This window comes from Cryptomeria japonica, chromosome 1 (assembly GCF_030272615.1).
Source record: "Cryptomeria japonica chromosome 1, Sugi_1.0, whole genome shotgun sequence".
NCBI classification, from domain to species: Eukaryota; Viridiplantae; Streptophyta; class Pinopsida; order Cupressales; family Cupressaceae; genus Cryptomeria; species Cryptomeria japonica.
In genome coordinates, this window is record NC_081405.1 from 202,072,870 (window position 1) to 202,144,958 (window position 72,089).

Here is a 72,089-nt window from a genome sequence, read left to right on the forward strand (position 1 = left end):
AACAATGAAAAGCCTATTTCCAAGCTATGATTAGTTTAGGCAGAGTGCACTAATGAAGAGAGTATTTGATACTTCTTCCCCAGAGGTTGTAAATTTAATGGTGAGTACTACTTTTTTTGACAAAGCAGTTGTTGATAAGTTGTATATAGATCATGAAGCCTTAAAGCAAGTGCATATGCAATAGGTCATTGAGAACCAAAATCTTATGAGGAGAATAGAAACTTGGAGGGAGGGAAAAACCTAATTGTTCAGATTCCTACAACTCCCATTCTTGAGTTTGTAGATAAGGATTCATTGGTGACCAAAATAAGGGAATTGAAGGAAGAATTAGAAAAGGATAGGAAATTAAGAAAACAAGCATTAGTTGAGACAACAAACAAATTGACTAATCATAAATTAACTAAGATAAATATAAATATTTATGATGGATATAAGGGGTACTATGATCTATTTAAGGAAGGATAAAGTATGGTCAAGCTATGGTGGAATTGGATCCCATCAAGGAAAAGTGGCTTAGTAGGACTCAAATATTAGTAGATATGATAACAAGGTCAAAGCATGATGACAATAAGTCACTTGAGCTAAAAAAAAATTAATTATGTCAAAGTTCTTGAAGTAGTTGTAGCATCAACAATGAGACTAAAGCTACAATTTGAGTATAAGTTGGAGATCATTGATTAGATGAAGTGTAAGGTGCTTCCAAACATAAAGGATGATGAAGGAAGTCTAAAATCATTAGACCAATAAAAATCAGAAGTTGGTCCATTATACAAAAGGCTATTTCAATTATTTATGAAGATAATGAACTAAATGTGGAGAATTTGAATCAATTGCTTGATGAATTGTATGCATTTGAGTTCATATGTGAGAGTTATTAGAAGGATGCATGTTGAGTCCTAGATTCAAAATACACCAAATACCTTGAGAAATTGAATGTGATGTTGAATTGTCCATGGTCTGACAACACAATATTGGCCAAATGGGATGAGAAATATGAAGAAGAGAAAATTTTGAGTTAAGTCAAAATACTATTTTGGGTAGAAGTCAACATCATTCCCCCATAGGGCTACACATGGTGAGCAAGGAAGGCTTTAGATGGGTTTAGATGGAAAGTGACTCACTCAACATTGTGAAGTGCATTAGGGGTGGTACAGAGCCAAGCTAGACTATTTTGAACTTCATTAAGGATTGTCTTGAAATGATTGCTACTCTGGAGGAGTTCAAGATTTGGCATGTTTTTTGGGAATGAAATAACCCAGTGGATCATGTTGCCAATCTGGTTGTTGAAAATGTGGTGGTTAGATGGTGGAGAGGAAGGGAAACCTTCCCAAAAAATCTATGCGACTTGGAAAGAAATGATGTTGATATCTTCAGCCTTACAAATGAATTTAATGCTCAAAGATTATGATGGGATGGGTGCCATTGGGAAGGTTTTTCAAATTATTACCACTTTGAAAACCTCTAGAAACTTTAGCTTGGCCTGTTTCTGGTTTATCTTTTTTTGGGTTTTGCACCTAGTTTGCAGTTGTTTGGATTGCCTGCATAACAAAATGGGTGGAGACAATAATACACTTGAACCTATGACCTATGATAAATGAAAAAATATTAAGGAGGTATGGGAGGAAATATCTAACAATGGGATGGTTCCTTATCTAGAGAGATTACATGGTAACTCTCCCCTGGTTATTGAAAGCTTTGTGAAAGGGTGGAAAAAGGGTATGTTGGTTGTTTATCGGGCAAAATTTTGTGTTGACAAAACCTGGGTTGCCATTGTTATTGGACTTTCTACTAAGGGTAATAAATTTTATAGAGAGGAAATCTGGTGAGGAGGCCATAGCTTCTTTCTTTGACAAGGAAAAGGAACAACAGAGGGCAACTAAAAATGGTGGATGGTGGTTACAATAGGAAAGAACTAAATTCCCTTTTGGCTAACATGGCATCATGAGGTATATCACTTTTGATGGCATATTTGCTAGTATTTTCTCATATTAATTTATAAATTTAAACCATTTTAGGCATGGTAAAACTATATCCATCCCTTTCTACTCGGTTTCATCCTTGGAAAATAGTTTAGTCAAACATGCTGAGAACTAGGATAATCTGGTGCATCATGATGGGCTTATCATGTTAATCATGAATTTTCCCAAAGCTCATAAAATGAAAGCTTCCCCTATGGATAAAAACCATATTTCTTTCTCTAACCCAGAGGTACAGTTAGTTTATGATATGAAGATATATGAGGAGGACAGTGACACTATACTTGATTGGTGTGATATTAAGGATTCAAAGAATGTTGAGTATAGACCAAAGAAAGAAGGGGAGCCTATGGTGACCCCTGGAACTAACAAAAGTAAGAAAATCAATCCTCCAAGGTGGGCAGAAAGCAAGTTTAAGTCTAGTAGCAGGAAAATGCAAGACTTGAAGTCACCCATCAGGAAGAAAGCAAAATTGACCAAGTCAAGTGGGTCCAAAGACAAAGACCACGAGATTATGTTAGACATCCCCATCAATGTTGATAATGAGGAACAGGGGACAATGAATAAAGAAAATGAAGGTGGTCAAAAGGCAGATAAGGTGCTAAAAGACCTGATTTTGGCGACCACTAGGGGCTGAGAGAGCTACTGGAAGTGCGTTGGTAAGGAGATTGGAACCCTAAAAGATAGGATTAAGGACCTTATTGACACTTTCATGAATTCCCTTGGGCCTAGTAAAATTGAGAAGCTCATGAGCATGATTCAGAAGTTGTCTCATGATGTCAAAACTATGATGATCAACCATGAGGACAAAATTGATAAGATGGAAGAGTATGTGGATGACATCAAAGACAACTTGAATAATCTAGTAGAAATCAATAGGGAGGTGATTAGTAACTACATTGAGGATTTGAAAAAAATTAATTCCATGATTGTAGACTATAGAACTAGACCCATAGCCAATGATCCTCCCTTGGGGAAAAACATAAAAGGAATGCTTCAGAGGGTGGCTAGATTGCTGCTAAAGGGAAGACTATCTCAGGTCCCTGTGCTAGGACCATGAGCTAAAGCTAGGACCAGGGTACCAATAGATTCATCATAGAGGATCTAGAGAAAATCAATAAGAAGATTATTTAGAACAATTCTAAACTGGTGCGCTCTCTCAATAGAGTGCTTTCTCCTACATTTTGGTACTTTTCATGTTGTTTTTGGCTTGGTTCTATGTGGGGTTTGTCCCCTGTTTGACTCCTCTTTAATGTATGTTTGGTTGCTGGCCCTGGTTTGTAAATATTTGGGTTTTAGGTCCTTGTAAAACCCATTTATCTCTATCAAAAACATCATTCTCCCAAAAGTGGATTTTATCACAAATTTTGTAACTAAAAGAATAGTCTCGCTTCTTTCTAATTTATTTTCTATTTTAACATTCCAATACATTTTGACATCCTACCTCTTAGGATGATGGCCATTTATTATTCTCAAATTTATGAGCGACACTTTTATAATCAACTTTAAGCTTGTTTTCTCTCTTGCTTATATAAAAGGTAATTTAGAACCATTTTATACTTCTTATATTTTGTATTTTTTATCTGAAGGAGATCTCGAAGTAGTGTATTGATTATATATTGATAGTAAAAAGGCAAAAATATCACTTTGCATACTCTAAGGCATATTTTTAAATAAGATAATGAAAATGGAGTCTGGGTCTGCTTGACATGATTGTTTCATTTTGTTATGTTTAATCCTTTTCGAACACTTAAGTAAGGCTTAATGGACTCATCTATGTAATACATTGTGTGTCTTAGTCCTTGATCTGTGTGAGATTTTGCCAAGATCAAGGGCATAATGAAAAGTATAAAAGAGAGATAAAAGAATGACAAGAACAAACTATATTCTCATCAATATGCAAATAATCAATTGGATTAACCAGTACAAAGAATATGAGCCTGCTTATATAGGCAAGGCCATATGGATATATGAGAAGTGCATAATCATGACATGTGGCTCAATGAGAAACAAGGGTAGGTAAGAAATACTAGGGGTAGGTAGGAGAAATAATATAATATTCCACAAGAGGTGGATGCCCCACCGAATATGGAGTGTAACAGCAAAATAAGACCACAAAAGGTGGAATCTCTCCTACAAGCTATATCCCTATGTGCACACTTCCCTAAGTGTCTCAAATCCAAACTACGAAGAGATGCATTATCCTAAGTTAACTTAAGTAAAGTGTAATAATATCCATAATTAATATTTATTTACACCAAAACCCCCATTAAGTGCAACTTAGGGGAATGAAGACTCAAATTAACAATGCAAGATGGGTCTCGACTGCTAGGCCATGATAGGTACCCATGTACAATATGAAAATGCAAGCAAAACTATGCAATGCAATTTGTCACAAATGGAGAAAGGGAGAAAACCCAATGGGAAAAAAATACCCCCCAAAAGAGAGATGAATGTACAAAAGACTCTCAAAGAAGAAGGACAAAATCTCAAAGAGGAAAAAGTCCCCCCCATAAGAGAGAAAGGAGAAGTTAGATGACCCCCCCTAATGAGACATCTCGCACCTTGAAGAGAGCTCGCAACTGCTGGAACTTACTCTCAGTGAAAGGTTCGGTAAAGATGTTTGCAACCTGCTCTGTTGTAGGACAATACTATAAATCAATGACTTGCTCCTGAATCAACTCTCACATATAGTGCATATGGATCTCGATGTGTTTGGTCTATTGGTGTTGGACCAGGTTCTTTGAGATAGCAATAGAACTCTAATTGTCGCAATGTAGAATTGTCGATCATGGAGTGGTGAACCCAAACTCTATGAGAATCTGCTGAAGATAAATGGTCTCAGTTGCTGCATTAACAACTCCTTGATACTTAGCCTTAGTCAAAGAGAGAGCAATAGCATGCTGCTTCTTGCTCTGCCAACAAATGGGGCTTGCACCAAGGTGAAAACTATAACCTAAAGTAGACTTATTATCATCAAGATCGCCAGCCCAATCGGAGTTTGTGTAACCAACCAAGCGAAGTCTTGTGCCTGCTGCATAGTGAATCCCATAGTGATGTGTACCCTAGATGTAATGAAGGATGCATTTGGCGGCTTTCCAGTGAAGCTCATGTGGTTCCTACATGAAGCGGGAAACCATGCCAACTACAAATGAAATATCAGGGCGTGTGTGAGTCAAGTAAAGGAGACTACCCACACGCTGACGATACAATGTGGCATCAACTGGTGGAGAAGAATATTGAGCCTCAAGCTTGACTCTTGAAAGAAAGGGAGTCGGTGCAGGCTTACAATCAGTCATATGAAAGTATGCAAGTAGATCAAAAGCATACTTAGGCTGCGATAGTGTAATCCTGAAAGGTGACTGTGAAATCTCTATCCCAAGAATGTAGTGCAAAAGACCCAAGTCAGTCATAGAAAATTTGTCATGCAAAGCAGATTTGACCCTGCTAATGATGGATGTGGTGCTCCGTGTAATGATCAAATCATCAACATAAAGCACAAGTATCAAGTGAGAGTCATCCTATCACAAAATATAGACATTCGGATCAGAATGACACCTAGTAAGCCCTGCTTAGAGAAGAAAGGAATCCATCTTGGCATACCAAGCCTTGGGGGCTTGCGTAAGGCCATAGAAAGATTTCCTTAGTCTGCAAACCAAGGAAGTATCCTGGATGAAACCTTGTGGCTGCTCCATATAAATCTCATCAAGATCACCATGAAGAAAAGCACTCTTCACATCCATCTAATGTACAACCCAACCATGAGCTCCAACAATAGCAAGTGTCAAGCGAATGGAGGTCATCTTGGCTATGGGTGAAAAGGTCTCAGTATTGTTGGAGCTCATGGTTCCTTAGTTTGAAAATATTCCCTTTATTAAACTTCTCCTTAGGATGCTTGCCCATGGAACAAATTGAACATACACCCTCTGAAAAACTGATTCGAGGTAGACCTGTGACCATGTCTTTAGTGCTGAGCTATTGAAGATAGCGGTAGTTGAGGTGACCAAACCGCTCATGCCATAGCTTACTTTCTGAATTTGAATGAGTAAGCAAGATCCTAGAAGGAGAACTTGGTACAAAGTGGGATAATGAATAAAGCCTTGAGTTGTCATTGACTTCTCCCATTGCTACCAATGCATCATCATCAAGTTCCTTTACCACAACTGAATCAGGTGTAAACTCAACCTTTTTCCCATTCCCATAGTGAGTGATTTGGTAGATAGAGAGAAGGTTGGTAGACAAGCTAGGAACATAAAGAACATTTTTAAATGTTCCATCATCCATGTCAACTGAACCTTTCCCTTCAACCTCTACTTGTGTATGATCACCTATGTAAATGTGAGGTACCTTAGATGGCTCCAATGAAGAAAACTGTTCCTTTGTAGAACCCATGTGATAAGAGGCACCCGAGTCAAGTATCCACTACTGTGAAGAACCTCTTGTAGCCACAAAAGCTTGCCCTTTTCCCTTAGACTATGAGGAAGAAGAAGGAGATGAATCCTTCTTTGTGTAGGTAGATGGCAAGTTGATGTTGTTTTTCTTAAGAAGATTTGTCAACTCATCAACTTGCTTGGTGAGGCATCGATGCTCATCATGACCATACTTCTTGCAATATGCACAAGTTGGTTTATCCTTCTTAGTTGGAGTCCCCTTCTTGGAAGAGGATGAAAAATTGCCTTATGATGGAGAGGATGATTGCCCTTTTTCCTATTGTGGCTTTGACTTAGATTTCTTCTTCTTCTTGTTGGAATCTTTGCGTTGACTCCCTTGACTCCCTTGATTAGCCACCAAAGCCTTGGACTTTGAAGACTTGAGAAGCCCCATGTTCAACAACTTAGATTGTTCCAATATCAACATTTTTGTGAAAGCATCAAATGAAGGCATAATGTAGGAACTCCCCACCGTCAAACGATGAGTTTGGAAGCTAGACACAAATGCTACATATTCTGGTGCAGGCTTGTCCAACAAGTTGAATATCAATTGAGCATCCTTTTTTTCAATTCCACAATCCTTAAGCTTTTTTCTTAGCTCATTTGCTTTGGTGACATAATCTTGGATTGTATCAAAACTCTTGGGATTCAATTTGGTGAGCTCATTCTCAATCTTGTAACCTCTAATTTCATCAACTTGACCATACAATTCTTAATACATATCCCAAGCCTCTTTGATTGTTGTACACTTCTCAATGTGAAGAATGAGGTCATGTGATACATACTTACTCAAAGTTCCAAGAGCCATGCAATTCTTAGTGAGCCATTCTAACTAAGAATTAGGATCAACCTTAGGATCAGGTGGTGCTGCTATTGTTCCATCTATGTAATGCGTGAGACCTTTTCCCATTAATTTGCTCCATACTTTAATTTTCCATGATGCATAATTATGTGGAGTTAAAGGTGGAAATTTATGAGGACTCATTGTAATAAAAATGAAAGAGCGCAAGGAAAGAGAGGCACAATCACACAAGACACCCCCCCAAATTCACTCAATCAAAGAAACCCCCCCCAAAAGTGACGATTTGACACTTTATACTTAGTGCATGTACAATGGGCCACTTGCAAAAAATGGCAAAGTGGACTTCTGATTTCAACTTTAAAACTGCCTCAATAAGGCCAAAGGATACTCAAACTAATAATGCAAGAGATCTAAACTAATATCCAAGAAAATTACAAGTACCAATTAGGCCAAATAAGACCAATATCTGAAAGTACAATTTCCACTTAAAATATCTGAAAACTGATCATAGATTATGAAAGTAGACAAAAAAATATGCACTTTCAAAAAAATTGGTACCTAAAAAGGAGGTCATATGAGCTCAAATGAAGCCTTTGAAGTTGCAAAATTGAGGATTGGACAAGTAAAGTTGAGAGAATCCAAAAAATTCGAAAAACCTATGAACCAAAATTAGAAAATAACCACACCACTGCAAAGAGAATTAAAATTTATCCCAAATAAAAAAAAATTGCACCAAAAAAGGAGCAAAATTGAGCAAGTTATGAGCCTCCAAAGTTGACCCAAAAATCTAAAGTGCTCAACGGAGAGGGGTCTAAAATTTTTTTAAAAATGTTGAGTGGGCGCTGACTAAGTGGCTGATTGTGCATTGACTATGCACTACTGATTGGGCAGAATGTACGGACCCGCAAAAATAAAATTATTTTGTTTTTTTTTCAAAAAAATCTTTTTTAGAACTCGAAAAAATATTTTCAAATTTTTTTCGTTTTTTTTAGATCCAAAAATTTCGTAATTGTACCACCCGCATTGGGCAAAAAATTCCTCCAACACCCAAAATTTGATTTTTGCCAAAATAGGTTGAGTTTATACTCGATGTTTATGGAAACGGCCTCGCGGATGCAATGGTTAGGTCAAAAACACTCTAGGTTGCCTCCAAAATGTGCAATACCTCAGATCCAAAAATAGAAGCCTTCCAAGATGTCTCCCAAAACCAATCAATGAAGCCCCAATAGCTCTAATACCATGTGAGATTTTGCCAAGATCAAGGGCACAATGAAAAGTATAAAAGAGAGACAAAAGAATGACAAGAACAAATTGTATTCTCATCAATATGCAAATGATCAATTGGATTAACCAATACAAAGAATATGAGCCTTCTTATATAGGCAAAGCCATATGGATATACAACCACACAATCATGACATGTGGCTCAATGAGAAACAAGGGTAGGTAAAAAATACTAGGGGTAGGTGAGAGAAATAATATAGTATTCCACAAGAGGTGGATGACCCACTGAATGTGGAGTGTAACAGCAAAATAAGACAACAAAAGGTGGAATTTCTCTTACAAGCTATATCCCTATGTGCACACTTCCCTAAGTGTCTCAAATCCAAACTATGAAGAGATGCATTATCCTAAGTTAACTTAAGTAAAGTGTAATAATATCCATAATAAATATTTATTTACACCAACAATCCGTATCAAGGAAATGGTTAAAAGGTTGTGATCAGGATGCAAGGGATTGAATATATTGTTGAGGATCTTAAAGTAGAGTCACATTTTAAGGAGCATTTAGGGGTTTAATGTGATGCATCAAATCATTTATCCATTATATCAAAAATACATGTGTAAAGGTTATAGATGTTAATGTTTTCATTGGACTTTATTGCCCTATAAGGTACTAGTCTGAATGATTTTTGAGGTTAGGGTTTTTAAGGCATCTTTTAATTCAAAAAATAAAAAACTATCTATTTCCTTTCAATTGACTTACTTTTAGTTTTTTTAATTTATGTTTTGTTATTCTTTGATCACAAAGAAGAAAATCCATAATAATCTATCCTTGAATAACTTAATATAAACTTTATATTTCATATATAGGAATATATCTAGGTGAATTGTAAGGACATTGTCATTAGGATAACCCTCCTTGGTTTGTAGAGCCAAAAGAGAATACATTTTGGGCCCTAGGGATTAACTTGTTCATTGGCAACTGGCTTAGAATCCCTTAATCATAAGTGAAGGCTAGTATTTAGAGGATTCTAAGGAACCTTAGATGGGAAAAAACCAACCATTTTATCACTACAATCATGACAGTCTTGATCTTTAGATGAATGGATACTTTCTTTGGATTTAAAAGTTATTTTAGGCTTATCTCCTTTGTCTTTGTCGTCCATCCTCTTTTTTAATCATCTCTTCTTCTATTTATTTCTTCTTTATAAGGACATCTAGCTACAAAATGACCAATCCTTCCATGATTGAAAATTTTTAGAGGTAACTTACAGTTGTATTTACCATTTCCCTTCTTTATTCTTCTGACATAATTTTCTTTTTCTTCATCAAGGTTGCTATCTAGGTCAGCATCATCTACTTCTTTCTTACTTGTTTTTAATGTAGCTTCCTAATTTGGTTTATTGAGTTCAATATCTATCATCTCAAACATAGAGAGGGCTTGATAGAGTTGATCTATAGAGTAAGTATCCAAATATCTAGTTTCTTCAATGGCAGAGACATTAGAAACAAAATATTTGGGAATATTACTAGGTATTTTCCTCACAGCTTCATCTTCTTTCAATTCTACACCAAAACCTCTAAATCTAGTAACTATTTTTGTTACTCAATGGATATAGCTATCAATACTTTCATATTTTGACATTATTAAATTCACAAATATTGTTTTGAGATTTTTCAACTTTACTTATCTATCATCTTGTCTCCTTCATAAATATTGCTAAGGTTTTCCCATACATCCTTGTAAATTTGTAGTCCATCACCTACAAGAGTTCAATATTAGATAGTCTAAATTTAATTTTATTCCTTTCCTTTCCATTGTTCACATGTACCCTAATCTAATCCAGAGTAGTAAGTGGGGTAGAGGGAGTAATATAACCATCTACAATAGAGTTCTAAATTCTATATTCCATATATTTTTAGATATAATTTCATCCTCATCTTCTATAAAAGAGTATCTTGTTCCATAAAACTTGGGAATCTTATAAGATCTATCTTGCACCATCTTGAATCTATGGAAAGTAATCAATCTTCTTCTAGAAGAACTCAACTCTAGTACCGATTGTTGAACACTCCTTGGGACTGAGGGGGGTGAATTATTTTAGACCTTAAAATACTAAACTTTATTTTCCCAAAACATTGTCAACTTATCTTTAACCTTATCATCATTAATGAAAAATTAAAAAATGAAGCATAATACACAAGAGGACACAATATTTATATTGAAAACCCAATTAGGGAAAAAGCACGATGAGATTCAACTCACAATATGTGAAATAATTACAAATTTGTTTCAGATTCAATAGCAAGGAAGCATAGTACCATGCAAAAAATGCCTTGTAGGCTAAGATGCAATACCCCAGGGAAAGATACATAAGAACTTGCAAGATGAAGCTCATTTCTCTAGGGAAAGATAGATAAGGACTTGCAGGTTGAAGCTCACTACTCCAACTCAAGATATATAATGACTTGCAAGAAGAAGATCACTACTCTAGAGTAAGATATAGTGATTTTCTGAAAAGATCCCCTATCTCCAATGTAGGTAGATAAAAATATAATCTAGGAAGATAAGGTTTTCTCTAAATGTGAAATTGTAATTGAACCATTATCAAAAGCAACCAACTCCAACAATAGTCACCACCTCACTTTCACCATCTTCACATCACATAAATTTGAGAATGATCTCATCATTAAAGGACACTCACACAAGTCATAATTCACACACTCACAACACATCTATACCTCTTAACTCCATGCAATCCATATTGATTTGATCTTCTCTATATACCAACCTTTATATGTCAAAACATTAATTAGGTCATCTAGAATAGGGGAAAAGCATAAGTCCAATCAAGCCAACTAGCAAACCAAATTATGGTGAATGGTGTCTAATATAGGAGATAGAAAGCACTTAAATAATTATATTATATTTTTTTTAAGAAGCTCAAACTAATACACATGCTAGCGCACAATATCCAAGGTTAATTAGCAACAAGGAAATGTGTAGATAAACAATGTAGTACATAACTAGTTAGCTCAAAAGCATATCATGTAGATTAATTAACTTAATTTGTATCCCTACATGCCAAAGGTAGAACTCAAATACAATTTAAAAAACTCTCGTAAGTTTCAATATATCATTAAGGTCATAGCACAAGTTGAAAACGAGACTCTTTCGGCCAAATGACAACAATTACCTAGAAAGACAACATGAGACATAATGCAACACCAAAGTGATCATTCAAAATAATGTAGAGAACATGAGGAAATTCCTATAACATCCAACAACATTCCCAAATACCTCTTTCTCACTATCACATCTATACATGTTGGTATAATACAAACAAATACATAACACTTCACTGTTGGAATGTCAAGAAACATAATCCTATCCACAAAAAATCAATAAATATTCTTGCAACACACAATTTAACATCCAAGACTAGAACTAAGATAATGCACAAAAAATACAAGCATGTCCTATAAGTCACAATACCTAAAACATTAATTTGGATAAATGTGGAGCATTTTACAAACCAATCATATCCAATTCTAATAGACAACTAGATTGTTAGCAAAGAATAATTAGTAGCCACTTCAGCTAAAACACCAAGAACCTGAAACAATGATAGTGCAATTTACAAAAAGCATAAACATCATGTTCAAATCCACAAGACAAAACTCCAAGTGTGGAGAAATGTGGAGTATTCTTCTAGCCAAACTTTAAATACTCTTTCCCACATATTACATCTCATCATACTATAAACATTCTAGAAATAAAATTAGCTTGAACAAGAGTGTCAGGGGCAAGGGGAAACTATCCTAATAATCATCATCATCATGCTAAAAATCCACAACCTAGCATCATTAAACTATTATCATTTCCATCAACACATCAATACTATATAACATCTTCCTCAACAAATAATGACAACATAACAAAATCAATGACCACACAATAACTACCCATCATCAAGGACGCCACATATTATTATACATTAGGTTCACATCAATGACAACACATATTACCAACAATGATATTTTATCTAAACATACTCCTAGATGCGTAATTATTAATTCTTCCACAACTAAGGTATTTCAAAGGTAACTTACCTTTATACTTGTCAGTGCCTTTCCTCAATCTTCTTACAAAGTTTTCTTCTCCATCATCTAGATCAACATTGTCTTTCATTTACTTACTATTTTTGAATTCTAGTTTCTTTTTGGAATTGTCCAACTCGACATCTCTCACCTTAAAGGCAATAAGTGTTCGATAAAGTTGATCAATTGTATGTTTCCAAGTCCTTTCCTTAATAGAATACACCTTAGGAACAAACAATTTAGGAAGGGTTCCAAGTACCTTATTTAATACCTTATCATTTTCTAGTTTGCCACCAACTCCTTTAATTCAACTAACCACTTTAGTTATCCAATACATGTAGCTATCAATACTCTCTTATTCAAACATAATTAAACTCTCAATTTTTCTTTTGAGATTTGACAACATTACTTGCATTATCTTCTTGTCTCCATATATGTTGTTGAGATTTTCTTAGACTAATTTGGCAAATTTGTATTCCATCACCTTCAAGAGTTGAGTCAGACAATGCACTTATGATTTATTCCTCCCCTTTCAATTGTTATCATACATCTTAATTTTATTAAGAGTAGCAAGTGGTGTTTATGGACATGTATAACCATCTAAAATAGTATTCTAAATTCCATATATACAATTCAAATATGATTACATCCTCATCTTCCAAGAGGTGTATTTTGTGCCATCAAACTTGGGACTCTTGTTTGATCCATCTAGTGTCATCCTAAATATGCCTCAATCTATCAAGATTATTTTATAGGAAGTTGGCTTTGATACCAATTGTTGAGAACTCCTTAAGACTATGAGGGAGTGGGTGAATAATTCCACACCTAATATTTATAACTTTATTACTTATTCCATAAACTCTTTAACCTTATTCTTATCATCAATAGTAGTAAATATAATAATGAAGCACCATGTATAAGAGAACACTAGATTTTCATGGAAAACACAAACAAGGAAAAATCATAGTAAGATTCAAATCACAATATAGTAAATGATTACAATATAGTTTTAGGTTCACTACCTAGAAAGCACACTAATATCTGAGTGACTTGTAGGCAAAAGTAATCTTCCATAAGGCAAGGTACAATTCTTAAAATGTGAAGACCAATTCTCCAAAGAAATTTATAATAAATATATGAATTAGGAACAAATAGGCCTTCAACAATGCTACCTTTGGCAATCTCCAAGCACAAAGTTGTCCTTGAATATTTGTCTCAAATGTCAAACTCCACAATAATCACCACAAATAGACTTTATGATAACTACCTTTTGTAAATGATATGAACATGCATGTAGGAACAACATGCTCTATTTCCATACACACCCTCACTCCTTCAACATCAATTTGATGTTTTATATATATCTTTTTCTTCATTGCAAACATCAAATAGGTGACAAAAATATAATTATGGTGAAAGAGGTCCAATATATAAGAGATAGATAGGATGTAAAACATCTTAACACTTATTACCCAGTAGGTAGGAACAATTCACATACTATCAATAATCCTCCAAAGGTGCACAACAAGGTAACGTGTAGATACACCAAACAGTACAGCACAAGTTAATAAAAAACATATCTTTATATGAATAAATCTAATGTTGATCCTCACACACCAAGGTAGGAACTAAAATCAATGCAAAATAAACTTCTACGAAAGAAGAGATATACAAGGATTCACCTCATGCCAAGGAACAACACTAGATACCTAAATGAAGGTAGTTACCTTAGAACATATATTCCAATCACCATGAATCATCAAACAAACAAATCACAACATTATGAAATCCTTCCTTCACTTCTTCATGTCATAATCGTACTGGTACAACATAAATAATACTAAATACTTCATTGCAGAGAGTTGGCCAAACACATAACACATTATTATTAATAATAGACCACAACACCATCTGATAATAAAAATAATACATAGCATAGAAATTGTAAACATTTTGTCCAGGACATAACACCAAAAACATCAATATAGAGAAATACAAAGCATTTCCTAGACCACTTCTGATAGAGAACTAGATGGTTAGCCAACAACAATTACTAACTAGATTAGATATAATTCCAAGGAGTACCCAAGAGGATAGAAGTGTAAAGTCCGTAAAGAATAAACATTATATCCAAGTCTACAAGACCATATATGCAAATGTAGAGGAATGTAGAGGAATGAAAAGCATTCTTCCAGACACACATCAATACATACTTCTTATACCAACTTGCTCCATTATGCTTCAAAGGACTAAACTATCCCCAAAACATAACCATCTCATTCTAGAAATCATCTTCATTATATTTTGTGCATCTATTTCTTATCTTAATATTTCAACCTATCTAATCATCATTAACATTATCAATAGTGTCAATACAACCAATTCAATGCAAACATCATACACTAGGAAGTTGGACATCCATAGACCATTTGCAATCAATATCCATCTATTCCTATTGTCGATCTCTTTATACCAACAAATCATGACAACATCATACATCGCATCTCCAATAATATACTCAACCATACATATATTCACACATGTTAGTCACACCACTACTACCAACAAAGACTTCCTCAACCATCACAACACCAATCATTAACAAACATGACTTCCATCTAGCACTTCCTTAATAACTACAATAGTATTCTATGACTACCATGAATCATATCTTTGACCACTACAATTATGTACTCTTCAACTAATCATCATATCATCAAGGACAACAAAAATTAAAGATAACATACCATGTTGGACATCAGGTTGACATCAATAACATATATTACCAATAATAGAGAGGACATAAAGGCATCATATCACTTGTTTCTAAGTTGTGTCAAACAATTCACACACTATTACACATTTTCCAAAGTCGACAACAAGGTAACATGTAGATAAGAAATGTAGCTCACATCACTAGTCAGCCCAATACACATCTTCTAGATGATTAATACCAATGTGGATCCTCTCATGCCAAGGTAGGACCTAAATACAATGTAACATAAAAATTCAATGCAAGTAGAGACACCCAGGGATACACCACAAGCAAGAGAGCAAAGTCTATCAGTCAAACCAAAGTAGTTACATTGAAACACACATGTCAAACAAAATGCACCCATCAAACAGACCTTCTAGCATCATGTGAAGTATGCACTTGGAAGTTCCTTAAATATCCAACAACATTCCCAAATACTCTTTCTCCTTGTCATATTAAAATCATACTAGCACCACTCTACTAACACACAACACTTCATATCAAAGGGTTAGAAAAACTAGTTGTAAATATTAAATCATTATTAAATCTTGTAAAAAACACCAATATTTGAAACTTGAATTGAAACATAGCTTAATTTTTTGAAGCGTTTCTGCCAAGCTACATGATTTGAACATCAACGTAGAGAAATATAGTTTTTTTTTGGGACCAAATTCGATAGATAGCTAGATTGTTAGAAAATTCAAAATACCAACTATAGGATTATAAAAGTTATGCTCAAGTCAACAAGACCATATCATCCACTAGTACAAAAACAACAATATATGACTAAAAAAAATACTAAAAATCTCATATAAATGACTAATCTTGGTCACGTGACCATTAGTAGTTTATTATCGGTCATTTATAATGTGACCAAATTTATGACTAAACTATTTTAGTCATTTATTGGTTGTATTTATTGATCAATTTGGTCATTGATTTAGTCATTGATTTAGTTGTTAATTTATTCATTTAGTCATTAATTTAGTCATTGATTTTTGTTAACTGGTCATTTATTTAGTCATGGTAGTGATTTATTTAGTCATATATTTAGTCATTAATTTAGCCATTGATTATTGTTAACTAGTCATTTATTTAGTCATGGTAGTCATATATTTAGTCATTACTCTAGCCATATATTTAGTCACTAATTGCCATCAATTGGTAGTATATTTAATCAATTTGGTATTATATTTACTCATTTTTATTTAACGGTTTCCATTAATTGGTAGTAAGTATAGTCATGATATGAATAATTTATTAAATACCATAAATTTTATAATGCAAAAATAACATAGTATTAAACTTGAACTAAGACATGAAAGCAAATAATTTTTTTTTATTTTTTGTATATACAATACATCCTCCTAGTAGATGTGTGTATATAGAAATAGTAGACAATGAGTGTAAGACATGAGTCACAAATATGGAAACATAAATGCTCCTTGTTAGCAGCCACATACTAGAGAAGAGAAGAAGAAAACTAATTGTGAAGACCAATTATACGAAGAAATAAAAATATCCAAAAATATATGCGCACAAAAGAAAATTGGGAAATTACACATGGAGTTACATTCTTTGACAGCCAATCTTGGTTTTACATTAACTTCAAGACTTACATAAATACAAAGATTTGCATATTCTTTCCTAAATTTGGATAGTTCCAACATATAGAAGTTTAATTAAGAAACAAGAATAATCATGCAATATTGGTGAGCAATAAAATTACATAAAAGCTAAAATCATCGAAGATTACACTTCCTTGTATAGGACATAATAGATACACTTATTTTTGCCAAAAATTTGTGAACTTCTACCACACATTCATTCATGGAAGAAATTATTCCGTGAAATGTTGGACCCATCTTGGCATGCTATATTGCATCCTATAATTTGTCCTAGAATTTCTAGCATGAATGGAAGAAATTGTTGCTTGAAATGTATCTCCTCTTCATGCTCATTACTAGATATTTCACTTGATGAGTTTGATTGTTGGGCTTTCTATACACAACACAATTTAACTTCTTAAAATAAAATATACCTTCAATTAATTTATTGCATAAGTCATAAATATTATAAACTACTTACCTTAGATTCTTGACCGGTGATCAATTTCTCCCCTTGATCTATCATATGTTGTCAAATAACTTGGGAACTATGTAGTAAAGCATATTTTAGGTCCTCCTTTGAAGCTTCTTTTTAAAATTGGTGAACCTACATTAACAAAGATAACCAAATTTATAAGGTATAATGACTCATAAGATACAATTAACTCACAAATTTGTCATCGTTATTTATCTTGAAATAGTGTTGGGGTTGGAAATAAGCCACATCTGGACCAGCGATGGACTGGTTCAATAGGGGCCAGTAGCTTAGTGGTAGAGCACTCCAGCAACGTATGGAAGGTCCTAGGTTCGAGTCCTAGCTGGTCCATATATCAACATGGTATCAGAGTGAGGTCCCAGCTAGGAGCCCCAAGCACACGAGAGGTATGGCTTAAGGGGGAGTGTTGGTGTTGGAAATAAGACACATCCAGACCAATGATGAGCTGGTCCAAGAGGAGCCAGTAGCTCAGTGGTAGAGAACTCCAGTAGCATATGGAAGGTCCTAGGTTCGAGTCCTATCTGGTCCTTGTCTCAACAAATAGAAAATATAGTAGATGAAAATATTCACTTACCATACCATGATGAATGCTATTATATCCACCAAATACTAATTTATGAGATCCAATTATTAACACCTGATCTTGGGTTGCAGTCATCGTATCTTGAAGACATCTTTTACCTCCCCGTAAATAAATTGTAGCAGAAGACAAGGCAAAAAACACCCTCATAGTGTAAGATTTTTTTCCAGCCAAAAGGAAATTTTTTGCTCGAATAGAAAGAAGCCATGGAGAGGGAATCTTCAAAATAGTGTTCTCAATGAAATTTATCATAAGTAATATAACAAAGAGACTATAGTTACATAAAGAGATGAAAAGACAATGGTTTCAAAACATATAATGAAGTGTGACAAATCCCCCATAGAATCTAAAAAAGGAAACTTTTGTAGTCATATCAATGGAATTCATGCCCAATCAAGCTAAAGATAGTTTTAAAGAAAACTAAGAACAACTCTTTGAGGACCAAAAATAATAGTTATGATAAAGTAGTTCATAGATCAGACTTTTGGATAAAGGAACATAGCTTAAGAAAGAAATTTTGACAATCAAATAAAGCAGTATAAAGACACAAAACTAGTAAATAGGTCTATGATGCTACAAAGGACAATCTCAAGAGTCAATGAGCATAGATTGATAGCAATAAAAGGTGGATCAATGACTTTACCCTATTGTCAAGTGAGAACAATGAATAAGCCTTTGTAGTAGTCAAAGCAAAATGAAAATTCTAATCAATCTTTGTCATGCCAACCATCAAGCATGGTACAAATTCATTATGACAAAGATAAAGAAGGTTTGTAGGCCTTTTAATAGAGTTCATGGTTTTAATACCATACCTTAGGAGATCATCTTCATTTTTTTGGCACCATTCTTTCAAAGATTCTAGTCAAAGGAACATATGATAGATCTTCATGTTTTTTTAGTCAAAGCATAAACACAGTTAGAGACAATGTTAATCTTTAGGATAATAACCCGACCATATAACAGTGACAATAGAAGCCACTTGACATTAAGGGCATTGAAATAATGGTTCTTTATTTTTACATTAGGAACCATAAAAAGATAGTCATGCATAATACTCAAGTAATGAAAAGATCATAGTAGCCATGAGCACTCAATGAAAATCTATGATATTAAAGGATAATACCCATGAATATTACAAAGTATAAACTCTATTTATGCCAAAAGCTACATGGAAAACATAGAGTAGAGAAAAGGACTATCAGAAGAGAAGGTTATTGTTGTGTTAAAGACGACAGTCCTAAAAGAAAGTGGTGAGATCAAAAGAAAAGAGAAGCTCATGTTTACAGTGAACTCCAAGACATTTAAAATAGTGATACAAACTCTGAGTATGGTGTGAGCATTTTGTTTGACATGAAAGACAACTTAGAACATGATCAGGCCTACAAATAGAAACAAGATAGCATGTCTTGTCAGAGAACAGTGATACAAGATCCTAAAAAGCTTGAAGGAGAATGAATGAATTAAATAACACACGAAATATCATTTTTGATAGAGGGATTGTAGTGTCTTGGTTATGAGACTCATGAGGCCTTTAACAATGATAGTATAGCCTTAAAGAACGCAAAGATTGTGTTTTGTTAAAACATATAGGCAAGCAAATTAGTATAGAATCTCAAAGGATGCATATCAAAATGTGAGGAGGGTCATCAACATAGATACCAAAGTAGTTTGGTTCAAATCTAATGAAAAAGAAGCCACATAATAGAGATGAATTTTTTGTCATTACAAGATGAAAGAGTCTCAGTCAAGAAATCATGGAGAGGTATGGTTTCAAAAGCTTTACTATACCAAGTGAAAATAATTTCATTATTTCACCTCACATGGCATCCTACAACAATAGATCTATTGTTTTCTTTAGTTTTATTTATTATCTTTAAGCTATGACAACTGTCTATAATGAAAAAAAGCTTTTCATTTTCATTTTCTTATGAATTATCCTTAAAAGACTTATAGGGTTAGATATGATTCATAGTTCTAGATAGGGTTTTCTCAATACATGCATTATACAATGGGAAGATTTTTGTTTCAAAGAAGCAAAGGTAATAATCACAAAGCAGAGGTAAGCTTCAAAGATAGTCTTCATGATTAAGAAAACAATGGCATTGAATCTCTGGGCTTCACAATTACCAAAGCAAAGACTCGGTCCCTTGTTCCATGATATAGAGAAGTAAGCAAAGGGAAGTGTGGTATGAAATGCATTATTAAGGAGAAAATAAATTCACAAGTACAATCTCATGAACCATAAAAGATAAGGTTAAGATCGGAGACCAGATAGATTAGATCAGCTAAAGATCATGACAAAAAAATTGAAGGTTCTAATGGGGATCATTACCTTTGATATTAATACTTCTTAATGGTAGGGCTTTATCAAATCACGAAGAGAATAATTTCACTACAATTATCCTTAAAAGAGACAATTCTATTTCTTTAAGCATGCAAAATCATGAATATACAGTCAAGATACAAAAAAGGTAAAGATCAAGCCCTTTCAATATTTATAGTAATCATATTCAATGACCTTGAGAGTAGTCAAAAAGATAAAAGTAAGAATGATTTAGGTCATTAGAATAGTGATCAGACCTAATAGTAGCCTCAAAGATAGAAGGAGCATCATTGTGGATAGTCATTAAAGAAAGATATAATGATGAGAGCAGCCTCAAGAGTGAAAGTTGAAATAAGAAGTGAATAGAAAGAGTAGCTATTATGCTCGAACAGTCTCAAATTAATCAAATATGAGTCAAGAAAGAAGCCCTTATCCAAGATTCATCACATTTATTATGAAGGGAAAGATATCAATCATGACAGTCCCAAAAGGTTAATATACAATGTGAAGAAGGGTGGGAACTCATATCCCCTAGAAAAGAATAGAGATCCCAATGAAAGGGGCAATTGTAGTAGCCAACATGAATGGAGAAACCATGGATGTTTGTCAAGGTTTGGACAGACCTAGCATAATATAAGATGAGAAAATGATACGTGCATATGATCTTAAGGACAACCTTCACAGGAGACCTTGGAATGAAAAATTTTCAGTCATGATAGTAGGTTAGGTAATAGTTCCATTTATGGCATTCAAAAGAGCTACAAAGATAAAAGATAATCACAATAAATAGCAAGAATGATGAGCCTCACTATCAAAAGAGAAAGGACAACCAAATCAAAAGATTTCATTGGTTTAGAACAAATGCAAAGAGGAGAATACAAAAAGGTGTCAATATTTTCTTTGGTAAATTATCATGAGACTATTATAAGGTCAATATTTTACCTTATAACACAAGAGTATCAATAATTCAGAAGATAACCTATTCATTGTCATAGTTATAACAAGGCTATGAAAGAACTGACATGGTCCATCATAAATGAAGGTGATCTTATGAATATAGCCATGAAAATACAATGATCAAATCCTCATAGAGGACTGTCAAATAGTGACAAAAAATATGGATCACTAATACATTATAAAATGTATCATTACAACATATAACAACAACAATGGCTAGAAAAGATTCATTATTAAGATTGAAGGAGTCATTGACCCATATAATTCATAGGCAATGTTGTTATAGAGTCAAATATCATAGCCATAGAGTTGCAAATCTATAAGGTATAGATAGTCTATGAATACATTGATAGTAACCAAGAAAATCATTGATATCCTTTCCATTAAACTAGGTCTCTGAGAGACATTTCGATGGTCATTGGGTAGTTGTATACACCTAAAAATGGTCTAAAGGTAATTAATTGAATAAGCAATTATTGAATTAATACTGCTCCCCAATTTAATTGAATTCATCAACAATTTGATTAAATACCTCCTTTCCTCTACTTATTAATAAATCTAAGGATTTATTTAATAGGTTCATTTCAACCCTTTGATTAATTAATTCCCTCCATCAAAATCATTTCTTCTAAATCCCCTAATTAATTAAAAAAAATCAAATTCATGAGTTGTTGAGATTAATTAGCCTTTTCCTATTATTTGAATTTTTAAATTCAAATTCTCCTAATTTCTACCACTCCTAAACCTAACCCATTCCATCCTAACCACCATGTCCCCTTTCATGCAACCTCTTCTAGAAGCTTTGTGACACTTGTCACTAAGTGTTCCCTTTCATCTAACTTCTTCTAGAAGCCTCTTAACACTTGTCATCATAAAGATGACAAATGTTCTCTTTAATACAACCCCTTTGCCAACCTCCTCCAATTTAACCATTGATATCTTCAAATCAACATTGATCATTGATTCCTACCACATCACCCCTAGCCTTGGGAAATCCTATAAATAGACCTTATTTTGGAGCACAAAGGGTCCCAATTTCATATCATTTTTGCATCCTAATTGATTCATCTCATTTGCATTCAAGCATTGTTACTATAGGCATCTAGCTTCTAGTTTATCATTTCAAGCATTGCTATCATGTTCAAATCTTATCTTAATTGCATCCTCATTATAGCCTATTTTATAGAATAATGATGAAATCATGTAGCTTAATTATGATATCATTGCTAGATCATGAATCTTCATCATTTAAATCCTCCATCTAAGTGTAGTCAAGTCACTGGAATTCACATAATAAGATCTGAGAGAAAAATTCATACTCACATTTACTAGGAGGCGATAGATCACTTAGTTATGGTTTTATCTTTCTTTGATTTAAATTCATTAAACATGCTTGTAATGATCTATTGAGTTTTTTGTGTTTGTAGGTACATCTACATATCACATAACATGACATTTTGGCACCAACCATGGGGCCGAAATCATCATTTTTGGCCTCTCATGCTTCAACAAATATCCATCTCTGCCAGGACATAATCAGAATGTCATATGAGTTGATTTTCCAACTCGTACAAACTACCTTTTAGTCTTGTACAAAACTTCATCTTGACTTATACTAGCTCAATCTTGTGTCGTACGAGCTCCTTTTCATTATCGTACGAGAGCTAAATGCATATCGTACGAATTTATGGCTGGTAAATTCTATGTCGTACGAGCTTATTTTGATTGGTGTCTGAGATATAAATCTTTGTTGTTTCAGTTGATAATCTTTGTCGTATGAAATTCTACTTCTATGTTTTGAGAACATATAGTATTTCAAGTTTTCATGCTTTCATTTGATCATTGCTAATGCTAATATTGTTCTATTTGTGAGATTTTTGGCAGCCTGACTCTTTTTTGTAGGATGATTGATGAAGATATGCTTGTCAAAGACATAATTCAAAAACCAATCAATGACTACTAATGGATCTATTTTGCAGGTTGCCTATGAATCCGACTAAACTTTGTGTATTCATTAAATTTTTCTAGGCACACTTCAATTTTGCTAAAGGAATGAACACCCATGTATTTCGTGTCTTTGATGATAGGTGAGTATGCTCTCACCTTTCTTAGGTGATCAGAAAGCTAGACTCATGTTTTGCTTTCATTAGTGCATTTCTTTAGCAGGCCTGCTCTCCCGAGGAGTAATAACTCTTAGCCATTAAGTCTGGTGAGAGGGGAATGACCTAAGTGGGAACGGTTAATGCCAAGTAATCCAACTCACTATAAATTTAAATATGCTTTTGATGAAAATCAAAGAAACAGCAGTGCTCAGGAATATCTCTCCTCTGTACCTTCGGGTATATCAAACCTTGGTTTTTAAGGTTGGGAGAACTCTTAATTGAGTTTATACCCAGACATGCCAAATGGATCCCTTACTAGTGCTGGTTAAAATAGAAGCTACTCGATTCACCTTCGAAAGGGTGATAATCTTTGTGCAAGAGAGATAGTAACTCTCCCAAGACACTTGCCATATCGTGCCCCCATTACCATTTGGAGTCGGATAATACAGTGTTGAGAATCCATTGTGTGAGACTCAACGACCGTATTCTGATTAGCTATTGGGTGTGTACCTAAGTTTGCAAGCAAAGGTTTTCATTCTCAGCCAATTTCCTTAGGGTTTAGGATACTTGGAGTCACTTATCATATCATGTGTTTGCTGTGTATTCATCCCTAAATTGAAAAATCAGACATCTAAAACTGGAAAACATAAGCAAAACATCAAAATTCATAAATCCAAATTCGACAAAATAAACACATTTTTCATTGTCTTGTTATCTGTTGTACGAGTCAGGTTCTCTATCATACGAGGAAACTATTTTGTCATGTGGTTCATCAAGTTTTGTCATACGAATCTCTGCTCTATCAAAGGAAATTTTTGATTTATCATCTATTATTGTATCTTTTGTCGTATGGTTTAGGAAGTAGTGTCGTATGAGTCTCTATGTTTACCAGTCCAAAACTGCTGCTTTGCATGACTTTTTCAGGTCTGTCATTATGCTTGATCAATTTGCAGTATCAATAAACATATGTTATCTATTGTTCTGTGCTTAAATTATCTTCTTGGTTTTCTTGGTCAAGTTATCATCCATCAAAATCAGACTCTAGAAGCTAAGCACCTTAAGATTTTCAAAGTGCTCACCCTTAACAAGTTCAAGATCTAAACATCTCCAAGTGCATTATCATCCTCTTTGGTAAACTGTTCACTCAAACATAGTTTCTCATCAAGATCAATCATCCTTTATCACGAAACTAAAATTTTTGGTCAGGATAATCTCATCCCACATTGTAGGATATATCGTCCCTACTAGACTTGGTTCTTATCAAATCACCATCATTGCACTCCTAAATCGAAAATCAAAAAAACTTGCAAACTTTTAAACACTTGAATTATCTTTTTTGTGGCATATCATTCTAGCGTATCTACCTTGACAATTGATCACTTACCCAAAACAACTTTTGGACAATCAAATTCTAGCACAATATCTAACACGTGTATGCTCATTCTAACTAGAGCTCAGAGATGAAAAATCACAGAGACTGAAATCAAAACATTGAAAATAACCAAGGAGCATATAACCATGGAACATGAAGATGAAATACAAGTTGAAGAAGAAATAACATAACAAAACATCAGAGACATCCAAAAGGATCCTCAATTAGAAAAGTTTATGTAGAAATTATTGGAGGGAGAAAAAGAAAAATACTTCCTAATGTTAGCCAAATCTGATGCTACACTTCCCCAAGATTTTGATGTGAATAAATTGACACAAAAGAAAGTGATTGCCCCCCTAATAATGAAGAATATGAGGACATATTTGGTCTCCACATGAATGACACATCAATTCCCAATAACACCAGAACCAATGAAGAAACCTACATACCCAAAAGAGATGAAGTAGAAATTCTGAATAACATTCAATCCAATGAAGATATAAGAAGGGGTAGAGATGAAACAAGAAGAGATCTAGATCCTCCTAGAATACAAAATCATGATCATGAAAGAACAAATCATGTCGATAATCCTATCACAACTCTCACACAATAATTACAAGATATGCAAACACAAATTCAAGATATGCAAAGAGGACATGTTAGAAGATACTCACTTCAAGAAATCTATCCTTATCCATTTGATAGAAACCTAAACATGATACCATTTCCTATAGGTTTTGAAACTCCTAGATATGAAAAATATAATGGAATCACTGACCATCAAGATCATATACGAGAATTTTGCACAATGAGTATGGAGTTTTCACATGAGGATACCTACTTGATGAGATTATTTCCAAAAAGCTTAACTGGATTAGCTATGGAATGGTTCTCCAAACTTTCACCTGGAATCAGATCATTTTCAGCATTGGTGGATAATTTCACAATACTCTTACAACATACAACATGAAGTAACAATGCTAGACCTATGTAATGCCAAACAAAAGAGTGGAGAACCTTTCATGACATTTTTACAATGATGGAGATGGTTAGCTTTGTGGTATCCTCGTACAGTGCCAGAATATGAAAAAATGGACATATTCATCGACAAACTAAATGATGAAATGACTTATCACTTAAAAATGCAAGGAAATCAAAGTTTTGGAAAAATGATCGATAATGGAGGAAGCCATGATAAAGAAAGGTGAGTTGAAAATATACAAATAAGGAGTCCATCCACCTAACAACAACAATAACAACAATCACAATGACAAGCCAAAGTTTTGGAATAAAAATCGAAATATCATCAACAATGGAATAGTGGATAACAATAATGTGAAACCAAAACAACCAATTTTTAATTTATCCACTCACTCAACAATAGCACAACAAAACAACAATCACCAAAGAGAAACTATTAAAACTTTCTTTCAAAGACTATTTACAGACATTGGTGAACCCCTTGGATCAGCACTAAAAACGCTTCTCACAAATAAATTGATCACTTTATTAGAAGAAAGGAACTATGAACCTCAAATCAAACCACCTTGGTGGAATGATAATCAGTATTGCAATTTCCATCGAAACAAGGGACATCTCATAGATAATTGTCAAAAGTTGAAACATGTCATACAAGACTTGATTGATAATGGGGTAATAACTGTGGATGGACGTACAACAAATGAATCTCATACAGCTTTTAAGACTCCGTTTCCAAACTATGAAAGAGGTGAATCATCAACAACAAACAATGGTAAGGGTAAAGAAAAGGTAAACTACGCTCATACATATGCCGATGTGGTGAAAGTGATTATAGTTAAAGAAAAACAAAATCAAGAACATGCTCAAGCTATCACAAGAAGCAAAGCCAAAGTTGTTTTTTTGGGTCCTACAACAAACACATCATCCGCTACAACAAAACAATACAATCTAGTGGAACAATTGCAGAAAACACCCGCACAAATATCAATCTTAGAACTTTTAAAGCTTTCACCCACACATAAAAAAAATCTTGAATGAGCATTAGTAGATACCACAGTATCCAAAGATATTGATATCGATCAATTCCAAACCATGGTGAGACACCTCGCAACACCTCATTGCTTATCATTCACTGAAGAAGATGACATGTCGTTGAAACACCCTCACAATGCTCCTTTGCATATTGAAGTCCTCATTCACAAAACATGAGTTAAGCATGTTCTAATAGATGGTGGAGCTAGCCTAAATATTTTCTCATTGAGTCTTGTTCGTGCCTTAGAATATTTAGAAGATGCAGTTGATGTCCGGAAAAGAATCACCATTAAGGCCTATGATGAAGAAGAACATTCCTCCAAGGGAATTGTGATACTACCCATCAGAGTGGGACCTCTACAAAAAGACACAGCATGCCAAGTTCTAGACTTGGACTTATCATATAATGTACTCCTAGGGAGACCATGCATACATGACTTACAAGATGTACCATCAACATATCATCAATGTGTCAAATTTCCCTATGAGGGACAAGAAATCACATTCTCTATAGATGGAAATCCATTCTAGTACTGCAGCAATCTAAAAATGGATCAAGAAGTAATTGTTCCACATAATAGGGAGGCAACAACGTCAAAAACTCAATCCAAGGAACAATCATTTGCATCTATTTTATCAAGCATGGAGAAAAAAATGCAGCTAAGAGACCAAGGGAATGGAGAATACTCAATATCACAATTACCATTTTCTCCTAAATCCTTGGGAAAACCATCAAACTCTAAACAACAACTGATTGTGAAACATCTTCCAATATTTGATGTAGCATTCATTAGTGTTGGAACCTTATCAGAGGAGATAGAAGACAAAGATGTGCTATAGTGGCTATATAAAGATGAAGAAGTTTAGGAAAAGGTAAACAATGTCAGAATACCTACAAAAAAATATGGAAAAGGATTCAACATTCTTCGAAGGATGGGATACACTGAGACAGGCCCTATAGGAAAAAGAAAAGAAGGTATCTCAGAACCTATTTAGCCTCATACTTAGCAGACTATAGACAAAATAGGTTTAGGGTATGGACAAGTCACTCTACTAGAAGACACATCTTTTACTCAACAACAAGAGGAATATGAAAACAAACAAGAACAACTGGCAATTGAAAGGGAAGAAAAATCTGCTAAGCAACAAGCACAAACAGACACGAAATGGCAAAGGAAGCAATCCTCAAATCAACAAGAGAAACAAAAAAAAAGCATATCTAAAGCAACATTAAATCTCAATCAAAACAAACATGAACCTAATACTAATCAAAGAGAGTTCATAGAAAGATTGACAAAACTCAATCTCGGTCCAGAAGAAGTTGAATATGAAAGAAGGAAAGATATAGCCAGAAAAGCAGAAGAAATGCTATATGACCAAATCTGTAGAATACAGGCTGCAAGTGATACAGATTCTAATGAATGAGAATGGGATTCATATCACTCTGAAGAATCAGCTAAAGAAAAATTCTTTAAAGGAGATGTAGGAGTCGATGTAGTTCACACGTATGCAGGACAAACGTCAGGAACTAGTTCACTTGAATTAGAATCACATTTGGCTAACTTGGACTTAACCAAGGACAATCGGGAACTTCTTATGTGAGATCATTCTAATGAGAGTACCATCCTAGACATCGATATACGTATTGAAAACTTTGATACATCCATCATCACCCTCGAAACCCTTGAAACATCCCAACATGAAGATCCCCTACCTCTAATCCACCCTGAGCTTATTGATTGGGAAAATGAAGGACATACCGCCATTGATACATTTCCAAATGACCATGCCATATCTATATATCTTAACACAATTGAGTTCCCGTAACAACTCTCACCAGGAATTTCAGCAACACATCTTCTAGTCAAGTGGGTGCCAAATCTCCCAGTCGCAAAAGTGAAAATAAAGAAAACAATATCAGGTCTAATGCTGAAAACCATTTATTGGCAACCTTAGACCAAGAAAAAGTAAAAACAAAGGATGCATCTAATGGTGAAAACTTCCTTGAGGCATCGAAAGATGGGAGATTTGACACTTTACCTAAGAACTATTAAGAAAGGTCATCCATTTTGATTGAACCAACATTGGCACAACAGAGCAACCAAAATTCTTCATCCAGCAACATCTTTATCAGAGGTAGAAATGCAACTGTAGATGTATAAAAATGACCATTTCTAAATGAATATTTTATGTTCATTTCTCTATTTAATTAAATCCAATTTAATTAAATTACCCGCATTCCTCTATTTAATTAAGTAAATTATTCAATTTATTTAAATTAAATTCACTATACCCATTTAATGAATAAATCATTTTATTCAATTAAACCTCCCTATCCACTTTTAATTAAATTCAAATTTAATTGAATAGTTATCCTAAATTGAATAAATCTAATTTATTTAATTTCCCCAAATTGCAACCAAATTGAATTAAATTACTTTATTTCAATTAAATCCTATTCTCCCTCCATCCACTTGCAAAATCCCAAACCCCTTTCTAATCCCTTCTGGAATCTTCTAATCGCTCCTAATTAACCTAACCCCTCCTCTAAACTTTGTCACATCCCTAAGAAAAGGGAAGTCACTTCTCAAACCTCAAAGTCTTTGATAACCATTAAAGGCTTCAAGTCTTCAACCACTTAATTCCTCAAAGTCTTTGATAACCATTAAAGGCTTCCAACCTACAACCACTTAATCCCCCAAAGTCTTCAATAACCATTAATGGTTAACTCAAACCCTCTTACATGGTTAAAGAATTTGTTTTAACTCAACCTTCACCCAACCCAAGGGTCTCATCAGGCCTTTAATGCTTTGACCATGATTATCTCTTAATCATTTGCACAAAGGTTTATCCTTGAATTAACTCTTAATCCAATAGGTAAGCCTAACTTAAGCTTGACCCTTACCTTCTAGATAACCCTAAGGTCTTCTCAAGCATTTAATGCCTCTAACCCCTTCTTTCAACTCAACCCTATATTGACACTTGTCACCATTTCATTGGTGCCAATTATAAACATGGATCCCCAACTTTCAAACTCAACCCTTGATTAAATCATTCGATCCTGGCCATCCATTGCCCTATTTTTGCTATAAATAGAACTCTCATTCCTCCATTTAGATCATCCTCCAAATTTGTAGTATCACACTTATGCTCAAATACATTCAAGCTTTCATATATCATTTTATGCTCATCATTTAGCCTCTCTTTAGAATAGAAATTAGTCTAAATATGCATGTTTAGAATACTTTCTTTATCATTTAGCTCAATCATAGACTAATATATCATGTTAGGATAGTATTTATACTAATCTTATCATCTTATAATCTAGTTTATTGCATTTCTAGAATCATGCATAGCTTAGGATACATTTCATTCAAAAATCTATCAAAAGCATCCCTCGTTCTTGCATTTGCCATCCCTAAACCATTTTGCTTAGTGATCTGAGAGCAAAAATATTGGTTTGAGGGACATTGTAAGATAGAGAACCATGGGACCAACCTTGGGAAGCTGAGTAATACTTCATTACTCCATAGCTTGCACCAAGAAGTCCTGTGTGTGTGTGTGGGCTAGTATTTAGCAATATTTTCACATATTGAGTTTTATCAACCCACTTTTCCCGCATACATTTCTGGCACCCACCGTGGGGCCCGACCCCAAATATCAAATCAGTTTTTGAAACTAACTACTTTTGTAGGCACGCGAGAAAAAGGAATTAGTGCATTCAATTCACTATTTAGTGCATCTAGTAAACAACATAGTGCATCCAGTCCACTATTCAGCATGTGGGGTCTCTACTTTAGTGCATAAAGTCCTTTCTTTAGCACATAACCCCACTAAAATTTTTCCTGTAGGTCTTAGCATGGAAGAAAAACAGAGTAGCGCATCTGCAAAATAGATTGGCCTGTCGGGTCTGTGAGATAGCACATCCAGTTCACCATCTAGCGCTTTAAGTCCAGCATCCAGCGCTTAAAAACCATCTTTTAGCGCATTGGATCATCATTTTTCCTGCAGGTCTCAGCGTGGGAGAAAAATAGAGTAGCGCTTCCGATGCACAGAGTAGCACATCCAAAACACAGTGCAGCGCATAACGATATTGTTTTAGCACATAAAGATATTGTTTTAGCGCATGTAGTCCTTTCTGTAGCGCATCACAGACAGAGAGCAAAAATTTAAAATTGTAACTGAAATAGAATTTAGACTTGTAGAAGTCCACCGAAATCCAGATTTTCTAACTAGTGGATTGAAATTTTGCAAGATTCTGACAGTTTCTTGCAGGTGGAGTGGGAAATTTTTTTTAAATGATTTCTTTTATTGACCACCAAGATCGAAAATTTTGCTTTGTTGACCAATTCTTTTTCATAGATCAGAAAACCATTGCCTTAAAAGGATAAAATAAACACCATGTTTTTGTGGAGCAACATCTCCACATAGATTTTAGCAAATCACTGAATTGAAAGGCTAAAAAGAACCAACTTGATTACTTTGTCTCGAAAGTGGAAGGAATATGCTCTCCCCTTAACTGGGTGATCAAAAATCTAGACCACTCTCACAGCTTTCTGTACTTCAAGTATTTACATCCTTTAGCAGGCCTGCCTTCCTGAGGAGTTGGAATCAACTCTTAAAGCCATTTATGGCCAGTGTGAAGGGAACGACCTAAGTGGGGAATGACTTTGATGCCAAGTGTTCCAACCCACTATAATCAAAAGTGGAAAGTGACGAAAGTCCTTTTCAACAGTTGCGCGCAGTGATTAGCCTTCCCCCAGTATCCTTGAGATACGTAAAGCCTTTGTTCTAAAGGTTGGAAGCCTCTTGAGGGAGTTTATCACTGGCGGTCAAACGAGAAGCTTAATTACGAACCATAGAAATAGAAGCTTTGAACCGAGTCAATAACTAGACATTTATAACATCATAGTGCAAGGGTGGGGAAGAATCCGCCCTCAAGATTACTCACCATATATCTCCCAAGATAACTACTCAACTGTGAAGTGATTCACTTTGGGTTAATTTCTGGCAAAAGGAAAAAAAACGGGTGCCCTCTAGGAGGTGACATGGCTGTTTGAGCTGACGGAGTATCGAGACTAGTGGGCTATGATGTTATTTATGGCCCTTGATTAAAGAGTCTTTCTGAAGTGTATTATTTGTATCCAAACCTGTTAAAACATTGGAGATTTGAACACATCCTCGTAGAACATACACTTTTTGTTAGATTAGGCAAAATGGTTGTACTTTTTGTGTCATTCTTACATTTATTACTTCAGAAAATCATCCATCAAACTTGAAAAATTTGCAACAAAAATTCAAATTTCACAAAAACCAAACAAAAGAAAAAAATCAGAGCAGTTTAGCGCATAAGAGCAACCTCTTAGCGTGTAGAGTACTTTTGTTAGTGCATCCAAACCTCAGGTTAGCACGTTGATTCCAAACAATAGCGTTTTATCCCAAGACAAATCAATGTTGAAACACTTTAGCGCGTCAAAAAAATAGTCTAGCACGTGGAAGCAACAGCTTAGCGCGTGGAAACCAAACATTAGCGCATAAAGTCCAAAAGATAGCGTGTGATAGACCCAAGATAGCACATAGGTTTTTCAACTGTTAGACAACAATTTTTTAAACAGTCAAAACTTTAGTGCGTGTCTGGGGGCAGCCTAGCACGTGTGGTTATTATTTTAGTGCATAGAGGAATTTTAGTAGCGCATGTAGACTCTGTTCTAGTGCGTGATCCAAAATAGAAAAACAAAGAGCAAAACCGAGAAATTTTTTGAAATTTTCAAAAACATTTTTAGCAGCCTTTTTTCATCAACATCATTTTTCATCAAACCAGAGTGACAAAAATAAACCACTAAAACTATTTCTTGAGCTAAATTTGTGTCAAAATGAATGTTGTAAGAATCCTAAATGAATCATGCGATAGAGGATGTCTCTCCTATCATAATCCAGAAATCTCATCATCAGTATCAACAGAATCCTTTACCATCTTACGAATTTTTATCTCAAAACACTTGTTTAAAATTTTTAAATTGTCAAATCAAGTTTCCAGATCAGGAGGCTTTTATCCATATCATGTGACATGCTTTGTCGTGAAGAGGCATCTAAACCTTCACTTTGATAGAGTAAGATTTGAAATTTTCAAAAACAAGAATCAACTGAATCCAAACCAATCAAAGGAAACCATTGATCACTCATGCATGACTAATCCCCTTATTCTGAGAAGAAAGAACCTTTATCATAACATCACGTTGAAGAAACAACAACCTAGTTTTTCCAAATTCATCAAGAGAAATAAGTTTTTATACATCAATCGTCAACTCTTCAAATCTCATCGGGTATTCCTTCATCATGTCAAACAGTATATACAAAACAAATCCAATGAATTTGACAAAGAACCCTTGAAGACAAGAGCCTACTGTCAAAAATCGGCTTTTAATCAAATCATAAACCGCAGAGGAAAGATCAATTCAACATTCTTGCCCGACGAGTGTATCACTTATAACACATCTCGACCAGAACCACCCACCCCCGAACAAAATATCAATGAGGCTTTTGTCCCTTTCATCACTGAGTGTTTCTACTAAAATGCCTGTTACTCGCTCTCAAAGAGACAAACAAAGTGAGACACACGCTGAGTCTAGTATGAATCGAAGATTATCAAATCCTTTTGAAGTTCCACCCTTAGAAGAATCGGAAATTATTGAAGCACTTCTTCGGGAATGTCAAGAAAACCCTTCATTCCAAAAGCTTGTAGAAAAGCTCATGGAAAATGACAAAGAAAAATATCTGCTCATGCTTACAAGCAAAGGCGTTAAACTTCCCGAAGATTTAGACCCAAACATCTTTAAAACTGGATCTCGACAATATGCATATCAAGAACAACAAAGAGAAGAAGACACCCGTAACTTTGAACAACATATACCTGAGCAACACATTCCAGAACAACGCATACCAGAAATGCATATACCTGAGCTAGAAACACCAGAGCAAAATATACCATTTACCACACCTTTTTAGCTAAGAACCAATACAAGGGAAAAACTTTTCCCTCGACAAGACAATATACCTTTGGCAGCCCTTACTCAAAAAATGCAAATTTTGCAAAGGCAAATACAGGATATGCAACAAGGGACAACAGTTCGGTACTCTTTAAACGAAATCTGTCCTTACCCATTTGATAGAAGATTGAACATGGTGCCTTTTCCTCCAAACTCAGACGTTCCCAGATTTGATAAATATGATGGCAAAAGTGATCCCTGAGATCATGTTCGAGAATTTTGTACACTGAGCCTTGAATTTTCTCATGATGACACCTATTTGATGAGGTTATTCCCTAGAAGCTTGGGAGGGCAAACCATGGAATGGTTATCCAAAATTACACCGCCTGTGAGATCATTTGATGAGTTGGTTAACAAATTCATAACCCACTATTCCTACAACATCCAACATGCCATAACCATGCTAGATGTTTGCAACACCAAACAAAAGAACAATGAAATGTTCATGATATTCCTTCAATGCTGGCGACATATGGTATCCAGATATCCTCGAGATATTCCTAAAAAGGAGAAAATGGAAATCTTCATCGATAACTTGAATGGCGAAATGAGTTATAGACTAAAACTTAAATGCATACCATCTTTCGCTAAATTGATTGAAAATGGCATTCAAGTAGAGGAAGCATGTGTCAAAAAGGGAACACTCAAATTCTACAAGGAAGGAACAAACTCATCAAACTACAATAATCAGAACAACACCAACCTTGACAAATCTCGATTTTGGACTCGAAACAAAAACGAAGGCAACAATGAATCATATGATCCCAAATCTAAGCAACCAGTGCTTGCATTATCCAGAAATCCTCAAAATACGAAAAATCCTAAAAATGCTACTCCTAGTGCTAACACATATGCACCAAACACTGATCAAGGACAACTCAACACAAACAACACCAACGATACTCAAAGCAAAAACATGAATCCAAGACCTAACAACAATTCACACAACAACACGAACAATTTCCAAAAGCGTATCTTCACACCACTGGGACAATCATTAGAATCCACATTCAGAGAACTTTTGGCAAACAAGATTCTTTCTTTGCCTCCAATTAGCAACTATGAACCCCCAATCAAACCACCTTGGTGGAATGATTCACACTATTGTGATTTCCATCGCAACAAGGGTCATAGAACAAACGAGTGCATGAGATTGAAACACATAGTACAGGACATGATTGATCGAGGTGACTTAACGGTGGATGGTCTCAAAACAAATGGTGATCACGGAGCCTTCAAAAATCCTCTCCCAAATTACAACAAATATGGAGCATCAACTTTGGATGATACACGCGGAGCTCGTACTAATCACATCTACAACAACACCATCAACCACATATCAGCTGAAGATCATCAAGTCAATGTCATCACCATTCAAGATCGGCATGATCATGAATCTGTCAATGTAACAACCCGAACTCAGAAATATGTCTTGAAGGGACATACTGCACCTACAACTACCACACCAAAAATCCAATATGACTTGGTTAGCCAACTACGCAAGACTCCAGCTCAGATATCTGTCCTGGAATTATTGAAACTATCACCAAAGCACAAAGACATATTGGAGCAAGCACTATTGGAAACAAATGTACCTCAAAATCTGGATACAGATAGATTTCAAGCCATGGTCGCCCATATGACAAGACCTCATAACCTCACCTTCTTAGAGCATGACAATACTTCCTTGAGTCATCTGCATAATACTCCTCTCCATATTAAAGTCATTGTTTGCAAACATTGAGTAAAAAGAGTCTTAATAGATGGAGGAGCCGGACTTAATATATGTACTTTAAAGCTTATCCGTGCATTAGGCTTCTCAGAAGAATCTATTGATCCTTGCAAGAAGATTACCATAAAAGCATATGATGATGAGGAAAGGTCCTCTAAAGGAACAGTGATATTACCTATTCAAGTAGGACCAGTACAAAAGGATACTATATGTCAAGTTTTAGACATAGATCTAACCTACAATATCTTGTTAGGACGACCTTGGATACATGAAATGCAAGCAGTACCTTCTACGTATCACCAGTGTGTCAAGTTTCCTTATGATGGACAAGAAATCTCCATATCAGCTGATCATAATCCATTTCAACATTGCAATGCAATGGGGACAGCCCAAGATAGTTTGGTTCCTCATAATAGAGAAAAGCAGCGATCCTTGACATCAGATCTACAAACAGCAAAGCCCAACTCCTTATTGGGAGACTTCAAGAAGAAGATGCAAATCAAAGACCAGGGCATGGGAGAATACTCTTTGGAGCCTTTATGTTTGGCCAAATTGCCAACATCACCTAGATTGCATGGTTTGCCTACTACATCAACACATCTGGCCACTCAACCTATCACTAAATTTGATGGTACCTTCATCCAATTGGGTACTCTAGCACATGAATCAGAAGACAAGGACGTTCTTAGCTAGTTATACAAAGATGAGGAAGAAGATCATAGAGCAGCCACTCTAGACATTGTTCTACCAACACACCTGTATGGAAAAGGCTACTTAATCATGAAGCAAATGGGATATGGTGGTAAAGGACCTATTGGGAAACACAAAGAAGGAGTCACTGAACCTATAGATCTTCCTTCACAACCTAGTAGAAACAAAGTAGGACTGGGTTCTAAACTCACGTTCCTATTGAAACAACCGCCACACACAACTACAAAACCTGAATGGAAGGTAAAGAAGAAGTACAAAGAAGAATCCTGGCAGGAAGCACTCTTTGAATCAACAGAAACAATCCGCAAGGCACGGGAACGCCAAGATCAGAAGTTGCATCAGGGAAAGCTTCTAAGTCATAAGAAGGCCCTATCTACAGCAATAGCTCATATTCAAACACCAAGGTCTCAAGAACAAATCATGTCATCTCCAGATACCGTTATTCCTCCCCGAGGAAGCATAATCTATGAACAAATCCAGAAAGTAGAAGACGGATCTAATATAGAATCAACAAAAACCATCAAAATGGTATCCATCATCAAAGATTTGTTTTCACCATACAACATACCTGTTTACAGCACAGATAGAATCTGGGATGATGCCTATGAGACAGATTCCAATGAATATGAATGGGGTACCTACTCCAATACTACTACAAATATCCTGGACAATATTGATTCTATATCCCTTTCTCAAGAAGAACATAATGCAGAAGATAGACCTCTTGAATTTGGACCACAAAATATCTATGACGCCAAGGAAAGCGAACAGAAACATTATGCACAAGTCTATGCAGAAGATAATACCATCAAAGACCTCGATGAAATCCTAGACTTCTTTAAAACCAAGACCCATCACGATGAAAACTCTATCCTAACACTTACAGTAGCAGAGCTTGATCCACCCAATGATTCCTTACCACTTGTCTTTCCTGACCTCATCGACTAGGATGAACCTGAAATCCATGATATACCAATTTTCCCAGATGATGAATCTATTATCCATTACCTATGTACCATAAATCCGGAAACAAGCTCTACCAGTGAACAAAATAACGATATCTACAAATCAGGGAGTGCCAAGTCTCTCAGTCACAAAAATACACCAAATAAAGGATTTGATGCTGAAAACGAGTCAATGGCAGCTCTAGATCACAAAAAAGTAAAAATAAAGGACACATCTGAAGGTGAAAACCTTTTTAAGGCACCTAATGATGGGAGACTTGACACTCTTCCTGAACACTTTCATGAGCGATCACCCATTTTGATTGAGCCCACTCAATCAATCAACATTGGTACCATAGAAGCAGCCAGAAACATACACCTTTCCGAATCCCTGACAGAGGAAGAAAGATCGGCATTCATCATCTTCTTTAAGGGACAACAAATTAACTTTGCTTGGTCATATGCTGATATGCCCGGAGTAGATCCACACTTAATCATGCATCACTTGTCCATTTCTACAGGAGTTAAGCCAGTCAAGCAAAAGCTATGAAAGATAAATCCAGAGGTGGCACTCATGGTCAAAACTGAACTTAAGAAATTATTAGACGTCGGATTCATCCGACCCATTGACTATGCAGAGTGGATTTCCAACATCGTTCTAGTATCAAAACCAGATGGTAGTATCAGAATCTGCACTGACTTTAGAGACATCAACAAAGCTTGTCAAAAGGATGACTTTCCTCTGCCCAGTATCGACATAATTGTCAATCTCACAGTAGGCCATGCAATTGTAAAGCGGAAAAATAATCGAACCCTAGTTGCTCTCCCCTCTTCCAACTCCAAGGAGAGAGAAGGGAGGTCACTAGGGTTGACGGTTTTCACTTAGGGGAGACTTTACATTCAAAAGAGGGGTTGAAACCCACAAGATCCAATCCCACACAATGCAAGATTAGATTCTAAATGAGTTTCAAGGGTTAAGACAGCAAGGCTACCCTCTTTTGTAAAGAATGTGGATAGGATGATTAAGCTAGAAATGCATAGAAAGTGAGAAAGATTCTCTTATAAACTGAGATAGGGATATAGGATGAAGTTGCGGACCTGAAATTAGCAATAAAATGTCGATACGGCGCTGTCCTGCAAATTTGAGCAAAAGTTGATGGGACGATGGCGCCCGGAGTGCACACGGTCCTCCGAAAAATCCGCGAAACGAAGGGGGATCTGTTCGTCTCTGCACAAGGATTCCAGATCTTCAATTTCAGCCGCGTACCTGCAACCTACACACAGAAAAGCAAAGACAATTGGAGGGTTAGGGATTAGGGGTTTGCCCTTAGGTCAAACCCCGGTTTTGGAATTAACCAAGAAATGAGAAATGCTGTAAATGTAAATGTTTGTAATGTAAAACAAGTACTAATATCTTGTTGTAAGGATGTTTGTATCCTTATGTGCGAAGGTATAGATGTTGTTGTATGTTGTATGTTGTATTTAGTAAGTGATCTCCTCTTCAATGGTTGAATCCTTGTCTTGAATGCAACACTTAGCCTTGAATGGAGACTTGGAATGCTCAATTGCTTGAAGGAATGCTTGAATGCTTGAATGCTTGAATGTTTGAGTATCGTTTCCACGCCTTTTCCATCATACCAAAATGAGAGAGAAAATTATGTTTATATACTTGTCAATTAGGGTTGATAGACTGATTTTTCCGACCTTGGGCCGACAAGGAAAGATAATTTTCCAATTTGCAAACAAAAAGACACAAAGCCCCATAGGAGACTAGGCCCAAAATAGGGCCAGGGACCAGGGCGCTGGGTGCCATGGTCCTAGGGGACCAGGGCGCTAGGCACCCTGGTCTTGAAGGACTAGGGCATTGGGCGCTCTGGTCCCACCTCCCGGGACAACAGGGTGCAAAGGAGGATCAGGCCAGGGTGCAAGAAAATGCAGTTTTTGGTGTCATAAATAGGTTTCGGGGTCTCCATTCGGGTTCCGTGTTGCATCACCATCGTGAAGACTGAAATGCAATCGAAATTGCAAGTGTCGCAATTTTAGGACGCTACATTTAGCCCCCACTTTAGCGGGAGTATAGGCATACGCTCATACTTCCGGTAAAGTACAAGGAAACAACATTGAAAGACTTTCACCACATCAAGGAGGCAAGACACACCAAGCCCCCAGTGGACTAAGGATCTTACGACTTCGATTGACAAAGTAAAAGGGAAGATCACGAGGGAGAACCATGACTGTCAGTAGTAAGGTTCCCTCACTATGAGTCATGCAAGAGAAATACCGAAAATTTTCAAGGCAAAGCTAAGTTCGCCAAGAAATTTTCAAGTATCTTGAAGGGATAGACGGGGTGTATGCCCCCCTACGTTAAAGCAATCACACACGCCTCAACGGGGGTGATTGCTTTAACGTAGTGATACACATAAGAAATGAGAAAGGAAAGGAGCACGTTATCACAAAGATTTAGCCCCCAAGTGTGAGATAAACCCAAGGATAATAGACACAAAACACAAAGCACGAGGTGACTTCACTTTCCTCGGGGTCAGTATGCTGTATGATAATTCATGTATATCATATGTATGTATACATAATTGTTCTTCATTCCCCAATCAAGGAAGGTCACCTAGAAGAAGGGAACACATGTGTCTTTTGAATCAACATGAGAGAGACCAAAAGAGATCTCAATGCTTTGCATCGTCCTCAAGTAGACAACACTAAGGACAACAAATAGAAGAGTGAGAATAACATATAGAAGAAGTAACAAAAGAGAGGAGGAGAGAATCTGCTATGCTAATGAAACTAGTCTAGCACGTCATCTACCCCCCGATCTTGCTGATCAATGTTTCGGAAAGGCAGGGAACATGCTAGAGGAGGAACATCCAACACAGTAGATGGAGCTATCACAAGATCCAAACAAGGGTTGTGTTCATGTTCCAAGCCACGTTGTTCTTGTCTAGGAGCTAGGATAAGTGCTTTAGAAAATTCATTAGATAAATGGTTATCAATATCAACAAGTTCATATTCACTATCAGAAGCAAGAGGAGTAACATTTTCATCATGAATAACATTTTCATCTATATCATCATCAAGATTTATAAAAATAGGATCTTTAACTTGCACAGGATCAAGACCATCATGCCTCTTATGTTTAGGAGATTTAGGCTCAATTTTTGGCTGAGGAGAAAATGGAATAATGCTTGTTGAAGGTGTTTTTGGAGATTGTAAAGTTTGAGAAACAGCTGCCTGAGCTCTAAGACGACGCTTCCGTCGGCATTCCCGCACAGAATGATTTCGTCTAGTCTTAGTAGGAAGTGGAGAAGATTGAGGAGGAGGGATGTTCTCATCCTTATCACTTGGGTGTTTAGGTTGTGGTCTCTTAGGTTGGATAATAGGAGAAGAAGAAGGTCTCTTCTCTCTATAACAGGAAGGAGGAGGAACTACTCCATATAAAGGAGGAATATTTGGTTTAGGAAGGAGACCAAGTCCATCATGGCGAGGAGGTATAGGTCTACTCTTAGAAAGTTTATTAGGCATAGACATAGTCACATCCATAGGAATGGGTTGGGAATCTTCTTGAGGAAAGACATTAGTTTTATCTTTCAAAGGAAGAACTTCCTTCTCAAGAACGATAGGAATGTCTAGTTTGGGTGTTCTAGGTTCACTTAAAGATAGGATCATATCTGTTTTCCACTTTTGATAAGATTTAAAAAGATGATCACTTCACGGAGGAAGATATTGGAATTGTTTAGGCCAAAAATAATCAATAGGAACGCTAGAAGTTCTTTCAGCTTGTTTAAAGAGACTATGATTGACAGTAACAACTTCACCATTATAGGGAAATTTCAAACATTTATGAATAGGAGAAGTAATAGCTTTCATGGAAGATAGCCAAGGATAGCCTAGCTTCACACGAAATTGTTCGGATGAAGGAATAATAGCAAAGTTCACATCAAGGGATTTGTTATGAACTTGAATAGGTAATGTAATAGATCCAATTGCAGGAGAAGAAAATGCATCAAATAATTTCACAATCACATCTGTTTTGTCATAAATCACTTGATTCAATTGCAAAGTAAAAAGAAATTCTTCAGTAATAACATTAACCATGCACGAAGGATCAATAAGCACTCCATGGCAAGGTGTATTCTTGACTTTTGCAACTATGTATAAAGGACCATCAGGTGCCCTGATAGTTTCACTAGAATCAAATGTGATGGAAGGTTCTTTAGGGTTTTCTTTCTGCTCTACAAAGTTAATCACATTCGGAGTCATAGACACAAGACCATCAGATGAGAGAGAGGAATCATTAGTCTCAATCGCATTAGAGGTATGAGAAGGTAATGGATCAGTAAAAATCTGAAGATTTTGGTTAGGAGGAGCTACAGATGTGTTGCCTTTATCATTCACTCCGGAAATAGAGATAGTATTATTATCAATCAAATCTTGAATTTTACCCTTTAAAGCAAAACATTTTTCAGTATCATGCCCAGGTTGACGATGAAATTGACAAAAAGATTTGTTATCAAAATAGGGCGAATTAATCTTTGCAGGATCTATTTGCCTTATAGGAGGAAGAGTAAGCACATTTTGTTCCAATAACTTATTCATAATACTATACAATGATTCATTCAAAGGAGTATACTTTCTTTCTTTCTTGAAAAACTTAGAAATAGAAGGCACACCTGATGCTGCATTCACATTGTTGTTGATGATGTTTTCATTGAATTTGATGGAATCTCTGTTCGGTTTAAACTTCCCAAATGGTTGTTGACTGCTATCACCCTTATCACTCGGAGCCATAGGATGTGATTGTTCCATTTGACTCACAGTCAGTTGATAATTGTGAAGAGTTGCACACAACTGTTGGAAAGAAGTAAACTCAGAAAACAAAAGTTTGTCTCGATTATCTTTTTGTAAATTAGAAATAAAGATTCTTTGAATATCATTGTCAGGCACTAGAAAAGAAATTTGAGCATACAAATGCTTATATCTACCAATGAAATCAGTCACTTTTTCTTTAACACCTTGTTTACAATGCATTAAATCAATCAAAGTAACTTTAGGACTTATATTGTTTTGAAATTGTTGAATGAAAGCATTTGCAAGTTGTTCGAAAGAAGTAATAGAATAAGAAGGCAACGAGCAATACCATTGTAGGGCTTTGTCTCTTAATGTTCTAGTAAACAGTTTTGCAAGCAACCTTTGGTCATAAGCAAAATCGGTACATATTGTTTGAAAAGTCTTAACATGTGTTAGAGGATCACCTTTACCATTATAAAGCTCCAAATGCGGGATTTCAACATGTTTAGGAGGGATAGCTCGAACAATGTCAAGAGAAAGTGGGCTCGCAACATCAAATGTGGGCACACTAAACTTAGATTGATTCATAGAGGCAATTTGTTGCTGTAAAGAAGAGACAGTTTGTGCAAGATTGTTAATGGTCACTTCAGTCGAAGAATTCATATTAGATGTGTTAGATTGAGATGGAGGTGTTATGTTATTGAAAGAAGGTAGAGAGTAAGGTGGTGGGACACTATGATAGTTAGTCATAGGAGATGATTGGTTTAGAGGAACACTACAAGGAGGAATGGAATGGTTAAATGAATTGCCCCCTTGCGTCATGTTCATTTGTGGAGATGTAATAGGAACACTCATTGAAGGAATGAATGAAGAAGTCGGATTGAGTGAAGGAAGAGGATTAATTGAAGAGGAATGATTGCCCCCAAGACTGGTGATCACAGGGGGAATGTCTTGTATAGAAGTAGTCATTATGTTTGATGTAAAGGTAGGTATGCTAGCAATAGAAGTTGTTAAAGGAATAGAATGATTGACTTGAGTAGGAGGTTGTGTATAACCCAAAGTTTTGGCACAACTCTTCATAGGCATCACATTCGAATCCACAATGTGTGCAATACCACGCAAAATATCAATTCCATTCTTATCACTTTGAAACATATGTTTTAGACCCTCAATTAAAGGAAGAGCTTGACTATCAGGGCATTCTTGAGACATCCATTGTCGAAAATCATCAAATTGGTTATCCAATTTGGAAAGTTGTTCTACAGAAACCTCATGGAGAGCTTCTTCATCATTAGGAGGATTAGAGGAATTACCCATGTCCTCGCTAAAAAGGCTATTCAAATTAGGTTCCATCTCCTCGGTAATTAAACCTCGGAAAGACTTAATTCTATGGCTTCGTCTAACGAGAATAGTGTAAGTAGGGCTTGTTGTTGTAAAACTCATGCACTAGAGAGGGAGAGAAGATTTTGAATTTAGAGGTAGCAATTTTCAGTAAAATCAGCCAATCTCCTAGATTTAAGCTGTTAAATGCAATCACAACAATCTCCCAAAATTTCGGAAAAAATGTCAGGGACCGTGGCGCTCGGAGTGCACACGGTCCTTGCAACTTTTTTCAAAATTTGCAGGGATGAAAGTTATGATGATTTTAAAGCTAAACTGAAAAAAATTGAGTGATTTTACGATCTGTAAATAGGCCAAATTAAAGTTGCAATCTCAAAATTGAATCCTATCAAGATTGTCGAAAAAATGCAAAATTTGAATTTTGAAAAAGAGAGGGAAACTGAAATTTTGAATTTTATGATTTTAGAGGAAATGTTAAGAGCAATGTAAGTTTTGAAATTTAAAAGTTGACTCAATTTCACGCAAAATTCAATTTTGAAATCGGAAATCAAAGTTGTTGTAATTAAGCACTTAATTTCAAAAGTCACAAATTGCAAGAATTTGAATAAAGCACTGAAATTTCGAATGAATGCAAACACACTTTTCAGATTTAGGACAGTAAGAACACAATTTTGACATGAATTTCAGTTTCAACAATTTTTGAATGATTAGAAGGCTTAATCCAAGCAATCCCTAGACCAACTTTGACTTTAATTTTGAAAGTGTTATAATTGATAAAATCAGCCAAAATTCTGGATTTTAGCAGAAAAATACAGTAAGATCTAGCTCCCAAAATTTTGGAAAAAATGTCAGGGACGATGGTGCTCGGAGTGCACACGGTCCTCGCAACTTTTTTCCAAATTTTCAGGGATGAAAGATATTGTGATTTTATTGCAGAATCCAAAGTTACAGCTGATTTGGAGATGTTTTGATCAGTGAAATTGTCGGACAAAGGTTGAATCAAGAGGGTTTCAAAAATTAGGGTTTTGACACTTAACCACTTAATTTTCAAAATTAAAGCACAAATATGAATGGACAATTTGTAATAGAAGGGTAGATCTGAAACAAGCATTAACATTTAGACATTTCGCAAGCTTAATTACTAAAAAAGAAAATTTAGGGTTTTTATGCAATTAACCTCTAAAATTTTGCAAAAGATCAAACATGGAAATGTAATCAAGGAAGCCAATTTTCAGATCTAACCATAAATAATCAGAAAGGATGTTCACGTTGGGTTCACCAAAATGTAAAGCGGAAAAATAATCAAACCCTAGTTGCTCTCCCCTCTTCCAACTCCAAGGAGAGAGAAGGGAGGTCACTAGGGTTGACGGTTTTCACTTAGGGGAGACTTTACATTCAAAAGAGGGGTTGAAACCCACAAGATCCAATCCCACACAATGCAAGATTAGATTCTAAATGAGTTTCAAGGGTTAAGACAACAAGGCTACCCTCTTTTGTAAAGAATGTGGATAGGATGATTAAGCTAGAAATGCATAGAAAGTGAGAAAGATTCTCTTATAAACTGAGATAGGGATATAGGATGAAGTTGCGGACCTGAAATTAGCAATAAAATGTCGATACGGTGCTGTCCTGCAAATTTGAGCAAAAGTTGATGGGACGATGGCGCCCGGAGTGCACACGGTCCTCCGAAAAATCCGCGAAACGAAGGGGGATCTGTTCGTCTCTGCACAAGGATTCCAGATCTTCAATTTCAGCCGCGTACCTGCAACCTACACACAGAAAAGCAAAGACGATTGGGGGGTTAGGGATTAGGGGTTTGCCCTTAGGTCAAACCCCAGTTTTGGAATTAACCAAGAAATGAGAAATGCTGTAAATGTAAATGTTTGTAATGTAAAACAAGTACTAATACCTTGTTGTAAGGATGTTTGTATCCTTATGTGCGAAGGTATAGATGTTGTTGTATGTTGTATGTTGTATTTAGTAAGTGATCTCCTCTTCAATGGTTGAATCCTTGTCTTGAATGCAACACTTAGCCTTGAATGGAGACTTGGAATGCTCAATTGCTTGAAGGAATGCTTGAATGCTTAAATGCTTGAATGTTTGAGTATCATTTCCATGCCTTTTCCGTCATACCAAAATGAGAGAGAAAATGCCATTTATATACTTGTCAATTAGGGTTGATAGATTGATTTTTCTGACCTTGGGCCGACAAGGAAAGATAATTTTCCAACTTGCAAACAAAAAGACCCGAAGCCCCATAGGAGACTGGGCCCAAAATAGGGCCAGGGACCAGGGTGCTGGGCGCCATGGTCCTGGGGGACCAGGGCGCTGGGCGCCCTGGTCTTGAAGGACCAGGGCGCTGGGCGCTCTGGTCCCACCTCCTGGGACAGCAGGGTGCAAAGGAGGATCAGGCCAAGGTGCAAGAAAATGCAATTTTTGGTGTCATAAACAGGTTTCGGGGTCTCCATTCAGGTTCCGTGTTGCATCACCATCGTGAAGACCAAAATGCAGTCGAAATTGCAAGTGTCGCAATTTTAGGACACTACAACAATGCTCTCAGTAATGGACAGTTTCTCAGGCTATAATCAAATCAAAATAGCCCCAGAAGATCAAGATAAAACCGCGTTCACCTGTCCTTGGGGAACGTACTATTGGAATGTTATGCCTTTTGGCTTAAAGAATGTAGGGGCCACTTATCAAAGAGTAATGACCACAATATTCTATGACATGATGCATACATTTATGGAAGACTTTGTGGATGATTTACTCACAAAATCCTTCACTAGAGCAGAACATCTTAGCATCCTAACAAAGATCTTTGATTGATTGGAGAAATTCCAAGTCAGGCTCAACCCAAAGAAGTGTGTCTTTGGGGTTACATCAGGGAAGTTACTAGGCTACATTGTCTCAGCTAAAGGTATTGAAGTGGATCCCGCAAAGGTACAAGCCATTATGGACATGCCACCACCAAAGAATATCAGTCAACTCAAATCTCTACAAGGATGACTTCAATCAATCAGGCGATTCATCGCTCAGCTAGCATATAAAAGTCTACCATTTACTACACAAAAATGTACCATTCAGATGGGAAACTAAGTGTGCAGAATCTTTTTACCAAATCAAACAGTATCTGATGAATCCACTATTTCTAGTACCACTAGTCGTAGGAAAGCCACTTATCCTATATATCTCAACAACAGATATATCACTGGGGGCACTATTGGCACAAGAAGATCAACAAGGAAAGGAACGTGCCATATATTACATCAGTAGAACATTAAATGGCTATGAACTCAACTATACATTCATTAAAAAGGCTTGCCTAACAGTGGTCTTCGCATCTCAGAAGTTTCGACATTATATGCTAGCACACACCATTAAGCTAGTCGCAAAAATTGATCCTCTCATATATCTACTCAGCAAGGCAGCTCTTACGGGCTGATTGGCTAAATGTGTCATGATTCTTAGTGAATTTGACATCCAATACACAGAAAGATGAGCCATCAAGGGACAAGCAATTACAGATCAGTTGGTTGACGCACCACTACCAGGAAAACACACCATGGAGATTGAATTTCCAGACAGGGACGTTCTTGCTCTTTCTACCCAACAATGGACCCTATACTTTGACGAATCCTATACCCAACATGGTTCCGGTGCTGGCATTTTGTTCATCACTCTTGAAGGACACACTATGCCAAGATCATATAGGCTTATGTTTCCATGCACCAATAATATGGCTGAATATGAGGCGTTGGTTATAGGCATCAAAATAGTCATCGAATGGAAAATCATAGAGCTAAAGGTCTATGGAGACTCACAACTAGTCATCAATCAAATCAACAACAACTATTAGACAAAGGATGACAAGCTACTACCCCACAAGCGAATGGTGGATGACTTCAAACAGTATTTTTTGCACATCACCTTCGAACAAATACTAAGATTGAACAACAAAGCAGCTGATGCAATGGCTACTATCGCTTCACTACTACAAATTCCTGAGCAATAGAGTCCTTACGAGTTCCTGGTAGAGCAACTGTTCTCTCCCGCCTATGACCACTCCGAATCCCAGGTTATCTGTGCCTTGACTGGTTCAGATTCTCCATTATATGGACCAATATATGCCTACCTCAAGAACAATATCTTACCCATTGACCAATCCCGTAACCAAAAACGTAACTTTATCCGACAAGCTACCCGTTATACCCTTACCGCTGATACCTTATATTGTCGAGGTCTAGATGGTACTCTTCTTCATTGCCTCGATCATAATGATTCTGATTCTGCTTTACATGAGCTTCATGAAGGTATTTGTGGCACACATTCAAGCGGCACTACTCTTGCTAAAAAGCTTCTAAGGATGGGATACTACTGGCCTACAATGGAGAAAGACTCATATCACTTCGCTAAGAAATGTCCTAAATGCCAGATCCATGGTAATTTGATCCATGCACCAGCACAGGAACTGCAGCCATTTACAACATCCTGGCCCTTTTGTCAATGGGGACTGGACTTAGTGGGCAAAATTCACCCTTCATCTTCAAATGGATATAAGTTCATTATAATAGCCACAACATACTTTACCAAATGGATAGAAGCAGTTCCCATGACCACAGTGACAGGGAAACAAATTGCCTCTTTTATCCTCAATTATCTGATCTGTAGATATGGTATTCCAAGTTCAATCATCACTGATAATGGACGGCCCTTCAAGAATCAAGATGTCCAAGAACTATGTGCAAAATTCAAAATCCAACATAGGTTCTCTACACCATACTACTTGCAGGGCAATGGTCAAGCGGAAGCATCTAACAAGACAATACTGAAAATCCTCAAGAAAACAGTAAATGATGCAGGCAAAGATTGGCACGTACAACTCAATCCCACACTTTGGGCATACAAAACTAGCATCCGCACACCTACAGGAGCAACACCATACTCATTGGTATATGGATCAAAAGCCATTTTACCCCTGGAGGTAGAAATCCCATCTCTCAGAGTCTCTTTGAAAGGCTTAATCCTAGATGAAGAGTATCGAGTTAACCGACTGCAAGAACTTGAACTATTAGATGAAAGACATCAACATACTTATACTCATCTCAAAGCATATCAGCAACACATGTGCAGGAGCTACAATCACAAGGTCATTCCCCCCAACTTCAAGGTTGGTGACCTAGTCCTCAAAGAAAATCCAAGAAATCAGCAAGATTGAGAAAAGAAAGGGAAATTTGAACCTAACTGGTTGGGTCCCTATGTTATCATATCAGTCTATGGATCAGGTGCCTATTAGCTAACAACTTCAGAAGGAGATGTGCTCAATGAACCAACTAACAACATCCATCTGAAGAAATACTATACTTAAGTGACCTAGTGCACGGAAAAAGCCAAAAAAAATAAAAAATAAAAAAAATTCAGAAAAAGCAAAAACAAAGTACAATCAAAACAAATGGTAAAAACCTGGTAAACAGGCGCTCTTGTGAAAGAACGGCTCCTCTATCTATCTCCATGCCATTTTATCCATCAAAACACTATCGGCCATCACCCGACACTTAACATATATTCATTTAGGACATACTTAATGTAGTCACTATCCTAGGTTATCCATCTATATCTATCCTCTTACCGCATTCCACCATGGCTTGGAAATCATTGTACATGATCATATCAAGAGGCACACTCAGCTAGGGGCATTAACTTGTTCAAAAACTTGCAACCATTCAAGACATTAGGGCTATTTGCAAAACTCAAAAGCATGACATCAACAAAACAATTCACAAAAATACCAAGGATGGATGATTTTCTGAAGTACTGGATGTTGCACTATAGCATAAAATCTTGACTAGTTTTGCATTTTGAACCTTTTGAATTATTGGAATCTTTTCCTTTTTCTCACTAAAATGTTTCAAAGCTAGAGATCATGGGGAACTTCCAATATTTTCTTAGTCTTCTATCTAGGAGGCGATCACTTGTTCTGTGTGAATACTTGCCTCGAGACGTGATACATCAAATATCATTGAAGGCCTAATTCCACTTCACGCATACAAATGATCTAATCTTGTCTGTTTACGCAATACGCACTCAGGTCATCCTGGTTCAATTACACCTTGATGCTTGTGCTATCTTGCAAAATCAAATATCATGTAAATTTTTCTCAGGTCATTATGGTTCAATTATACCATTGTGCTTGTATAAATTTTCAACATATCCTAAACACATCAATGCTCAATGATGATATCTACAAAGAAAGCAAACAAATGGCTATATCGGATGGCAAATGCAAAATAAGGATGCTCCAAAAACATTAGTAGCATATCATTTTATGATTAGTTGCATATCATTTTACAATTAGTTGCATATCATTGTACACTTAATTGCACATCATATCATACATCTCATTTTCAAGATACATTTCACAGCATATCATACATCTCATTATCACATCATACATCTTACATCATAGCAAAGCATACATCCTGCATCATGCATCATACATTTAAACATTGCATCATCATAAAGTAACGAACGAACCCACATAACATGCATCCATATAAACACATCACATGATCAAAGCAAATGGTGTCGTATATATATATATCTCAAAATGTTCCAAATGTACAAAATGTGTCAAACACTGTGTCCAGTACAAAGAATACAATGCTCAAAAATACAACAGAGACCATGTCTCTCAAGTATGACTATCCCCTAACGGAGATGGTCTCGCTCCAGATGTCCCTGCTCCTAGATCTCCAAGAGGGTCCTGTCTCGGTGGCCCCGTAACACCTCGGCTCTCAGATCGCGACCCCATATCTCGAGATTGACTAGATCTTGACTGTGCAAAGCTCTGTACTCGGTGATCCCTGGGTACTGCAGCCTCATAATTCCGCTGATAATACTCTGCCTCCTGAGCTCTCAACGCTAGCTCTCTTAGGGTGTCTCTCATAGGACCACCCGCCGCTGCTCTCTGCATGCTAGACACCACCTCCTCCGCTCGCCCCCTTCGCTCTATCTCAGTGTCCTGCTCAGTGGTCAACTAAGAAATCTACCACTGGTAGGTCAAATTCTATGCCTGCAGCTGCTGTACAGTAATCTGTAGGGTCCGCATATGAGAATCCTTAATGTGACTCGGGACCCAAAACCGTAGCGGTACCTGTGCAGGGGGAACCCCTCCCACTCGACCTGTCCTCGGTGCTGGTGGTGGGAGTACATCCATCCTCCTCCTCTGTGCTGGTTGCCTAGCCTCCTCCGTACCACCCACCGCAGCTAACACCTCCCCCACTCTCCCCTCTCCACCGGCTCCAATAGCCAATCCACCTCTCCCCCTATCTATAACCGCCTGTCTCACCGCTCTATCCACACCTCTATCCCCTCTCCTCCCTCTATCTCCTCTCCTCCCTCTGGCTCCTCTCCCTTGTCCTCCTCCTCCATCATCCCCATCATCTTCGTCGTCTCCCCCATCTCCCTCCTCCTCATCATCATCAAAGGCTGGCCTCATCTCCTCAGGATCCGATATCCTAGCCATTGCCTGCACAACAAATAATCTGGCAAACTCATCAGTCATACCTGCATCCTGAATCTCTGAGGCATAATCCCATATTTGCCCTGCTAACCCCACAAACTCCTCCACTGCCACTCCACTATCAATGGTCGGCCCCCAATCAACCACATCCTACCTCTGTCGTGCATACAGGCAAGCTCCCTATCGTATACCCTGCTGGCACCCAAACTGCCTCAAAACTCGGGTCACCACAAACCTCTCTATAACAAATGGGGTCCTCCCGATCAGGTATCTAGTCATAAAAACAAAAGGCATCTCCAGCCCATCCTTAGCCCACACCTCACATCCTGTATACGGTCGCCAGGTGACCGTATCAATGTCATCTAACACTCTCCTCTAGTGCTCTAGTTTGCCCAGCTTACGCTGGACAACTAGACCCCTATATCCATAGGCATATGTCGCTCCTACGGGCCTGTCCCTGTCTGCTAGTGGCCTCGCCGCTGGAATATGCTCCTACCACCATACCTGTAATAAAGTCACGCCAGCTGACAAACTTCCATAACCGAGGTATACCACCTCATGCAGGCCCCTGTATAAATGGGCCAGCATAGCTAACCCCCATGAAAACCTCCGACCCTATGTGACCATCTCCTCCAACACTAGCCCCCATCCCACAGAAAATCCCTTTGACCTGCGATTAGGACAAAGGAATCCACCAATGAATCTTGCTAGTACGGATGGTAGTGGTGCGTAATCCAGGTCTAGAAACTCCTACCATGGGATCTCATAGCCACAGACTGTGTCATCATGGAAAATGCAACGCAGTGCCTCTGTACCACCCTCCTTTGATTGCACGTAGGGTAGTAGTGCACCTACTACAGGAATGCGCAAGATCTTGTAACAGTCCTCTGGTGTGACTGTCATCTCTCCAGTGACAAAATGGAAGGTGTTGGTGTCGCTATGCCACCTCTTTGCCAAAGTTGTCAGTAGCCCCCGGTTCACAGTGAACCGAGGCATATCCAAGAGAGAAGTCAACCCACATCTCTTGATGATATCGAGATCGACCTGCGACAACTACAGTATCAATGTCCACGGTCTCGAAAATCTCTCCCACGACTGAACCACACCCAATCGCTCCTGTCAAACAAGCAAAACAAATCCAATATCAGTTTCCACATCAAAACAAAGATATCAAAATCAAACTCACATCAACAACATGAAACAATTTTTTCATCTACATCAAGCTCAAAATCCTATCATTTCATATCAACTTGTAAAACAACTCAAGTTATCAAAAACCATATCAAAACTTGTAAAACAACTCAAGTCTCCAAAATCACATAAACTTGTAAAACAACTCAAGTTTCCCACCCATATCAGCTTGTAAAACAACTCAAGTTTCCAACCCATATCAACTTGTAACACAAATCAGGCTTCACACATTAAACTTGAAACAGAACATGCAAATAAATCATATTTTGATCAACACAACACATTGATATCTATACATAACTTGGAATATCGCATATCAAAACAAGTTATATCAACACTCATATTGGACAAATCCATAAAATCATGACAGCACGGCACAAAAATTTTACAAATCCATTCATCATGCAAAATTTTTCCAGATGCACTAAAACAGATACCCAATGCGCTAAAAACCCCCACGCGCTAGGTTGTCTTTCCTATGCACTATTTATCTACCCTATGCGCTAGACTGACTCTACGCGCTAATATTTTCCCCCCATGTGCCACCTAGCCTACTCTATGCGCTAAACTTCGTCTACACGCTAATCTACACCTCCTAAGTGCTACCCGTTTGACCCTACACACTAGGTTAACCCTACGCGCTAAACCTCCTTACCTATGCAAACCCCTGCGACCCCTATGCATTAGGTCTACCCTATGCACTAACCTGTTGACCTGACATGCTACCCGATGGTTGCCATGCACTATTCTACATATATGTGCTAACCTATTTTTGCTATGCACTATCCTATCTATTTCAGACGCGACCCCTAATATTCGACTAGATGCGCTACTTTAAACTTTGTATGCGCTAATCTATAACCTAGACGCGCTAAAACACTAGACCTGAGTTTTAAAAATCAAAAAAATGACTAAAAACAACTAAATGAAAATCAAAAGAGGGTCAAAAATGTTGACTTACTTGTGGTCCATACGCTGCAGGTCTCCGGTACCTCTGAACGTGCTCGAAACGGTGTCTATGATATGGAATAGACTTTTTCTCTGCAGACCAAATTCTCTTTCTCCAAAGTCAACAAAGCACAAATGAATCTAATTCAAGCCCTTTTCCCCTTTTATAGGAGGAAAATGAAATTAGGGTTAGCCGAATGGACCTGTCATATGGTCGCGGTCTCCCCTATACCATAACATTTGTAACTTATCGGGAGATGAATCAATTTCCCCACATTTCACATGCATGAAATCATACACATCATACGCAACTCGTCAAATTAAATAAAAATTTTTCAAAATATTGATTCATCTCCCGAGGGGGCATCACCATTAAATATCGAATCTGGGGCATCACACATCAAATCAAATCCAGGGCACGACTGGCAAATCATAATAGCGACACACAAATTGCATTTGATCATAAATCACAAAAACAAAAATTTTCTTTGAAATAACATGTGCACACACGTCACTTCAAAGAGGGGCAAAATGTAGACGTATAAAAATGACCATTTCTAAATGAATATTTTATGTTCATTTCTCTATTTAATTAAATCCAATTTAATTAAATTACCCGCATTCTTCTATTTAATTAAGTAAATTATTCAATTTATTTAAATTAAATTCACTATACCCATTTAATGAATAAATCATTTTATTCAATTAAACCCCCCTATCCACTTTTAATTAAATTCAAATTTAATTAAATAGTTATCCTAAATTGAATAAATCTAATTTATTTAATTTCCCCAAATTGCAACCAAATTGAATTAAATTACTTTATTTCAATTAAATCCTATTATCCCTCCATCCACTTGCAAAATCCCAAACCCTTTTCTAATCCCTTCTGGAATCTTCTAATCGCTTCTAATTAACCTAACCCCTCCTCTAAACTTTGTCACATCCCTAAGCAAAGGGAAGTCATTTCTCAAACCTCAAAGTCTTTGATAACCATTAAAGGCTTCAAGTCTTCAACCACTTAATTCCTCAAAGTCTTTGATAATCATTAAAGGCTTCCAACCTTCAACCACTTAATCCCCTAAAGTCTTCAATAACCATTAATGGTTAACTCAAACCCTCTTACATGGTTAAAGAATTTGTTTTAACTCAACCTTCACCCAACCCAAGAGTCTCATCAGGCCTTTAATGCTTTGACCATGATTATCTCTTGATCATTTGCACAAAGGTTTATCCTTGAATTAACTCTTAATCCATTAGGTAAGCCTAACTTAAGCTTGACCCTTACCTTCTAGATAACCCTAAGGTCTTCTCAGGCATTTAATGCCTCCAACACCTTCTTTCAACCCAACCCTATGTTGACACTTGTCACCATTTCATTGGTGCCAATTACAAACATGGATCCCCAACTTTCAAACTCAACCCTTGATTAAATCATTTGAACCTGACCATCCATTGCCCTATTTTTGCTATAAATAGAGCTCTCATTCCTCCATTTAGATCATCCTCCAAATTTGTAGTATCACACTTATGCTCAAATACATTGAAGCTTTCATATATCATTTTATGCTAATCATTTAGCCTCTCTTTAGAATAGAAATTAGTCTAAATATGCATGTTTAGAATACTTTCTTTATCATTTAGCTCAATCATAGACTAATATATCATGTTAGGATAGTATTTATACTAATCTTGTCATCTTATAATCTAGTTTATTGCATTTCTAGAATCATACATAGCTTAGGATACATTTCATTCTAAAATCTATCAAAGCATCCCTCATTCTTGCATTTGCCATCCCTAAACCATTTTGCTCAGTGATCTGAGAGCAAAAACATTGGTTTGAGGGACATTGTAAGATAGAGAACCATGGGACCAACCTTGGGAAGCTGAGTAATACTTCATTACTCCATAGCTTGTACCAAGAAGTCCTGTGTGTGTGTGTGGACAGTTATTTTGGAACATTTTTCACATATTAAGTTCTATCGACCCGCTTTTCCCGCATACAGCAACAATATGTGGAATTCTTCAAACGACAACAATTCAATTTTGCCTAGTCATATGCAGACATGCCAGGGTTAGATCCAGAGCTTATTATGCATCACTTAAATGTTAGACCAAGAGCCAAACTAGTTAAACAAAAGTTAAGGAAAATGCATCCGCAAATTACTCTCCTAGTCAAAGCAGAACTAAAGAAATTACTGGATGTAGGATTCATCAGACTTGTAGCATATCCTCAATGGGTATCCAACATCGTTCCTATTTCAAAACCAGATAAAAGGATTAGAATATGCACAGACTTCAGAGATCTTAATAATGCATGTCCAAAGGATGACTTCCCTTTGCCTAACATTGACATCATTGTAGATTTAACTGTTGGACACTCCGTGTTTTCTCTAATGGATGGTTTTTTTAGATACAGTCATATCAAAATAGCACCCAAAGATCAAGAAAAGATAGCTTTCACATGTCTGTGGGGTACTTTCTGCTGGAATGTCATGCCTTTTGGACTAAAGATTGCCGATGCTATATATCAAAGAGCTATGACAATTATATTTCATGACATGATGCATACATTCATGGAAGACTATGTGGATGACATATTAGCTAAATCATACAATAGAGAAGAACATACAGAGATACTAGAAAAGATCTTTGACAAGCTAGAACAATACAAGCTAAGGCTAAACCCTAAGAAATGTGCCTTTGGTGTCACTTCAGGGAAGCTATTGGGATACATTGTTTCAGCTAGAGGTATAGAAGTAGATCTAGCTAAGGTTAAAGAAATAATGGAAATGGCATCTCCCAAGAATATTAGTCAACTAAGATCACTACAAGGAAGACTCCGGTCAATCAGAAGATTTGTTGCTCAAATAGCAGATAAATGTCAACCATTTACTCATTTATTGCGTAAACATGTTAATTTCAAATGGGACCATCAATGTGAAGAAGCATTCAACAAGATCAAGGCTTATCTCATACAACCACCTGTCCTAGTGTCACCAATTCTAGGAAAGGCATTATTACTCTATGTATCAACCACCGAAGCATCATTGGGATTTTTTCTTGCACAATAGGATAAGGAAGGAAAAGAATGAGCCATCTACTACATCAGTAGAACACTAGTAGGATACGAGATCAACTATTCATCAACAGAAAAAACATGCTTGGCAGTAGTTTTTGCTTCTCAAAAACTACAACACTATCTACTATCTCACTCCAAGTTAATAGCTAAAATCGATCCTCTAAAATATTTACTCAACAAAGCAACATTAACAGGACGACTAAGAAAATGGATAATGATTCTAAGCGAGTTTGATATTGAATATGTTGACAGAAAAGCTATCAAGGGACAAGTTATTGCAGACCAACTAGTAGAAACACCACTTCAGGATGACCATCCTCTACAGATTGAATTTCCTAATGCTGATATCCTAACAATCACATCAAAAACATGGCAATTATGCTTTGATGGTTCATATACACAACACAGATCAGGAGCAGGAATTCTATTCATCACACCACAAGGTCCTACAATCCCAAAAGCATACAAATTAAACTTTCCATGCACAAACAATATAGCAGAGTATGAAGCATTGGTAACAAGTATCAAAATGACTATAGAATGGAACATTAAATAACTTCAGGTCTTTGGAGACTCTCAGATCGTCATCAATCAAATCAATAATGATTATCAAACAAAAGATGATAAACTCATGCCTTACAAAAAGATGGTGGATGATTTCAAGAAATACTTTGTAGAAATACCTTTTGAACAAATTCCAAGAAATGATAATAAAGTAGTAGACGCCATGGCTACACTTGCTTCTCTATTGCTTACACAGGAAAATCAACAGCGTTATGAATTATTGGTAGAAGAGTTGTTTCATCCCACCTTTAATTGTCTTGATTCCCAAACCATCTGCCAAACTTACACATACCTGAAACATAACATCTTACCTCCTGACTTATCGAAAAAACAAAAGAGAAACTTTATTCGCCAATCCTCCCATTTTACTCTTGTTGTGGATACCCTGTTTAAATGAGGTCTATATGGTACTCTCTTAAGATGTCTCAAACAAGAAGAATCTGAGAAGGCCTTACATGAAGTCCATAACGACATTTGTGGCACTCATTCAAGTGGTCTTACCCTTTCAAAAAAACTCATACGCTTGGTCTATTATTGGCCGACTATGGAATTAGATTCTTTTCAGATAGCTAGAACATGCAGAAAATGTCAGATCCATAGGGATTTGATTCATGCACTAGTACAAGAACTTCATGCTTTAGAAACATCTTGGCCTTTTTGTCAATGGGGTCTTGATCTGGTAAGAAATATATATCCTTCTTCATCTAATGGTCACAAATTCATCCTAGTAGCTACAAAATATTTTACAAAATGGATTGAAGCAATACCTCTCGTAAATATCACAGGAAAACAAATTGCTGCATTTATCTTGAACTATATCATTTGTCGCTATGGAATACCAATGACCATTATCACGGATAATGGGCGACCATTCAAGAATCAAGATGTACAAGAGCTATGTGAGAAGTTCAAAATCTAGCACAGATTCTCCACACCATATTATCCATAGGGAAATGGATAGGCAGAAGCATCTAACAAAACTATTTTGAAAATCCATAAAAAGATAGTGAACGATGCTGGGAAAGATTGGCATATTCAACTAAATCCTGCTCACTGGGCCTACGACACTAGTATCCGCACACCGACGGGTGCCACACATTTCTCTCTTGTATATGGATCATAAGCCATATTGCTAATCGAAGTAGAGATACCCTCTCTATGTGTATCACTAAAAGGTCTTATCCAGGATGAAGAACAATGAGTATCTAGACTACAAGAGTTAGAATTGATTCATGAACAAAGACAAAATGCCTTTGATCATTTAAAGGTATATCAACAAAGAATGTGTCGGAGCTATAATCATAAGGTTAAACCATGAATCATTCAAGTTGGAGAACTAGTACTAAAGGAAAATCCACACAACCAAGCAGATCGAGAAAAGAAAGGAAAATTTGAACCAAACTGGTTAGGTCCTTTTGTGGTCACAATGGTATTTGGATCAAGAGCATATCAACTATCAATACAGGATGACAATCAACTCGAGGAACCTATCAATAGCATGCATCTGAAAAAAATTTATGTCTGAAAAAGTAGGAAAAATAAAAAATAGTGAAAAAGCAGAAAAAATCGAAAATAGTGAAAAAGCAAAATCCAAAAAAAATCAAATATGAGAAAAAATGAAATAAAAGCAAATGGTGAAAACCTGGCAAATAGACGCTATCTGTCTGCTAGCTCTTCCATCTATTAGTTCATGCATCTTTCTGCATGCCTTCATTTTACATCAGCGTTGACCATCATAAAGCCTTGGTACATACGCAGACATCCCAGGTGGCTTATTGCTATGGTTTGGATCATTGGATATATCATAATGACTTTGTTTCTAGGCTTGGGGCAAAATCCTACACTTAGTTGGAGGCAAAACTTTGGATCAATTTTGAGCTTAATCAAACAAGTAGAACAAACGGTTAGACAACTCTTATCAACCGAAAATTGAGACAAATCCAACATTGAACACGAGATCAAATTATCAGCCATCAAATTGTCACAAATTTAGTCTAAGCACATGGATGATATCTTTTGGATAATGATTTTAACATGATTGTTTAACTTTTCTATATTGTTTTTCACTATCATGATTTCTGAGTGACTCCAGGATATCATTGAATAGAGGAACAAGGAAGAAACATGATATTTTTCTTGTCTGTTGTCTGAAAATTAATCATTAATATGTGCAAATTTGTTTCGAGACATGATCATCGGGGTATCATTGAAGAAATCTCCAATTTATGTATTGAAATGATTAATATTGCCTGTTTTATGCAAGCAACACTCAGGTCATTTCGGTTTAATTATACCTCGATGCTTGTGCTAACTTGCTATATCAAAATCCTGGAAAATAGTGCTCAGGCCATCATGGTTTAATTATACCATCGATTTTTGCACTCACTTCCAACATTTCAAAATCTCAATGATGACAAAAAAGCAAAATAATCTAGTCACTGGTCTAGTCATAGCTTTGCATTTTCATTGCATTTTATCTTGCATTTCATTCTTGCATGGGATCATAAAAGCTCCTTCTATCCAAGGTTAAATCTATCACAAGAATCATCAAAGTATTATTACAAGTGTATACGCAATCAAAATTATGACTCATCTCTCTCATGATATTATCGACCTAGCCCAAATCTTATGCTATCTCTCTCAACAGAATCAACATCAGCATATCCAAATCTTTTTGCAACTTGATATCAAAAATCTGTCAGTTCTTTATCTAGTCAACCTTATCAAATCAAATCAATCAATCAAACCTAATCGATTCTGATCATGTCTTATACAAGATGAATCCTTCCTGAAACCAGATGATCTGATTCTGATTCATGTCTTATACAGGATGTATCCTTTTTGAAACTAGATGTTCTGATCATGTCTTATACAGGATGAATCCTTCCTGAAACTAGACTGAAGTCTATCTTATCAATCTAACCAATCAAGATTTATCAATCTTGCCAATCTAAGCAATCAAGCTAATAAAATAACTCGCATTTTCATCAAAGCACAATTGTAGAGACCAAATCAAATCTATCGGGATATCAATCTCCCAAAAACTCCAAAGATCAATTATCTCAATTGATCTCCCGGGGGGGCATCATCATACCAGAATTTAGCAATCAAGAGTTGGGGCATGCTATCAAACCAATATCATCAAAATGAGATTATTCTTTGAATCAGCATGTCATCACACCTTGCTTCAAAGAGGGGCAAAATGTATACACCTAAAAATGGCCTAAAGATAATTAATTGAATAAGAAATTATTTAATTAATACTCCTCCCCAATTTAATTGAATTCATCAACAATTTGATTAAATACCTCCTTTCCTCTACTTATTAATAAATCTAAGGATTTATTTAATAGGTTCATTTCAACCCTTTGATTAATTAATTCAAATTAATTAACTCCCTCCATCAAAATCATTTCTTCTAAATCCCCTAATTAATTAAAACAAATCAAATTCATTAGTTGTTGAGATTAATTAGCCTTTTCCTATTATTTGAATTTTTAAATTCAAATTCTCCTAACTTCTACCACTCCTAAACCTAACCCATTCCATCCTAACCACCATGTCCCCTTTCACGCAACCTCTTCTAGAAGCTTTGTGACACTTGTCACTAAGTGTTCCCTTTCATCTAACTTCTTCTATAAGCCTCTTGACACTAGTCACCATAGAGATGACAGATGTTCCCTTTAATCTAACCCCTTTGCCAACCTCCTCCAATTTAACCATTAATATCTTCAAATCAATCTTGACTGTTGATTCCTGCCACATCACCCCTAGCCTTGGGAAATCCTATAAATAGACCTCATTTTGGAGCACAAAGGGTCCCAATTTCATATCATTTTTGCATCTTGATTGATTCATCTCATTTGCATTCACATTATTGCTATATGTATCTAGCTTCTAGTTTATCATTTCAAGCATTGTTATCATGTTCAAATCTTAGCTTAATTACATCCTCATTATACCCTATTTTCTAGAATAATCATGAAATCATGTAGCTTAATCATGCTCTCATTGCTAGATCATGCATCTTCATCATTTAAATCCTCCATTTAAGTGTAGTCAAGTCACTGGAATTTGCATAATAAGATCTAAGAGCAAAATTCATACTCGCATTTACTAGGAGGCGATAGATCGCTTAGTTATGGTTTTATCTTTCTTTGATTTAAATTCATTAACCATGCTTGTAATGATCTATTGAGTGTTTTGTGTTTGCAGGTACAGGTACATATCACATAACACAACAACAATAATAAACAATGATAGAGGTTCAAAGGAAGAGTCATAGGTGTAGAAGAAATGATGACATGAGAACTTGTCAAGAGCCATATGCAGTCTTAAACCCAAAATAGTAAGAGCTCGATGCTTAGTTATAGGCAACATTAGGTACAACAAAGAAATAAAGTCAATGATATTATGTTCTCCCAAAGTTGAGATGCCCTGCCAACAGTGGAACAACATGAAATAGACATATTGAGTGTTACATTAGACAAATATAACACCTCAAATTCCATGATAATATTACCAGCTATACTCAATGCTCTTTAAGGAAAAACTTCCCCATATCATGTCAATAATTTCAACACTAGCATTGTCAATACAATGCATAGCTAACAAATAAAATAGAATTTTTTTAGTGCAAATTTCTTTTAAAGTACGAGCACAAACTCAGTCTATTCTTTTGCTTTTGTCTTTAAATATATCTAAAATAAATTTATTAGATAGCAATGTCATTATTCCCTTGCAATAGTCCTTCCTATAAGATTCACTATTGGTGACTATATTATTCCCCAAAAAACAATAGGGTAGGTGCAGGATCATTAGGGGCCAAAAAGTGGTGATATCCTAACTAAAGTCTTGATTGATAGGTTGATTAAAAAATATCTATAACTTTCAAATGGTATCATATTTTATTAATCCAAAACATGCATCACATTCTATGCTCTGTATACTATAGGATTAACAAAAGAAAAATTGAATTTCGTAAAGTTTTGACCAAGTTATGGTGGTCAGACATACGAGTTTTTTATATTTTTAAAACATTGTAGTTAAAAAATCATACATAATTATTTATTTTTTAAAAAATACAAAAAAAATATCTATCAAATCTGGACATGAATCTTCTACTTATATCTAAAATATTATAAAAAGATATTATTATTTGATTGTGGTTAGGATAGTCAGACAAAAACCTGCTTCTTATCTTTTTTCTTAAGTTTTAGTACTACTACATTGAAAGTTCAAATTTTCATCAAATAGATATATTTTTTCCAGAAAATAACTAGTAGCTTTGAAACATTCAATTTTCTACAGATTTTATTCTTACATATTTTTGAAATAATATTGGTAACTTATTCAAACTTTTATGTCAAGTTGCCTAACTTTGTTTATCTGATTTTCATTGCCACTTAAGGCCCCGTTTTGGCCCACCATGATCCTACAAATATCCAACAACATAGGAAGTCATGCAAATAAATGAGACTCAGAAGCTCCATTGTCGAGAAATTTGGTTAGCATTTCTCACTAACCTCTCACAATTTTTATTTTTAAAAAAGGGGGTAAAGATTTATTCACTAATCACAAAAATACAAAGATCAGGCCTTAGGCCCGCCAAGACAACACCAAAAACTAAAAGGATCCAAAAAGAACCACCAACATCACCACTACAAAGTCCTATGACCATAGTATTAGATCTGAATGTCGGATTTCTAATGATAATACCTTTTTGGAAAGCCCTTAGAAAGATAATATGCTAGAAAGTAGGTTTGAAGGCTAGCTACTTTGGAATTACACAAAAAATCAGGCTCATTCGGAGCCTCGAAGGGCCTAAAAAATGACAGTGAAAAGGAAACAAACATAAAAGGGAAATTGATCCTACAACACTGGGTGCTCTTGCGTCATCCTATCTTCTAGCATTAACCTGTCTAAATTTTCAAGATAATTAGTAGGTAGATCATCCCTTCCACTAAAATCCCAACCATCAACATGCTCTGAAGCCCACTTGTCCAAACAATCAACCACTCTATTCCACTCCCTGGGGATATGATAAAAGGAGACAAATTCTAATATATTATAGCATTGTAAAATCTATTTGACCACAAAAGCTAATTGCCAACTCACATCATTCAAATTTTATTTGTTTAACATGTCCACAACAATTTAAGAATCCAACTCACAAATAATCTTCCTCCATCCTACAGAATAGCCTCACTCAACAACAATCTTAATAGCTAGGGCCTGCATAAGATTGTTAGAGTGCTGCCTAATATAAATAGAGAGAAAAAAATTGGACAACCATCATAACCTCTACCTATACCTCCAATACATGCATGTCCATGATTCCCATGGGAAGAGCCATCTATATTAATTTTTAAGATTCCCATAGTAGGGTGAATCCACCTTCTATCTCTACTTATTCGTTGCTTCATATGTCGAGATCTATTTCTAGCAGGACAGTCCATTTTAATATTTTCCAATTGCATATTTCTTACAATAGCATAATCACCTAGACCAATATTTCCAAACAAATTGCACTTAGCTGAGATTGTCTCCTGAAGCCTATTAACTATCTTCTACCATAGCTAAGGACTCCCTATATGTGAATCACAAAAGACCCTCTGATTCCTTTCTAGCCACAAATTCTAGATAATAAGGGCTGGCCCAATAGCCTAGGCTACTTAAAGAAAAGAGGTCTTTTCTGGGGGTTTGCCCAAGCTATCCCAAAAGTCAATTAAGGAGGTAGCATGAAAACAAGCATGTTTCCAAGCCTCCCATCACTTGTGCCAAATCTCCCTAGAGAAAGGGCAGAGAAAAAAAAAGTGGAAGCAGTCTTCCTCATTATGCATACAAAGATAGCAGATAGATGGTCCTTGAAAGCCTCTCTTATGAAGATTCTCTCATGTGAGGCATTTCCTCTGAGTAACCAGTCATAAGAAAAAAATACATTTTGGCCAAGAGAAGCTATTCCAAACCTTCTTCCATTAGGGAACATCTATCAGGCCATGCAATTGCCTATCAAGTTGAGCATAACCTTCAACAACCAAAAACCTACCTTTTGGGTTAGGACCCCAGGCCAAAATATTTCTCTCCTTGAGAGAACTACATAACCTACCCTCCAAGATATTAACTAACACCACACTATCCTCATCTAAGACATCTAAGGGCCATTCAAGAGGATCCTTCCAGCAAGTCACCTCAATTTGTCTAATGCGCCTAACCATTTTAAAATTCTCCACCTTAACCCATCCAGCATCAGTGAAAATGTTGCAAAGAGGCTGAAGTTGTGGATAACTAGACAGAATAGGAGGGTGACCATCCCAAGAGTCCTGCCAAAAAAGAGCCTCATAACCTTTATTACAAATCCAGAAAAGCCCATCTTTAATAAGTTGTGCACCTTTTTTAAGAGTATCCCAAATACAAGAGCCCCTGCCCACTAAACTAAGATGAGGCACCTCATGATAATTAGCACCAGGGAGATACTTATGGGTTAAAATATTGGCCTAGTCCTGATCCTCACTGTTATATGACCTCCAATACAACTTAGCCACCAAGGCCTTGCTAACCAAAGCAATAAATTTAGGCCAAGACCCCCAACTTTTCTCAGTCTACAAACAGAGTCCCATTTAACTAAACTCCACTTAGAAGAAAGAAAACTACCAGACCAAATAAATTGATGGGAAAGAGCATCAAACTCTCTCACAAAGATGGAGGGGGGAGCCTACACAAAAAACCTATAAATGGGAAGCGCTTGCACCACAGTCTTTAGAAGAATCACTCTTCCAGTAGAGGATAACCACCTATAAGTCCAATGATTAAGCTTGCAACAAAATTTATCCAAATTTCCTTGCTAAAAATCTTTGCACTAAACCCCCAAATCTAAAGGAATCCCGAGTTACAACAAAGGAAGGGACCCTATTTCAAATCTGAGGATCTTGGCAATCCTATTCTGAATAAGTTGAGGAGTATTAAAGAAATATATGGATGATTTATCTTCATTAATTTTCTGACCTGAGGCTTTACAATAGATATCAAAAGCTCTCCTGAAATTCACTGTCTCATTGATTCTTGCCTTGCCCATCAAACTTGTGTCATCCACAAACTGAAGACAAGAGTAGGGAGGTAGAGTGTTGCTCCAACTCATAAGACCATGTCTCACCTGGGAAGTGAGAAATCTGTCAAGACCTTCAACTATGAGAATAAATAAATAGAGAGATAAATGGTCCCCTTGTCGAAGCCCTCGTGAAGCGCTAAACAATTTTGAGGGTTTCCCATTAATAAGAACTAAGAAAGAGGTAGAAGTCACACAACTAAGAACCCAATTCACCCACTCTTCTCCCAAACCAAAAGACAAAAGGATCTTCTATAAGAAATCCCAACTCACCCTATCATAAGCTTTGGCCATGTCAAGTTTAATAAACATACTCTTCTCCCTAGAGGAATCCATCGAATGAATAACCTCCATTGCTATCACAACTCCATCAAGGATATATCTTCCACCAATGAAACCACCTTGCTCCTTAGAAACCAAAGTGCAGAGGAGAGGTTTGAGTCGTTCAACAATAAATTTAGTGATTATCTTGTAGACAACATTACATAAAGCAATACGCATGTATTGATCCAAGCTATGAGCCCCCTCCTTCTAAGGAATGAGAGCCAAGAAGGTAGAATTCATATATTTGAATTTATTTTTATTTTTACGAGATTCCTGAACCACATCTAGAAGATCATACTTTATAATCTCCGAAAATTCCTTAAAAAAACTCAATATGAAACCCGTCAGGGCCAAGAGCCTTGCCTTTTTTCATTTGAAACACAACCCCCTCAAGTTTAGACAGCAAAATAGGGTGCAAGAGAGCATCATTCATTTCAACAGAGACAAGAGGGGGAATAGAGTTCAAGATGGCCCTCTCTTCCACCATAGCTTTGGGATCCTCTTTGGTAAACAAATTAGAAAAATAACTGACAGCTTCCATAGAAATTTCTTTTTCAGATGAAAGATGAACTCCTTATGAAGATATGAGAGAGGTAATAGAGTTACCATACCTCTAAGCCTTAACATAATTATGAAAAAAAGTTGTGTTTCTATCACCTTCTTGGAGATAATCCACCCGAGACTTTTGTTTCCAGAAAATCTCCTCTCGCAACTCCCACTCTTCTAAGTCCTTAGGAGCAAGGGACTCGTCCATACTAAACTCCACAGTCATCCCTTAATCCTTAATTTGACGCGTAACCTCATCCAGCCTGGACTAAGATGTCATCTTGTGTCTATGCAGATTCTCAAAACATTGTTTATTCCACCTCTCCAGCCTGTATTTCACATGTTGTAATCTCTTCCCAAAGGTGTACATAGCCTGCCCATGGGTAGGCACCCATTCATACCACCAATCAACCATAAGATCCTTCAATGATTGATCATGAAGCCACATCAATTGAAATTTGAAAGAGGGATTTTTGGAGGTTCTAAAAGATGTAATAGAAAGCCTAATAGGCCAATGACATAACCCTTCCAATCAAGAATTTCTGAACTGGTGGACCACCTATCATGCACCCAAAAATATGAAACCAAAAATCTATCAAGCCTTTCAGAGATAGCCTCAACACCACTCCTCCTATTATTCCATTTAAAGACACCATTAATTGTCTTCACATCAATAAGATTAAAAAGACCAATATTATCTCTGAGTAAATTTGACGAAGGATCAAGCCTGAATAACCCACCTCGATTTTCCTCCAAACTAGTAACGACATTAAAATCTCTAACCAAAATCTAGGGGAGAAAAGGATCTTGAGCCCAAACAAGATTGATGTGAGTCCACAGATGTGACTTACCCACAAGATGAGTAGGAGCATAAATATTAGAGAAGAGGCATCTTTTTGTAGTCTCAAAGCTAGAAGCGACCATAGAAATGGAAGACCTGCTAGAAAACCACCATAAGGGGAAAATTTCCTCGGGTTCTAGAAGCAAGAAACCCCACCTGAACTACCATGAGAGCTCACTCCCTGCCAAAGGCCCCGGGGCTAGACATGCAAAGCACAATTTACCAAACCATCTAGTGAAAGCTTGGTTTCCTGAATACAAACAACATTAGGAGACTCTGAGTCAATTAATATATGAACAACCTTTTGTCTAGGGATGTTGTTCAACCCCCTTACATTCCATTAGAGAACAATCATTTATGTGGTTGAGAGAAGTGGGAATCAATGGGCTTCACTGACCCCAACTCAACCAAAGTATCACCAATAAGCTTAACCTTTTCCTGATCCATTTTTTGGCCACTCCTTAAACGTTTATTTAAAGAACATGTTTTGAGGGTGTTCTACTACAAGCTTAAAACAGGTGGAGCTATGTTACTATTCACAGTACCCGAGGCCTCTAAAGTGGAAGGATGAGTAGACGTTATGACTACTGCACCTTCAGGGACCTGTGACCCACTAATATCTTTGTTGTCCTAAACATGGGAAGGCAAATCCATAACCATTTGAACATACTATTGATTCTCCAAAGATAGAGCCCAAACCTCTTTCTTGGAATCCCCATCTAGCACATCATGTTGAAATTGGGCACCCAAGGACATTTCGACTAGAACTCCTTCCTCTTGGACCAAATCATCTAGAACATCAAACCTATTTAGGGTGACATAATTTTGCCTATCCAACCAGGTTCTCTTCTTTCCTTTGTCCTTATTTCAAGGTTTGACAAGAATGAAGCCATCTTTATCAGCAGAACCATTAGGCATAGGGGATTTTCCCTTATCTTCCTCCATAAAAGACTGAGGAGGATCGGAAATAGCCAATTTAGAAGATTTATTTCTGGGACATCTCTGCTATAAATGACCATATTCATGACAAATTCTACATCTAAATGGCAGGGTCTCATAGTCCAGCTATTGGATCCAAGAAGATGTCCCCAAACAAATTTCCATAGAGTCTGGCAAAGGATTATTTAAATCAACTTCTACACATATACGAGCGTAGGAAATTACCTTTCGATCTTGAGTTTGTGAAGCCAAACCCACAGGTTTACCAAGAAGCAGTGAGATTGAGTGAAGAATATCTTCTCTCCAGAATTCCAATGGAAGCCTCGACAATCGGATCCACATGGGCACACAAGAGGGAAGCTCCTTAGCAGAATTCAATCCAATATGCCAAGGTTTGATAAAGAGTCCCACCTGGTTGAAAAAATAAGGATCACCCTCGAAAGCCTTGTTCATGTCTCCCAGGTTGGAAAAAATAACTAGAAAATAGTTATTGGCTATCATAAGTAGCTCCATGTCTCCTTCAGAATTCCAGAAATGGTGTGCCCAAGACTCTAAAATAGGTATAGAGAGACGAAGACTGATAAATTTGCAAATGAGAGCATGATTACACTAATAGTCAACATCCTCTCAAATTTTCTTTGGTTGAATAACCAGAACTAGATGATCTTGGGATCTCTCCAAACAACCATTCACCTTTTTCATGCGAAAAGGCTCTTTTAAATAAGAGATGCCTGCCCTTGGTTGGGAATTACTAATGTGTTCCTTTCCACATGCATTCATCAAATGAGACGGATCTTCCATATCCAGATCTCCAGAGATTATCTAAAAAGAGGATAATCCTATATTCTTCATGGATCCAAAGAAAATACCACAAGAAGAAAAAGAAGAGGGGCAGAAAACCCAACCCCACACACAACAATGACAACCCAGAGTAGAAGAAATAGAAAAGGGCTACAAAAAAACCCTTCGGCAGCCCAGAAAACCCTACCACGGGCAAGCAAAAACTGATCCCTAGTAAGCAAGAATCCCCCCCCCCTCTCGGAACGAAGCAAGCAGAGTGTTGGACATAGGCTAGGGCACGTTGGCCCTAGAACGACACCCATGCAAACACATAGCCATCACTAACCTCTCCCAAATTGGAATGCATTAACAAGAACAAATTCCACAGAGTCCATCAACTAAGGAAGGAAATAGAAATTGTAGTCACACAAATCTGTCCAGCTTAATTAAATAAATATTCGCTATTTATTTGATTAAAAATCCACTAGCCATCAGTTAATTAAATAAATATTTAATTAATTCATCTCCAAACATTCTCCTATTAATTAAATAAATTATTCAATTTATTTTAATTAATTCATTAAACCAAATTCACAATCAATTAAATAAATAAAATCTATTTATTTAATTAAAATCTCCTTTTCCTCTTTTAAATAAATTAAATAAAAACATTTATTTAAATCATTATCCCCCCCCCCCTTGCATTTTCCTACAAATGCAACTTGCACACATTTATTGGAATAAATGAATTTTTATTTTAATAAAATCCTATTTTCCCTCACCCACCAAATTCAATTGCATTCCAAAATCCCTTTCTAGATTCTTCTAAACCCTTCCTAATTAGCCTAATCCATCCCCTAATTATTGTCACATTCCTAAGAAAAATGAAGTCACTTCTCAAAGACTTCAAAAGTCTTTGAAAAGCATTTAATGCTTTGTGTGTCCAACAAATTAACCCCCCAAAGTCTTCCAAGACCACTAATGGCTCTTACATGACCATTTATGGCTCTTACATAACCATTTATGGTTATTTCAAACTTGTCTCCCCAAACATTTATTGTTTTGACCATATTTATCCTTTTTACATTTGCACAAGAGTTTATCCATTGGATAAAAGCTTTATTCTTTGAATAAAGAGTTTATTCATTCAACTAACCTTGACTTTAACTCCCAAGGTCATATCAAACATTTAATGCTTATTCCCTCTCCTCACAACCTATCTCACATTGACACTTGTCATCCTGGGATTGGGTTGAAAGCCCTCACATGGATTTGAAATCACTCAATCCTGACCCTTGTTGAGATTGCTCAATCTCAACCATCCATTGCTCCATTTTCCCTATAAATAGAGCTCATTTCTTCATAATCCACATCCTAAAAACTTGTATGCATTTAACCTATAGGCATTTTAGAGAGCATTTAGCATAGAAAACTAAAATCTTGTTATTTTGGTTAAAATCAATCATTTTTAAATAGCATCTAGTATTTTAGCTTTTCATTTTACATTTGGAGCACAATACTAAAATCTCAATCCTCCATAAGCATCCATAGTGCAAAAAGCTGCTAAGAGCTACACTATTTTGGAACTTGGAGAGGAGAGAAACAAGGGAGAAGGAGCTAAGAGCATGCTAAGAGGCATTTGGAGATGCCTTATTATCTTTGTTTCATTTGTTAGATATATTAGCATGATTTTAGTATCTCTTTTGATATGCCTGTTTAGATTAGTTTTTGATTGACTAACACTAACGGTTTCTTGTGTGTGTGTTATTTATCTCAGACTAACCTTGTCCATTTCGTAGAGAATCATTTGGTGAACCCGACGTGAATCCAAACACCAAAAAGATCAATTTTTTTTTAACCACTTACATGTTTGAATGTTGAAATTGTCACATAGGTTGCGCTTTAGCACTATTGAACTCGTTCTAGCGCTATTGATACTTGTTGTTCTAGCGCTATTATTCTTACAATAGTGCTATTGTATCAATTTTAGCACTTTTGACACTATTTTGGCGCATTTGACATTGTTTTGGCACGTTTGACATTGTTTTGGCGCTATTCACCCTATTTCAGCGCTTTTGCCTTCTCTGTCTTTCCTTTTCTTTTAGCACGTTTCTGTTAAATAGCACCTCTATTCAAACACAGACTAGCACTATTGTAACAGAACATTGTACAAAGGACCTTGTAACCGAAAAAGTGAAAGCTTTTAGGCTTGTGGAAGCCCTCCTTAGACATGGATTTTACTAACCGGTTGTTGTTTGTGTAGGTTTAAAAACTCACCCTTTAAAAACACAAACTTTATTTTTGGTGTTTTAAAACTTGAACAAGCAAACTTTCCTTGCTTTCTAGTTAGGGCCACTTGTTCTTTGGTGCATTAAAACTGAACAAAACAAACATTTGTTTTCTTGCAAGTTAGGAAATACATTTTATTTGGTGCTTAAAATCAACAATTCCATTTTCTTGCATCAAAATAAAGAATTTACAATCCACACTTCAATTTTTGGTGCACATAAAATACACAATCCACTTGTTTTTATTTTTGCAAGCGATTTTACTTCATGCAAACATGTTTTTCATTAAGTTGACCATTATTTCAAATTCTAGTTTACTCAAACATATTGCCTTTGGAGTTAAAAAGAACACCATGACTGTTGGAGCAACATCTCCAAATAGTTAGATCACATTGCAATGGCAGATTAAAAAGAACAAGTGTTTTTTGTGCTTGGTACACTTGTGCAAAAAGGTTGGTTGAGTGGTCCTACTTCTAACACACACTATCCTCTCCCTTGGCTTTCGTGGTCCTAGGTGCAAAAGAAAAGTGTTAGTAACACTCAAAATTTTATCTTTTTAAGAGAGGCCTGCCAAGAGACACATCACTCTTGGGAATGACCTCGCGCGGTAAATCCTTCAAGCCGCTATAGAAATCAGGTGAGAGAGAAAGTTGTAGCCTTGGGTATAGCTGTTCCCATAGTGTAACTAGCTGAAAGGACAAATGGGCCCCACCACTAGTAACAAGGCTCTTAAGTGAGTCACTGCAGAATGAACTTATGTCCAAAAACATCGAACATGACTAAATACCTTCAAGTAGTAGCCCACCCGCTCTATTGATTGAGGATATTTGCAATATAATTTAGTGCAAGAGCATAGATGGTTTTGCTCCCAAGATACTCACCATACATATTTCCTTGAGTAGAAACATAGCTTTTTGAAAATTCACTTGTGACTTGATAAAAGTGGTGACTCCCCCATCATAGGGATCATCTATTTGTTATGCTCCTGCAAGACTTAGTATATCACATCCTTACCTGCCACGACAGGATTCATAAGGTATGTAGTACCAAAGTCGAAGAAATATCAAGATGTGGGCTAAATTTATCACAACTGACCATTTGACCTCAAGGATAAAAAGTGTTTGAAGTGTGTTCGTTTTAGTCAAGACCAAGTGCAAATTGAGCCGACTTCAGGCTTTGGAAATACACCTTAAAAATACATCTAAAGGAAGGGTCATATACAAGTCCAAGGATTGGGTTGATCTAGACCCATACTCATTTGTGCCTTTGGGGGCAACATTCTGGTGTTTGTGTGCTTGCTTTGTTTTCTTGTCAAAAAAAAAAATCAGAAAATCACTTCCAAAAACAAAGTATTCATCCAACCAACACATCAAAAACAAAGTGCAAACAACAAGAGTATCAAAACTTTATGACCATTCTTCACATCTTGCGAAAGAAGAAGCGTCATCAGAATATCAACTTGAAAAGAAGACCATTAAGCTCAAAGGCTTTGATCAAAAGGAGGAAATTCTTCTATATAAATAGACAAATCTTTGTCTCCCATAGAGTTTTTCTGTGTCACATGCGCCTCTACCTTCAAGGCAAAACAAACAAATTTGATTCAGAATCATTGAACCGTAGACCTTTTATGCAATATAGAGCTCTAAGTTAT